The sequence below is a fragment of the Ceratotherium simum genome, chromosome 14 (genome assembly GCF_057802395.1).
Source record: "Ceratotherium simum simum isolate JZ-2026a chromosome 14, ASM5780239v1, whole genome shotgun sequence".
NCBI lineage: Eukaryota > Metazoa > Chordata > Mammalia > Perissodactyla > Rhinocerotidae > Ceratotherium > Ceratotherium simum.
The window spans coordinates 63338222-63410310 of NC_141913.1; positions in this window are offsets into that span (position 1 = coordinate 63338222).

Consider the following 72089-nt stretch of genomic DNA (forward strand, 5'->3'; position numbering starts at 1 on the left):
GACACATCCATGTGCTGCTACTGATTCAAACATGCGGATGTTCTTAGGGACGTGGAGGCATCGAGCATCACGGATGAGCTGGGCAACGCAGAGGGAAACGGTGAAGAGCCAGGATGCCGCGGGCGGAGGAAGGAAAGGGGAGAGGAAGCTGAGACAGCATGTGCAGGCCGTGTTCTCAACGTGCGTGCCCTCGGAGAGCATGAAGAAAACACTAGACCTTGTACTGGTATTTATTTTAATTTATTTTGCATTTTCCTTTATGTCGTTTATACACATATGCAGATGTGATAGATAATGCATTGTTGGCACAGTAGTAAATTGATAAATAAAACATACCTCATTCTCCATACTTAATGATGTTTTTCCATATAAGGGTTTACATTCACATTGCTGGTCGTTCCATGTACCCCACTTCCCTTTAAGCCTGGCCGATCCTAAGCCATTGGCCACCATCGAGCCAAGCATTCCAGCGGCCGGCAGCTGGCCGCAGCCATCAGGCCATCTGCCCCCTGTGCCTGCATCACCTTCAGTGTGTTTGGAACCCCGGCCTTGAGGAGTGGTCTCCCAGCCAAAGTCCCATGTGATCCTTCAGGCCTGACGCTGGGCCATCACAAAGGTTTCCCTGGCAGGCGCCATGGGGGCCACTGTCCACCCCACACCAGACTGGGTGCACGGCCAGTGCACCGCTCTTTTGTGGGGAGCTGCCATCGTTGTCTCAGGCTCCCACCTCCTGGTCACTCGCACGCCCAGCCAGGCACCTCACTCGCAGGCCTCCTCACGGAGCCGTGGCTGAGGCACTGGCCTCCACTTCAGCTCAGTGGCTTTCCACTGCCCCAGCCCCCAGTCCATAAAGAGGCTGGAGCCTATTGTTTGGGCCCCTCAGCAGTGAGAGGATCCTCCATCTGTGCTGCGTCCCCGACCCTCTCCCAGTGGTGTCCCCGGGGAAAATGGAACACAAGGGAACCGGCCCCTTTCTCTTCTGCCTCTTGCCTGCACCATCACAGCAACTGGATGGGAGCTGGAGTGTTCCTTTCAGTTTGGCATTGTCCTAATCGACCATCTGACCGACACCCAGCCGCTCAACAGGCTGTTCCTGGACGGCAGACCCCAGCTACAGGGGCCACCTCTGCCTCTCCGAGCTTCGGCAGCTCTAGAACAAGGATCCGAATTTCTCCCTCGGCTCCTGCATGGGCTGCAGCTCAGTGGCGCTGTCCCACTCCTCCCTTGCCTCCGCACACAATCCAGTCTGGCCTTGACCCGCTTTGTCCTGGTTCCCTCAAAAACGGGGTAGAATGAAGAGAACTGACTTACCGCCTCAAAAATCCCAGGCACCATCTGCAGGAGCCGGTACGCAGGGCAGCTTACTTGCTTTCTTTTTTATTTTCTCACTGGAGAAGGCACTTTTTGTTTGCTTGATTTTTCTGTTTGTTTCCAGAATACTGAAATTGAAGAGTAGAGATCAAGAGGATGGAGGAGTTGGCATGTGCCCTCTCCTGTCCAGCCCAGAACTAGGTCTCAGCCCCCACAGGGAGAGGCGAAAGAGCCAGAATCTTAGGGACTGTCACCCCAAGAAAGTCTGAGTGCCCTGGCGCAGGTAATACTTTATAATAGACATGAGCAGGAATAACTAACATACACAGACATTTATATCCCAACGGTGCTGAGCACCTAACAATTATCTCATCTAATCCTCACACCATCCCCAGAGGTTGTTGCTCTTTTTAACCCCATTAGAGATAAGAAAAGACAGAGAGAGGGATGGTTGACTTGCCAAGGTCATACACCTGCATTAGCAGAGCCAAGATTTGAGTCCAGGCTGTTAAACTACAAATCAGGAGTTCTTAACCACCATGTTAAGCCACCTAACTTGAGTCTAAGAAACATGAATCTTCAGTCGCCTGATCCAAGGTCAGATGTATCTTTGTTGTGCTGTTTGGGGGTGCAATGATAGTGTGTGGTGCAGAGTTGAGGAGGGGGCCATTCTTTACTTTAGAAACTCAGCACCCATCCCTTTGGTTCCCTACAAATTAGTGGCTGGGAGATACTGGGAGATAGTACTCCTGGCAGGAGCAAGGTCAGCAGTGGCAGCAAATATACCAACAAGGAGGAGGAGAAAAATAATGAGGCTTCTTGAAGACCTGAGCCCTGAGATCACAGCCCTGAAGATCACAGCCATGAGACCACAGCCATAAAGACTGCAGCCCTGAAGACCACAGCCCTGAAGACCACAACCTTGAAGACCACAGCCATGAAGATCATAGCCCTGACCACAGTCCTAAAGACCACAGCCCTGGAGACCACATTCATGAAAACCTCAGCCCTGAAGATCACAGTCATAGAGACCACCACCATGAAGACCATAGCCATGAAACCACAGCCTGAAGACCACAGCCCTGAAAACCTCAGTCATGAAGACCACAGCCATGAAGACCATACCCCTGAAGACCACAGTTATGAAGGCCACAGCCCTGAAGATCACAGCCCTGAAGACCACAGCTCTGGAGACCACAGTCATGAAGACCACAGTCCTGAAGACCACAGCCCTGAAGACTGCAGTCATGAAGACCATAGTCATGAAGACCACATCCTTGAAGACCATAGCTCTGAAGACCACAGCCCTGACCACAGCTCTAGAGACCACAGCCATGAAGACCACAGCCCAGAAGACCATAGCCCTGAAGACCACAGCCCTGAAGCCCACAGCTTTGGAGACCACAACCCTGAAGACCACAGCTCTGGAGACCACATCCTTGAAGACCATAGCTCTGAAGACCACAGCCCTAACCACAGCTCTAGAGACCACAGCCCTGAAGACCACAGCTATGAAGACCACAGTTCTGAAGGCCACAGTCATGAAAACCACAGGCCTGATCACAGCTCTAGAGACCACAGCTCTGAAGACATCCCTTGGAAGTTCCAGTAGTAACTGGGAGAGAGACATTGGGAAGGGGACTGAAGTCCTGAAATCAGCAGAGAAGTCTCAGTGTTGTCCCCCATGTGTTCACATTCTTGTAACCACATTTACTCATGGATAGCAAGTAAGAAACACCATTTCACACTTATCCCCATGTCACCTGGGCAGTGAAGAATCTTCCAGAACTTCCACCTCAAGATTAAAACTACATTGTAAGAGGTTTTCCCCTTGGGATTAATTAGTTGTATCAGATGTATCAAAACAAATTCCTTAGTAGACTTTATGCAAGATATGGCCTTTATTGTCTGAAGCGCCGAAGGATGACAGCACCGTCTCTAACGGTGATTCCTCTTCCTCAGTGTTTGCCTTTTGTTTTCTCCTGTGTACTCCTGAGGTTTAGCCTGATATTATAGGAGGTGTGTGCTGGATGGTAAAAAGCAAAATGTGGGAAATGTGCATGAGTTTGTTCCAGAAAATCACAGCCAGCACAAAGAGTTCCCCTCAGTCCACTGTGAAGAGTCCCAAGAGGCATTTAGAAAGAGACAGGGTGACCAGAGGAGGCGTGAGGATTCAGGTCCCACTGGGCATCCAGCTGAAGTTTAAAGAGAGAAGGTGGGAGAGAATCGCAGAGGTGCAGAAAGAAGATGGGGTTCTTGCCCCACCCTTGATAGTGGGAAACCAGCCGGTTTCATCAAATATTAGTCTGTGCTGAGAAGGGGCCACCCTAAACGGGGACATTCAGCACTGGGTGTGCAGGAGGACCCCGGAGAGTTTGGTTTGGTTTCTACTTAGTGTGTGAGTGAACGCTGCTGTGTTAGCTAGGGTGTGTGTGTGTGTGTCTGCGCGCGTGCGTGTGCACGCACACACACAGGGTGCTTCTGAGGATAAATTCCATTTCTCTTGGGTGTTTTGCTGTAATTCATCTGTTTCTCTCCATGATGTCTCTTCTCTCACACTCCAGCAGCTGCTGCTCGCACCTCACCTGCAGCCGGGAGGGGTGCACAGTCGGCGTCTCACAACCTTTGCCAAAGCAGAGACGCCTTCTGGAGCCCCTCAGGAGATCCGGGCGCTCCTCAATGCAGAACTGCAGGGCCTGGCACCAGCACCAGCGCCCACGCTCGTGAGCTCTTGGAGCCGTGCATGAAGGATGGAACGCCCAGTCTTAGTGTTCTCTGACAACCTCCTTCAAGCCCGGCCTTCTGCACAGAGTCGAATTGTCTGATTTTCCTGCATTTTATCTCACTGGAAATCATTGTAGTACAACATTATGTATGAAAATGGCAGTTAATATTAATAAATAATAATAATGTCTAATATGTGTTAACTGCTTTATTTTGTGCAGGCTCTATGATAGCTAGTATATTATCCGCTATAATTTTCACCCCCCTCTGAGGTGAGTGTTATTCTGGCCACAGGTAAGAGAAATGAAGGTTGGAGAGGTAAGCATCTGGCCCAATGTCACACAGGTAATCAGCATCAAAGGCAGATCAAGCTCGAGTTCTGCCTGACCTCAGGGCTCGTGCTCTTAGTTCCACACTAGATTCTCTCTACCCGTTCCCACCCCCACACACAGGTCATGGTAGACTCGAGTTCTAAAGGTGACTGTTGTACCACTGGATACACAGCATCATGTCATTCTGCATTTTCTGTATTTGCAAATATGCCTGATATCGATAGGTATATTCTGAACAGAAGATTCCAAAATACATGCAGAGATGCACAGTGATTATTAGAAACAGAATTTTCCTCCACACGCATTTCTGGAACATGACATTTTGAGCCTTGAAAATCAGAAATATTACAACCCTGTCTGGTGCCACCACTATTTGCCAGTTTCCGAGGACTGATGTCCCATGTTTGCACCCACGTTATACTGGTGCTGGGGGTGGGGCTTGAGAGCACGGTCTCAGCTGCAGTCTTAGCCAGCTCTTATTTAAGGACAATACGTGTGGACAGGGCCGTGTTTCTACTCTTTCAAAAAAGTACCAACAAAACAGCCCATGGCATGGGCATTTACAACGGCACCCTCCCTCTGCATGGTGCTGCTATTGAAAGCTGAAAGTGGTTGGTGTCTGTTTGGAACTCTCATTGTTTTATATGTATGGGAACAACTGGCTGTCACAGTCAGCACTTTCCTATTATTCCTTTTGTAATCGGAATCATAAACAGGAAGCCACTTTTACAGCTGACACGTAGCGGCCAGTTCACAGAGGACTTACAACTTCCTATTGTTCGCTGCTGAAGCTTTATGAGACTGTCGCCATTGTTGGTTTTAAGACAAATTGTGGGTGTTTTCTTGCACACTCAGGGTCACAATATTCTGTTGGCGTCCTGTGAAGCTGAGCCAGCCCCACATCTGCAGAGCTGGTTGCTGGCCCCAAGGAAAGACGTCCGTTCTCAGCCACACCAAGTGAAATGACCACATTGTAGAAGAGAAGCCAACGTCTTCGCATTGGTTCACAGGCTCTGGCCCGGGTCTTCTTCTAGATCATTTATCTTCCCTCAGAGTTCAACGCCTCCACCCTACTTCCTCCTCTGTTAAACCTGCCACCAGAATGATCTTTCCTAACGCCCCTTAGAGCCGTATCAATAAGACAGTATCATGCGGAGACTCCCTTAGCCTCAAAGCTCAGGCCCGGCTCTCACCTCACTGGCTCCCCAGCCTCCTGGGTCAGACCATCCGCCTGGTGTCTCCTTGTGTCTCCTCACTCTGTCCTCTGTTCAGACACATGTTCTCACACCACCCCCATTTATTCTTCCTGCTCCAGAGCTCCTGTCTTCACCATTCCTCTCACTTGCTTCTAAGTATCCAGCTGCTCCCATCTCACAGGACTCACGTTCCCTGCTCTCCTCGCCACCTCTCCTGCACCCCAAATTCTGTTTAGAACCTTGAACTTCACTGTCTCCACCCATCTTTCTTCCACTGACAGAAAGCGAAGTCTGGAAGCTCTGCCCTCTGTAGGACCACAGCCCGCTCTTATGCAAGTTGTGCCTGCGTGGTGCTCACAGGAAAAGAAACGTCCAGCCATCTGCGCGGGGACGCACACGTGCGCACACCTGGAAGGATTAAGTTGCCGGACCAGATGTTCCTTAAAAAGGGATCTGGTCTGACTCATCTTGTGTTTCACCACGTGCTATTGGGTTTTATTCAGTGTGGGAAGGCAGAAATTCTCATATTTAGTACATGAACAATAAATATTATAGAAAAATGAAATAATATATTATGCTATTTAATAAGTATGTCTCTTTAAGATCAAGGTCCAATTTTTCTACCTCAAGTTTATTCTTCTCTCATTTCAGATCAAAAAAGCCCTATGAGTGCTGATATCCTCTTTCCTTGTAATTCCACTCCAGATGTTTTATCAAGGAATGTTTGGGAAAAGAATAAAAATGTTGATAGCACTTTTAACTACAATAGGAAAATTCAAGAATAAGGAAATCATTGTAAATCTGCTTATTGAAATATTTTGCAATAATTATAAATGGTAATTATTTAGTCTCTGTAGACTCTTGAAAATAAAATTAAAATGCATTTACTAATGGACTAAGATATCCAAATTATATGCATATGGATAAACATCGGCAGGAGATATGGATTATTAAGCTAGGTATCAATTGGGATCATTTAAAGTTTTTCAAAATTTCCTGTAATTTTTTTAAATTTCTTTTACTATATTAGGAGGGAGACTAATGTTATCTCTTTCTATAATTGTTTTGAGCTTGCATTTTGTTTTACAGACACTTGAACGTCAAATTTATGACATAGCTGTTTCACTTATTAGGGGTAGAATTACAAAAGCAGAAACACCTGAGGAAGGCCAGAGGTCAAGAAGATTCCCCTGAAATCACCACAGTGTGCTGAATGTCGGAGCCGTGTGTCTCGTGGCTGGTTCCTGTGACTTTGCCCGTGGACTCGGGCCGTCTCTCCATTTTCTCCGAAAGCCCAGCACAAAGCACTTTAGAGCAACAAGAAACCCAAAGCTGGTGGGCAGCTGCCTCCTGTCAGATCAGCGAGGGGCGAAGTGGGGGCAGGAGAGAAACAGCACGCGGCAGGGAAGGGCCACACCTGAGCAGGGAGAGGCCGAGGTGCCGACCAGCGTCTGGCTGCGTTGGAGAACATTCCGGGTTTGTCACGATGACAACCATGCTTCTGCTGGGTTAACATTTCTGCAGATGGCGCCTTCCATTCAACTCCTTAAAACGTAGATGGATGTGCTTGACGAGTCCCCTGAAGGTGTTGGTCTTACAGACCATTAGAAAACCCACAGTGGGTAGGGCCGGCCCCGTGGCTTAGCGGTTAAATGCTTACGCTCCGCTACTGGTGGCCCGGGGTTCGGCTCCTGGGCGCGCACCGACGCACGGCTTCTCCGGCCATGCTGAGGCCACGTCCCACATACAGCAACTAGAAGGATGTGCAGCTATGACATACAACTATCTACAGGGGCTTTGGGGGGAAAAAGGAGGAGGATTGGCAATAGATGTTAGCTCAGAGCCGGTCTTCCTCAGCAAAAAGAGGAGGATTAGCATGGATGTTAGCTCAGGGCTGATCTTCCTCACAAAAAAAAAAAAAAAACCCACAGGATGGAATAAAGCAAGTCAGGCCTCAATGAAAGGTTCTATGGCCCTGTCGTCCTGATGCTCCTTCTGTGCTGGTGGCATAGGGTACTCCCTCCCAACGCTCCTGGTGAAATGGAAGGCTGGAGAAGGTGGGCGTGGTCTGCGGCAGTGAGGGCATCTTCCTCCTCCCTCACTCAGCACCAAGGCCTCTGCCCACTGGCGGAGCCGGAATCGAGGGCATAGGAGCAAAAGTCAACTTTGTTGAGCGTTCCTGTGAAGCCAGTGACCATAGCAAACAACCCATCCCTGCATGTTTCAGGGTGTAAGAGGACTCAGACACTGGCTGCCTATATGCCAAGTCCGTTCAATGCAAGAGCCTGCCCTGACGACCTCATGCAGCAACCACTGACGGGGATCCGCCAGCAGCCTCTTCCCTGTGGTGTGTTCCGTAACGCGCTGCCTGTCGGGGGCACTGCAGGTCTGAAATGCATAGACACGAGGCAGAAACAGCCTCATCCAAACACCCTTCCGTGGGGCCACTGCGTAATTGCTCCACTCAACCTGGTCTCTAGAATCTACAAAAAGCTGCCCTCGGTTGACACAACTGGCCTGCAGCATCCCTTCAAGGAGGACCACGTGATGGAGGTGTCTAAAGGTGACAAAACCGTTAACCAATAAGCATCAGCATCAGCTCACAGAATGAAAGCTATATTCAGCTTACAAACTCATTTACTTTAAGCGTAAATAAATAAACATTAGGTCGCTCACAGGATAAAGTTTTAGGAATCTAAGCTTTGGCGTTCAGTTATCACGGTAAGAGCCCTGAGGAACCAGCATCACACTCCCGTGCACTGGGCTCCCCCGAGCACCCTCAGAAGCCGTGGGCACCTTATAACGAGCCCTGCCGAGGTCCTCCTGGGGCCAGGGAGATTCTCCAGGAATTCCAGTGAAATCTCTGCTTTGAAAGTCTTCACTCAAAATTGATGTCTTGGGTTTCTCCTTCTAATCCAATTCTTTAGAGTAATAGACTTTGGAGGCTCCACTGGGCTGTTCCAACTAATGATCTGAAGCCTATGCAAGTGATCCCACTCACATTCCTACCAAAAGATATGCTGCTCGTTCTGGACACTGCATGAGCACACTGGACACTGACCATGCACACTGGGCACTGCATATGTACATTGGATATTGCAATATGCACACTGGATACTGTGTGTGCACACTGGATACTGTATGTGCACACTGGACACTGTGCACACTGGATACTGTGATATGCACACTGGACACTGACCATACACACTGGACACTGCATGTGTACACTGGACACTGTGATATACACACTGTATACTGCATGTGCACACTGGATACTACATGTGCACACTGGACACTGCATGTGCACACCGGACACTGCATGTGCACACTGGGTACTGTGCTGTGCACACTTGACACTGCATGTGCACACTGGCTACTGTGCTGTGCACACTGGATACCACATGTGCACACTGGACACTCTGCTGTGCACACTGAATGTTGCATGGGCACATTGAATACTGTGCTGTGCACACTGGACACTGCATGTGCACTCTGGACACTGCCCTGTGCACACTGATTACTGCTCTGTCATATTAGATATCGTGCTACACCTACTGGATATTCACAAAGATAGAAAACTAAGAACTCTGGCTTTATAGTTTTTATAAAAACAGGGAGAAAATATTTGCAAATTATATATCTGACACAGGACTTATATCCAAAACAAATAAAGAACTCTTAAATCACTATTAAGAGAAGAAGCAACCCAACTTTTTAAATGGGCAAAATATTTCAGCAGACACTTCACCAAAGGTGATATACAGATAGCAAATGCTCAGTATCGCTGTCATCAGGGAAATGCAAATTAACAGTGAGACACAGCTATGCACCTCTGGAACGGTGGACAGTAAAAGAGGGTCATGCTAACTGCTGCTGAGGACATGGAAGAAAGGGAACTTTCATTCATTGCTGACGGGAAGGTAAAACGTACAACCTCTCTGGAAACAGTTTGGCGGCATCCTAAAAGGTTACACATATGGCTGCCGTGTGACCCAGCTTCTCATCCCCAGATTCACCCAAGGAAAGTGAAAGCACAGGTCCAGACTGGACTTGCACACATGTTCATTCCAGTCTTACTTGTAACAGCCGACATCCCCATCAATCGGTGGAAGGATAAACTAGACATCCACACAATGGATGCGGCACAGCAATGAAGAATGGACCACTGACACACGCCACAGTATGAACAAATCACAGATAATTTTGCTGAGTAAAAGAAGCCAGATCAAAAAAAAAGTACATATTTCTGATTCCATTTATATAAAATTATAGGAAATGAAAACTAAGGCGTAGTTAAATTAGCAGTTGCCTGTGGACAGGAGTGGGGGGCACGCAGGGGTAGGAGGGAGGGACTGCAAAGGGACAGGGGGAAACTTAGGTGAACGTTCACATCCATGATCTGGGTTGTGGTGATGGCTTCACAGACATGCTTCTGTCAAAACGTTCCAAATTACACATTCTTAGTATGCGTAGTTTATTAATGTTAATTATACCTCGATAACGGCTGTTTTTAAAAGTAGCTCACGTGGTAGAATAAAGGGCTTCACACGGAAAGGATGAGACAATACGAAGCAGTACACTACGACCAAACTCAGAGACCACGACATAAACAAGAGCGACCAAGTCTGCACTCCAACAGGGTTTCCCCGCTGTCCAAGGGCCGCGTGCCCCGTCATCTGCTTGAGGACGGTGTTTCATCGCCTTACAAAAACGCTCTCACAGATTCTGGCCTCTTATGATTATCCGGTTAGCGCTGACGGTATCTTATTATTTTTTCCAGGCCAACGCTTGATCTGCCTCTCATGCAGTAATAACACCTACCAAGCCCTTTGATAATTGATGAGAAAAACCATGTCGTTTTCTTTGGTTTCCTTCTGCTGCTAAGAAGAACAAGGTTCAAGTGACGAATGTGCACGGAACACAAAATAATGATAACAATCCTAATTAACAATTTATATTCATACAACCTTCTTTTCTAAGTAGCTGAACACATGGAAAATACCGGCTTCTTTTGCAGGGGACGGGGGTGGGGGAGAAAGAGAAAGCAAGAGAAGAAAAGAGAAGGGGGAGGTGACCTTCTTCCGGAAGGCGTAGACCAGGGCAACTCAGCCTGCAGGGAACACAGCGCGTCCACGAACCGCCCTACCTCCTCCTGGACATGACTCTGTCCCAGGAGAAAACTGCTCTGGCCTCATAGAAACAAGACAGCCAGTAGACGGGAGAAGCAATGCGGCCTGTGTCAGTGCAGCCAACTCCACAGGGCCTGCTCCGCAGGAGGAATGTCTTTCCTTTAATCCCACGACCCAACCGGGCCATGCAGACGTGCCTGAAGGAAGGGACACACAATGGGTCACATGTCACCCAAGGGAGGTGCCATGACAGGCAAGTCGGTTAGGCAAAAATGGCTCCCCGCGGCCCCCTGAAATAGGCACGTCTTAGCCCCACGCCAGCTGAGAACAGCGCGGGGTTCTGCAGACCCGGGACTGGATTCGTCACAGTGCATTCTCTCTCTCCCTGAGAAAGGAGATGGAGCGCTCCACACTCTAGTCGTCACTTGTGAAACAGCAGGCTGCGGGGTGCAACACTTCAACGCGGAGAGGAATCACCGTTCAGGGCCGGACCTCTCAGCATTTTTAAAATGCAGCCAACATCCGGCCTGGCTGGCTCCACTGGAGGTCATGGGAGGTTAGGGTTCACTCTGTCCCCACGTGTCCACGGGGCCTGACCTCTCCAGCTCCCTCACCTGGAGGTTGATCGTGTGGACCTGCACATCGTGTCTCCGTGAGCCCTTAGCCTTTCTGAACGACACCTCTAGGACACCTCATCCAGACTGCCCAGGGGACGTCCTCTTCCTTCAGCTGACCCTCAGCAGACAGCAGGGACTCCCCTCTCTGAGGGCCTGCCCCACCGGCCGTTACCTGACGCGCAGTCCTCGAGTCTCTACATTTGCTTGTGGCCACCCTTCCTGGGACTGGAACTCGTCCCGCGTCACCAGATGCCCGCAGGAGCGCTCTGGGCAGCCCACATGGCGGTCCCCGGTTGGAGAGTGGACTTCTGGAGTGGGCACGTGTGCTGGTCCCCCCGGGCCAGGTGGTGGCGCTGCTGCCCTAAGGCATCTGTGGCCACCTGCGGCGGGCTCTCCTCTCGGGCTGCGTCAGGGGAGCGGGTCCGCAGAGCCCACCTGGCAATGGCTTCCTCCAGACCTGCACATGCAGTGGGCGAGGAGCGAGCTGCGAAATCCCCGAAGCTCTGGAAATGAGACTCCAGTCAGACTCTGTAGGGTTCCCTGCTCACTAAACTGAACAGAGCAAAGGCCAATCCAGGAGTATTTCCCTCAGCAGCCAGCCTCTCCCCACGCAGGACAAGGCCGTCTCCACCTCCCCTTCAAGCCTTGGGGAAGCTTGGTGGTAATTTAAGATAATGCCTACCTAATTTATTGTTCTAGTTATTTTATGACAAAAATTTTCAGCAAATATCATGGTGCCAGAGCTAACTCGAAGTCAGGGGAAGTTTCGTTTTCTTCTGGTTCTGATTGTAATTAAAACGCATACTATTCACTTGCCGACTTTCCTGTCATGAACTGATTGTCTTATTTCCTTCTGTCAACACCCACCCCGCCCTGCTTTCAGAGAAGAGGCCACTGCGCCCAGTCTGCGGCTGACAAATCACCCCAATCTTCACCCATCTGTTTCCTGCCCAGAGTCCTCGATACCCGCCTTTACCACCACCATCAGGGCCAGCTGAGTTTCCACCACCACCAGCAAGGTTGATTTCGTCTCTCCAGGCCGTATCCATTAGGATCCTTGTTTGTTTTTAATTTCCTATGCTTCTATTTGCCGGCATCACATACCTAAGCAATAAATCGTTTCCATTTGATTCACTAATGTGATTTCTTATCAACCGAAGTAGATTGTGGGGTGCAGTTCATCCTTCTTTCTATTATCCGTGCAGGTAGAGGGGTTACTTCCACTGGAAATGAAGGCACAGGACATGCTCTTTAGACGCGATTTTACCCTGGAAGGTGTGGAGGGCGGTGAGAGGAGGTACTCGCACGTCGACGTCAGGTAAGTGTGCTTTGGTTTAAGCTGAGCTGAGTCTCACGTAATCTGTATGCCGGCAGCCTGTGCTGACAACACAGAAAGCCGGCCCCATTCCCAGCACAGGCTGAACTCACCAGTGAAACAGGAATTGCAGATCCATGTGTGCAAGGCCCCCCAGTCGCGTCAAGTGGTATAGAGAACCCCAAAGTCCATACGATGCAAGCCAGGGAACATGGAATGCCGAGAAAGGGGATGAAAACCATCACACAACAGCCCAACTCTAGACGGAGGGTGAAGTCACAGGCTTCGGGATTGCCCTGCACCCAAGCCCAGCCCCGCCGGGGACGAGCAGGGGCACCAGCATCCTTTAGAAGAAAAATCTAACTCCACGACCAGGGAGCTTCAACTAGAGGCAAGGAGACCCACTGATTCCAATCGGAGCTGACAGGGGCACAGGAACACCAGGGCTGGCCTTGAATTCCCATCCCCGTCTCACCAAGCAACCTGAGGCTGACTAAAGCAGACCAAGATGGGAACCATCCCGGGGCCGAGATCTCCGGATGAACACCACTCTGATCCCACCTAGGAGGCCACGACCACCAGGTCCCGGGGGGCACACCCTGCGTGCCAGATATTTACCAAAAGACGTACTTCTCCTCTGTCCTCCCCCCACCCAGACATCTCTGCTCCCGCCCCCGCCCCCGGCTCTAACTCCCCGTCTGAGAACCTGCCAAGGCAATGAAGATGGAGGTGGGAATCACGGCCCAGGTTTTGTGCCATCTCTGCCACCGTCCTATGAGGCGGCCTTTGAAAAGTCACTTCATCCTTCCCGGCCTTTGTTTCTGCATCTGCAAAACGGGGAATAATCTCTGCCCCGCCGGCCTCCTAGGGTTGTTTGTGAGAATATGTGAGATCCGATATCTAAGACAGGTCATGGGGGGAATAAGAGCTATACTTTATTTAAACTCTTGTTTTTAAACTTTTGCGATTTTGATGATATCCCTGGCGTATTTCGGCTCCTCACAATTCTGCTCCCTGGTCTGCTTGTGACTACGTGTAAGAATCTAGACAAATGGATCGCAGCAAAGGAATGTCAATGAATACAGAATGACGCCACCCCAGAAGACGTGGGGGCCCAGGGACCACGTCTGCACAGTACTGCATACACTTGTAGATAGACAAGGCCTGTGCGTCTAAGCAAAAGAAACACCAAAATTGTCCTAAAGTACAGTAGTTAGGATTCCTGGGTAACAGGCCCTGTGACCCCCAAGTGTTTCATGATAAAGAACGGTCCTTCTGAGACGAAGCCTCACCTCTCACACGTGAAAGGCGCGTGTGCCAGGCACAGCGCGCACATGTGCCTTCCCCAGAGTCTCCGCCCACTTAAGTCAATCCAGCCTGGTGTTGTATTTGGCTTTGATGCATGTTTATTGATGTGTCTTTATGATTTCTCTGGAAATGGCCTAAAGATACAAATCAGAGCATAACTTTGTGTATGTTCCCCACCCAGCTAACCAGGAGGAATGGATATGACAACAGAACAAGGGAGGATAAACAAGATGGAGGGGAGCCCCAGACTCCCTTTCCAGTTCCTCTGCCTCGAGTTTTCCTTTTAGGAACTGACGGCCGTGGATCCCGGCTGGGAACTAAATGAGGCCCATTGGTCAAGGCCGTGCCTTCTGCCTTTAGCTGTAGAAAGGAGGGGCGCCCCAGGACAGGGTGTGGATGCTGGAGCGACGACAGCTGTGATGCGGGAAGAGGTCCTCAGCTCTGGGTTGGGAGAAGCACCTCTGTGACCCTGGTCATTAGGAGGCATGCCAGGCCTCCACTATGGTTCTGCCCCCTGTCCGAGTAGTGACCAGAAACAGACTTATTGCCATGAGCAGAACCCGAGGGCCATCAGAAATCTAGATCCTCCAGTGAGAGGACATGAAACAAAGAGAGAAAGCGTCCTTCGGCCTAGATGGAAATGCTGACAAATCTCCTCCCACTGTTTTGGGGGGCGGGGGAGAAGGGAGGTGCAGTGTCCATGACAGAGTAAGGGTTTGAATATGTTACTTTGTGATTACTGGATCTAAGAGCTTCAAAAATCTACTTTTGATAAATTTTAAAGTATTGCCTCATGAAGTACAAAACCAATATTTGTGTCTTAGAGAATTACTATCCGTAGCTACCTTCATCTCTGCTTTTTTAAATTACATGGAATTTTGTAGAAACATTAAAAAGATTCAGACCAAGAATCACCATCACCAGCAACTCCAATAAGAAAATAATGGAGGGCCGGCCCTGTGGCTTACTGGTTAAGTGCGTGCTCTCTGATGCTGGCGGCCCGGGTTCGGATCCCGGGTGCACACCCACGCACCGCTTCTCTGGCTACGCTGAGGCCGCGTCCCACATACGGCAACTAGAAAGCTGTGCAACTATGACATACAACTATCTACTGGGGCTTTGGGGTGAAAATAAATAAATAAATCTTTAAAAAAAAAAAAAAAAAAAAAGAAAAGAATAGAACAACAGGCAACAGCTCTCCCTTACCGGCCTGTGTGAACAGAAGAGAAGCCTCATGGTTGTTGATTCCTTACATCTTAACTATGTTATGGAAACAGGTACAGATGTTGCGCATTCCAAGTTCAGAGAAAGGAACCGTTGTTTGTTTGTTTGGAAGAGTCCTGTGAATTCTGTTTTAGAAAGGCCATTCCGGGTTGAGCCTTGAAGGAAGTGTGGAAATTGAGAATGCTGTATGAACGTATCTATAGCTGCAGTAGAGCCCCCTTCCCCTCGTTTTCGATCTCCGCGGTTTCAGTTACCCAAGGTCAACCGCGTAGGGAAGCAAATGATCCTCCTTCTGGCACATCATGGTGAGAAAGTCAACAGCAGCATAACGCTACATCACTGTGCCTGCGTCAACCACCTCACCTCGTCTCATCACGAGGGCGCTGTGTCATTTCACACCATCACAAGAGGAAGGGCGAGTTCGGTACTGTAAGATACTTTGAGAGAGAGAGACCACATTCACATCATTTTTCTTACAGTATGTTGTTATAATTATTCTATTTTATTATTAGTTATTGTTGTGAATCTCTTATTGTGCCCACTTTATAAATTAAACTTTATCATAGGTATGTATGTATAGGGAAAAACAGCATATATATGGTTCAGTACTATCCAAGGTCTCAGGCATCCACTAGGGGTCTTGGAACACATCCCCCGCAGATAAGGGGGGACTACTGTGTTCCAAATTATCCTGAGCCATCGGTCATAGGATGTCATCTCCATCCTCTAGGACTGCAGTTTAGAGGGCTTGGGTAGCCACACAAGTTCTCTCGGCCAGCAACCAAGAGGCTGGACTCAAACCCAGGTGTGTGGACACCAGTGAGAGCAAATGCTGAGAGCTGGGAGTGGTCATGTTTTGTGTGCACGGAGAGGAAGCGATGCCTGAATAAGATGACAATAAAGCACGTGTGACCAGCTGAAAGGGGAAGCCATATCCAGAAAGCAGTCAGTCTAAGAGGTCTGGACTTCGCTCGGAAGCTGACGGGAACCACAGAAAGTTCCAGAGCCGGAGCATGCCTTGAGCAGAATTGTCCTTCATCATGACTGATCTGGCGAGAGTGTGGGGACAGAGTGCAAAGGAAGGAGGACAAATGGACAGCAAAGACGAGAGGGGACACTGCTCCAACTGTTGTTGGAGATGGAAAAAGTAAAGACCGGGAAAAACAGATACCCTCATTTCTTTTTCTTTCGTTTTTTACCTTTAGAATTTTGTCTGTTGTGAGGTCGGAATCTTATGTTAGGTTCCCTATTAAGAAAAGCCTTAAATACCACGAGTTAATTTTACTGGGAAAACCTTTCAGAGCTGTATGTCCACTCACGCAAATGCGTGAGCTCACTGGCCATTCCTCGTGTCAGCTGCACTTCAACAGACCTGTGTGTTTGCTAACATTGTTTTTAGTTTATCATCATGTAGGCGGTAAAGAACGTTTGAAGTGTTGCTGCTATTTTTCCTAGATTATTTAAGATAATATTTCTCAAAGTATGAGATATACAATCATATCTGGGATTTTTTTGTTTGTTTTTCAGTCTAGGAAATAAAATTCAAAATATGATGTCAGGATCATAAACAAGAACTTCTGATACTTATTTCTCTCCCTTATAGGTCTTTTTCCCCCTCCTTAAGTCATATAAGGAAATAAAGAAAAGACGATTAAAACCAAGAAAAAGCCAGGAGCCACCTCAAGAAAGCCAGCTAGCAAGCACTCTTGATTTTTTAGAGACAGCTACAGTCCGGTGAAAGATGTGAAATTGCCTGCATATGAATTACAGTTTTGACCCAGGGATAACTTTTCAAAGGATGAATACCCTGGAAGCTTAATAACATTAATAAAAACGTTCAAAGGATGGATATAGAGGGACCTACACACCACAAACACACAAGCAAATCTATTTGAGAACGTGTGGCCGCCCTCGCGGGACCTGAGGACCACCGCCGCCCACATCTTTCCTATCCGAGACGCAACACGTTCCTGCATAAGGACTCTCGGAGTCCAGCCGCCCTCAGGCGCGTTTCCTTGCTCCTCTCCGTGTTCCGATGTCCTCCCAGAAGCGGTTACCAATTAGCACAGTCTCTGCACAGGGACCCACAGCCGCTGACGAACACTGTCCAGTATTAAGCAATAGCTTATCTGGGAAACAAGATGAGACAAGTGAATCCTAGAATTATAATTTTATTTTTATTAAAATACTTAATATTTTCTTAGATCCTCCCAAATTAAAAATTTTCCAAAAGCTTCTAAAGTTTCAGCTTTACTTAAAAAATTTTTATTTAAATATTTGCTATCCATTAACTACAACTTTTATTGTACCTTTTAATTTTAACTGCTATGAAATATTTTACAAGAAACATAACTTTGAAACACATTTGAATTTAAACAATGTTTTATTTTTAATATTTACTTTAATTTATGTTTTTGATAAAAACTATTTTAAAATTTGATATGCTTTGAATACAATAACATTTTATTTTTTAGACTTTTAAATCAGGGGTTACCAACCATCTGCTGTAAGGTGCCAAATAATGCATATTTCAGACTTTGCAGGCCGCTGGTCTCAGCCACAGCCACCTAACTACTGACGCAGCTTAAAGCGGCTGTGCATAATGTTATAAAATGGGCCTGGTCCACTCCAATAAAACCTTATTTAGAAAACAGGTGTCTAGCCTGAGGGTCACTGACCCCTGCTTTAATAATTAGTCAATACCAGATAAATTAGGTGACAATCTTGATTACAATAAAATAAGTGATTTTGTTAAAATAAAGGCCTGAAATATAAATTTTATGCATTAAACATAAAATGATTTATGGATTATATTGTCTTTATACTATTATTCACCCAAAAATTGCTGCCCCATCAACAAAACACCCAGACACGCTCCAGTGTAACTGACTTTAGCCGTGCTCGACATGGTGCCGTTTCCGGCATGTGTTTTTACATTGATTTTCCTATTTTGTCATTATGATGGGATATTGGCCAAAGCTGGGAAATAAAAGGGTAAGACATATCTTAACAGTACTTGAGCTTGACTCACAGTAATATTTAGACATCTGTGGTGCAGGGTCCCACGATCACTGGGGGCGGGCCTATGCAGAGATGTAAACAAACTGTGTTTCCTGGAGTTGTCCTGAAGGAATTAAAAGAAAGTGCATGTGAGAAATGAAATATTATCCCCAGGGTACAGGGTTGTTTATGGCCTCTCCCTCTCCCACTGAGATTTTCCACAAACTGGACCAGTTCGGGAACACCCAGCCCTGGATGCCCACTACATTAGATTGTTTCTAGAGGCGTTCTCATTGCATAACAGAAACTGGCCAACAGACGTCATCACCAGAGGAGAAAACTGTGGCTGAGAAATGGAGTATATTTTGCTCTCGAAGAAATTAAGCCAAAGTCACAGAATTAATTTTTCAATTTTTAGCTCCTCTTCAGCTAGTCTGTGCAGATGTAGTTATAAAATAACAACCAGATTCCTCCTTAAAAAACGTCATGATGTGTAGACCTGACTGAAAATTGATGCATCATGTTTGGGCAAATAAAGTAAAAATATGTTTTCACTTGGGTAATTCAAACCTAAACCTCTGCCTACTCCTCAAGCATTTATTCTTTAATTTATACATAAATACAGTATGGTAAGCACACTTTTTTTTTTTTTTGTGAGGAAGATCAGCCCTGAGCTAACATCCATGCTAATCCTCCTCTTTTTGCTGAGGAAGACCAGCCCTGAGCTAACATCTATTGCCAATCCTCCTCCTTTTTTCCCCCAAAGCCCCAGTAGATAGTTGTATGTTATAGTTGCACATCCTTCTAGTTGCTGTATGTGGGACGCGGCCTCAGCATGGCCGGAGAAGCGGTGCGTCGGTGTGCGCCTGGGATCCGAACCCAGGCCGCCAGTAGCGGAGCGCGCGCACTTAACCGCTAAGCCACGGGGCCTCCCGGTAAGCACACTTTTAAAGAGAAGGAAACATTAAGATAGAAAAAAAAGTTGCCTTAAATGGAAACTTAGTAAATATTTAAATACTTTCATTAATGTAGAAGAGTCAATAAGATAACATAGGCTTCAAAATTTTTTACCTGAATTGATCAGTTAATTCCTTTATAATGATTGAACAAACTAGATAACTGTCAAATTTACATTTTTTAATGTAGGTGTGCCCTCACAAACTTTTTCAGAAAATCTAGATGTGAATGCATCTATTATTTACCTACATTCAAATTTGATTTACAAAAATTACTCAAAAAAAGTTATTCTTACTTAAGTAAAATCTTAAAATCAGTTTCCTAAAAGAATTTTGAGAGTAGTAATAACAACAAAGAAACCCCCCTCTTAAGTTGGGTTTCCTATAAACAGAGCCTGAGACAGGGATTTGGGTTCACGTGATGTGTGGAGGGAATCAGGGAGTGAGTGATGTGTGCAGGGGAAGGAAGGGGGTGGGGCTCAGTGAGGGCCTGGGCTCGGGAAAAGCCAGCTCTACAAAGACCCTTTTCCAAATAAGGTCACATTCACAGCTTCCCATGGTGAGGACGTGGACATATCCAAGTGAGGCCATCATTCAACTCACTAAGGCATCTAAAATTTTGGAATGAGCAGCTGGGGAGATGGTGGTGCCATTCACAGACAAGGGGGGATTGGGGCAAGAGCAGAGTGGAGCGTGGGAAGGGCAACTAGGGAGGGACAGCCATTGTTCTGTTGTGGCCATGTCAAGTTTGAAGTACTTATTGATGTCCAAGGGGAGACAGAGAATCAGTAAATGGAATCTTGAGTCTACAGCTCAGAAGAAAAGTTGGAGCCAGAGAAATAGATGTGTACACAAACGTGCACACATACACACACACACACATGCATACACATGCACACACATACACACAAGCGCGCACATACAGTATTTTAAGCCAAGGGATCAACAAATGGTCGTGGGAGTTGGCGAAGACATAGAAGTGGAAAGAGGGCAGTGCCCTGAATCCACAATTTTCAGTCTGTTAATGGTGGAGGCGCTGTCAGCAAAGTGCATTGAGAGGGAATGTAAGAGGAAAACCATTGGGTAAACCCTTTGTGCAACAGAAACCGAGGTAAGAAAGTGTTTCAAGAAGGAGAGAGATCAACTCTCTCAAATGCTGTTGAAAACCAAGTAGGATGAGGACAGCAAACTGACTGCTGGCCTGGCCAGATGAAAACGGTAGTTAAAAATAATTAAAAGGAAATGAACATATACACACTGTGGGGTGGGGAGAGGGGACCCTCAGATGGAACAGCCAGCTTCCAGCTCCTTACTGGATTTCCTGCAGTGAAGACGGCGACAAACCACTAAAGCCCCCCTCTTCCACGAAGCACCCCCCTTCCGACTCTACATTTTTCTGAGCAACTCAGTGACCCATTCGCTCTCATTACTCTTTGCTCTGAGACTTTATTCATAGATTATTCTGCAAAATCCACTGCAATACTCAAATCATGAAAAAACTCTACGTAAAAATGCTTTTCCCAAGACACGATTTTCTATCAAAAGGATAGAGCTCCGGGCATTAAACCGCTCCCCGAGTTTCGGAGCCTCCTAATCAAGAGCAAAGAAAGCATTTTTGTTCAAGTTTTCAAGACTCACTTTGAATGTCTTGCCTTTTGTTGACTGAAGCCATATTTCTGGTGTCATTTTAATAGTTTCTGTGTGCATTCTCGATATCTATTAAACTTGTAGTTTGATTGTAGGTATAATGAATAATTTTTCTGTCATTTACATTCTAAAAGAAATGCACTCATGAACTAGCACACACTCTGCCTTCCCGTAAATTCTCTTCTTAGGCATTCATTTGGTCAGATTCACAAAAGCTTAATGTCAGATTATTATTTCTGGCATTCACTCATCAGCACATCCCAAAAAATCCACGTTAGAATGTGGTTCTCAGATACCACACACCAGAAATAATTGATCATCCTGACAGTCCCTGCTTAATGGAGGCTTTCATTTTGTTCTTTTAGCAACACATTGAGTCAGATATGGGTACCAGTTGTGAGATGACACAGGCTGTGATTGTTTTCACTGAGCTGGAAGTACATCCGCACTAAACAGTAGTAAGGACTTAGCAGCAAGAAGATAAAACTTGCACAGTCCTTTCAACCTTCCAGTCGGTGTTGCATGGATGTTCTTCCATGTGCCCCACCAAACTCCAAACTTTCGCCGGCGAGGTTCTACACTGTCTCTGCCTGGAATGAAGTCAGATCAAAGGACTGCATGTAACAAGCGTGGCCTCCAACGCCTTTTCTTTCTGGGCTGTGGTCGTTCTCTGCAAGGCAGGACTCAGCGTGTTCTGCAGGAATGACTATGACAACATGAACATTAATCTCCTGATTTTAAGGAGTACAGTCATTTCAGATTCTTTTTCACTTCATATTTGAATTTGAGTGTATTGATTTATGATCATTTGAATGCAAAGCATAAAGTGTATTATACAAAAGCAGAACACCCAGCTCTCCCTTCACATCCTTCTCCTGACCCAGTCACCGCCCGACCACACTCCTAAGGCACCTCCATGCAGAAAGAGGAAGAGGAGAGGAAAGAAAAATACCAACTTTTATAAATACTAACTTTTCTTGTAATTTCCTTTAAAATGCTGACTTTCTTCATGCTTGCTGAGGAGTCCCAGGACATTTTAAGCAAATGTAAGTAAGGGTGAGAGTCCTTTCCTTCCAGCCGCGCCCTCCCTGCCCACACAGCACGGGCTCCAGGTTAGCGGGGAATCGGCAGAACTCAGCGGAGCAAGGAAAGTGCCGTTGTCCTGTCACCCGGAGGGATCATGGTCTGCCCAGAAGGCAGGGAGCTCAGAGACCCTCCCTGAGAAAATGAACCTGAAACATAAACTTTGCGGTTATGGTCACAACCACTGGAATCCCCTACCCTTCATGTGCTGGAAAATAAGGAGTTCCTTTCTACACTAACTCGCAAGGTCCATTGACCCCCAGAAAGCAGGGCTTGGTTCTGCCTACGACTGCGGTCCGTGCATCAGCGCTGAAATTGGACATTAATTAGCACTTTATTTGCTGCTCTGCTCCTTTTTCTGCAAATATTTCCTCTGGGGCCATGACTGCCATTTCCTGCCCTTTCATCTCTCCCCACAAGTAATTGAACCATTAGCCTCCTGTACCTGTGAGGAGCTCGGAGGAGGCTGTTCTGAGGGGAGGGCTGTAAATGGACACACATTGCTCTGGTCTCTGAGCTCACAACAAGAAGAAAGAGTTTGAACTAGGTTAACATCATTTTAAAGACAAGGAATGAAATACTAGAAGGTATAAAAAAATTAATTTTGCGTGCTTCATGTTTTAAAGTAAGGGAAGCTAAGGGTTTTCAGTTTTAAATGTGGAAGACTTGAATACTTGCAGTTAAGTAATAATAGTAAATTAAAATAATAAATAACACTAATTAAGTGTTTACTGTGTACCAGGCACCATTCTCCACACCCATTTAATGGTCATGGAAACCTCACCCTAGGAGGCAGGAGTGGGGCCACATTCTGCCCCAGGCAGCCAGGTCCGAAGCCACACTGCCCTCACAAGGAAGGCATGATCCACAAACACTGAAAAGCATACAGAACCACACTAATAACATAATCATCAAACACAACGAAATTGAACCCACTCTACAACGGCAACTGCACTACACGGGTTTGCCGGGGCTATGGACGGGGTAACACATAAATGCTCGACCCACAAAGGCAAAACGAAAATGTTTGTGCTACGCCATGAGATGCTAAATGTCCCGATATATACTCTGGACGACTGAAAAAGAAGAAAAAGAAAAAAGGTGTCTCTAACATTTAAGTTTAAATTCAATTTAATTCTTCAAGCTAGCAGATACTCAAATTTTTTCCAAGAACATTCGTACGGGTTGTAGCCTCAATTCACACAAGTGATGTTCATTTCAGATCAATTAGTTTATTAAACTGACTATGAAAAATGGAACAAAATTGTTGCTTCTAATTCTGAGGGAGTCCAGTTCAAATTTCAGTAGAACTGGACTAGAACCAAGTGTGCACCTTGGTTCTCACGTCTCCTTGCACTTACACAAGACCTTGGAGGAATCTCAAGTGGGCGATCGCTGGTAATCATTTTGTTCAAATGTGTGAGGTTGCAGGGGTCACAGCCTACCAAGAAATGCATGTTCTCACTCACTTATATTAGCAATTATTATTTCAATGCAGAAAATTCCCCAGTAAATAATGCAGAATTTATTCTGTGTTTAAGGAGATAAAGCGTCTATTTTCTCTTTAGCAATGAAGTGAATAGTAAGAAACTCTGGTGAGGAACTTTTTTCTTTTGTCTCAGGAAATAAGAGAAGCCGTGTGAAAAGCCATTCTGGTGTGGCGTTCATGAATTTCCTCTCCTGACAGAATTCTGCCTGAGAAAGCTGCATATATTTCACAATAATGTAAAAGTGGTAAATGCTTTTTTAGTGCAAAAGGACATGTAATCTGAACTGTTTTTCCTTCTCTCTGTTCATGTTCCAGTAGCTACTTGTAATTGACAACACAGGCAGTTCCTCACCATCAGAGAAAGGGGTGGGAAGCAGTGTAGACAGCCTGCGGTGGACACTGTGAGGTCACCCAGGGGCAGTTCCTCGTCGCGTCAGCAGAGCCCAAGGGATCCATGAAAAGTTGGCCAGTCACCTGTGCTCAGCCAAGGAGCGCACCCACCGATACACGTGCTGATGGCCCGAGGAGATCATGGCCGTGGATGTGACTGACTGAGGCGTGGGAAGGGGACACATTCTAGACGACGAGCCAGCATTGGGTTGGGGGCTGGTGTCTGTTCCCTTGGAGCCTTTTACTCCAGCGTCTGCAGGAGCCTGGCCCTCGCCCCTACAAGCTCCCATGTTTCTGGGCGAGCGCCTGTTCCCTCACATCAGGTCAGTGTTCCCACAGCCTCTGCGGATGGATTGTTTCTCTTTCCCCTTGGGTTCCCCTTTGGCTGGGTGACACTGCCCATGGGCCACTGACACACTTCTGCGGGGCTACCCCCTGCTGATCTGTAGTCTCTAGGGCTCCATGTGGCTGTGTTCAGGGTTGAATTGGGTCATGTCCACATCCTAATCCCACCTTACCTGTGAATGTGCCCTTATTTGGAAATAGGGTCAATGCAAATGAAGTCAAGTTAAGATGAGGTCACACTGGAGTAGAGGAGCCCTTAACCCAGTACAACTCCGTCCTTAAGAGGAGGAACATCTGGACACAGACACAGATGAGGGAAGATGGTCATGTGATGACCGAGGCAGAGATTCGAGTGATGCATCTGCAAGCCAGGGAGCACCAAGAGTTGTCGGCCACCACCAGAAGCTGGAAGAGGCAGGAAGGATCTTCCCCTGGAGGCTCCAGGAGAAGCCTACCCTGCTGACACCGGGATTTCAGACTTCTGGCCTCCAGATTGTTGTTTTAAACCAGCCAGTGTGTGGCACTTGTTACGGCAGCCTCAGGACACTCCCACGCCCTCCTGGGAGCCCTCTACGGGCCATATCTGAGCAGTGTCTGGGAGAAAGGGGCTGCCAGGTCCTCTCCCCACTTTGTATGTTGTCACAGCAGCATCAACAGAGTGTCGTGTGCCGTGTGTCCCAGACATTTGAATGAAAGCTGCACAATTTCACCTTCAATCCACGCCCCTCTTTGTGAGACTGAGGTGGGTCCTTAAGGAGCTGAATTAAATCAGCCTCCAGGTGCCAGTGCCATGCTTATCGAGGAACACCCCTCCCCAGGACCACTGAGGCATGGGCTCAACCTTTCCGCCTGGCTCTCTCTGAAGAGCAGCTCTCCCTAAGGGGGTTTCTCAGAGCCACATGCACCCAGATTCTGGCTGACCAGACCGCCTGTCCTCACCACTCAAACTGGACTCCCACCCCCACCCTGGATGCTCCACGTGGTCATCTCCTCGAGGGCCCATTTGTGTCTGCACACACTTCTGGGAATAGCAGGACGCCTCTTCCACGGGAAGCTCTAATATATGATTGTTGACTTGAACCACAGCGCTCGGAAACCAGCAGGTCAAAGTTTGATTATCTCCAGATGTGGAAATAGAGACTCAGAGATATTAAATGGTTTATTTTTAAGATCCTTCCAGAGAAGAATCATGTCTTTACACTTCTTCGTGTCCTATTCCCCAAAAAATGTTCAGTCAATACTTCCTGGTTAATGATTGCTAGTTAGACGCACATCTGTTATATAACAAGCAGCTCCATTCAGTTCCCTCTCTTCACGGCCCGGAAGAAACCAAGTGAAAATCCCAGTATCTAGTGGGAATCCAAGGGGAGCGTACACTCATCTAGGACTTTGGGAGAACTGTAGTTCTCCACCATTCGAAGATCAGTCGCATTTACACGGATACACACAAACTAATACATTTGAATAAAGCATGATGGCACGTGGAACACTCACTTCGCGATGCCCTTCTTCCTCTAGACGGATGGAGTCTCACGCACACAGAGGTCTCGTTTCCACACAGTCACACCATTCTGAGGGCAGGAAGGAATAGTCATCGTTCGTCTCAAGCTCCAGTCCCATATTCCCTAACACAGAGGTTTTGTGGGGGTTTTATTTTGTTTTGTTTTGTTTGGGGCTGGGGTGGTAGTGCGAATTAGGACAAACCCAGAGGTACATGTTCAGACCAGGGAAATACCAAGATATCTGCCTTTGTTTACAGAACCATTTTATAAGACCTGATTCTTCCCCAAAGGACAAAATCTATGTTCTCACAGCCTGTACGCTCTGATGAGTCTATTTCTTTACCACTTTCTAGTAATTGCCACCAGCAACAGGGTCTTAGTCTAGTTCTTAGGACGGCAAAGAACAGAGCCCAGGTCCAGCCACCTCCAGTGGAAGGGGCTTTCATGTGAGACATGAAAGAGTTTTCTCATGGAAATGCTGGTAAAAGAAGTAGACAACACACAGGGGTCCCTGAAACTAGAGACAGACGCCTCCAGTGAGCTTCTCCTCCCTTCCTCCAGGAAGTGGAGACCAAGCAACACAGAATATGCCACTCAGATGGTTCAACCAGACTTTACCGGGACCATTTATTTAGTAAGCTTGCCAACTCCCCTCCTACCAAAGGGAGAGTAAAGAAATCCAAGGAGAAAGACCCAGACTTACTTAGGCTCACTCATCCTTCCTTCCTCCCATCCATGCTTTCTCCCTTCTTCCCTCCTCCCTCCTCCCTCCTTCCTTTCTTTCTTTTATTTAACTTTTTTTATTGTCGTAAAATACACAAAACATAAAATTTACCATCCTAACTGTTTTTAAGTATACAATTTAGTGGTATTAAATGCATTCACATTGTTGTGCAACCATCACCACCATCCATCCTCATAACTCATTTCATCTTCCACAATTCAAACTCTGCACCCATTAAACAATAACTCCCTATTCTCCCTGCCCCAGCCCCTGGCAACCACCATTCTACTTTCTGTCTCTATGATTTTGACGAATCTAAGTACTTCATATCAGTAGAATCACATAGTATTTGTCTTTTTGTGACTGACTCATTTCACTCAACACAAGGTCCTCAAGGTTCATCCATGTTGTGGCATGTTTCCAGAATTTTCTTCTTTTTTAAGGCTGAGTAATATTCCATTGTATTGATACACCATATTTTGCTTATCCATTCATCCGTCCATGGACACTTGGATTGCTTTCACAATTAGCTATTGTGAATAATGCTGCTATGAACAAATATGTCTTTGAGACTCTGCTTTCAATTCTTTTGAGTATATAGCCAAAAGTGGAATTACTGGATCATATGGCAATTCTATTTTTAATATTTTGAGAAACCACCATACTATTTTCCACAGTTGCTGCACCATTTTACATTCCCACCAACAGTGTAAAAGGGCTCCGATTTCTCCACATTCTCACCAACACTTGTTTTCTGTTTCTTTGATAGTAACCATTCTAATGGATGTGAGATGGTATCTCATTGTAGATTTGATCTGCACTACCCTAATGATTAGTGATGTTGAGCATCTTTTCATGTGCTTGTCGGCCATTCATATATCTTCCTTGGGGAAATGTCTATTCAAGTCTTTTGCCCATTTTGGAACTGGGTTTTTTGCTGTTGTTGTTGAGTTTTAATAGTTCTCTATGTATTCCAGATACTAATACCTTGTCAGATACATGATTTGAAAATATTTTCTCCCATTCTGTGGGTTGTCGTTTTATTCTGTAGATAGAGTCGTTTCATGCACAAATTTTTTTAATTTTCATGAAGTCCTATTTGTCTATTTTTTTCTTTTTGTTACCTGTGCCTTTGGTGTCATATCCAAGAAATCATTGCCAAATTCAATGTTGTGAAGATTTCATGCCAAGTTTTCTTCCAAGAGTTTTATGGTTTTAGGTCTTACATTTAGGTCTTTGATCTATTTTGAGTTAATTTTTGTATATGGTATTAGGCAAGGCTTCAACTTGTTTCTTTTGCATATGGATATGCAGTTTTCCAAAACTATTTGTTGAAAAGACTGTCCTTTCCCCATTGAATGGTCTTGGCTTCCTTGTTAAAAATCACTAGACTATACATGTATAGACTTATTTCTGGTCTCACTTTTCTATGCCATTGGTCCACGTGTCTATCTTTATGCCAGTACCACACTATTTTGATTGCTGTAGCTTTGTAGTAAGTTTTGAAATCAGTAAGTGTGAGTGTTCCATTTGTTCTTTTTTCTTCAATGTTGTTTTGGCTATTCAGGGTCCCTTGAGATTCCATATGATTCTTCAGATGGGTTTTTCTATTTCTACAAAAAATGTCATTGGGATTTTGATAGAGATTGCGTTGAATCTGTAGATCACTTTGGGTAGTATTGACATTTTAACAATATTAAGTCTTCCAATCCATGAACATGGGATGTGTATCCCTTTATGTCTTCTTTAATTTCTTTCAGCAATGTTTTGTAGTTTTCATTGTACAAGTCTTTTATCTCCTTGGTTAATTCCTCGGTATTTTACTCTTTTTGATGCTACTGTAAATGGAATTGTTTTTGTAATTTCCTTTTCAGAGAGTTCGTGGTTCATCTATAGAAATGCAACTGATTTTTGTGTGTTGACTTTATATCCTGCTACTTTGCTGAATTTATTAATTTCAACAATTTTTTTGTGGAATCTTTAGGATTTTCTACATACAAGACCATATCTTCAGCAAACAGAGATAATTTACTTCTTCCTTTCCAATTTAGATGCCTTTTGTTTGTTTTTCTTGCCTAATTGCTCTGACTAGCACTTCCAGTACTGTGCTGAACAGAAGTGAAAATCCTGCAGGAATCTTTGACACCTGCTCACACCCCTCCATTGTTTTGTTTGTTTGTTTCTGCACTGAATTTTTTTTCTTTTTTTCTTTCTCTACAGAAAGCAAACACCAGGAGATAAAAAGACTTGGGATGCAGTGCTGTGTAGGGGAAAGTCCTGGACTGAAATCCAGGAGGTCCAGATCCTGATACAGCCTCTAGTGAAGATAGATCACTTCACTTTTCTAATTTCCATTTATTTATCACAAAAAGCAGATATGTCTGAGTAATAGATGCAATGCACTGAAATTTAGGGATGGAAGGGGCCTCAGTTATGACATGGTTCCACCTGCTCACTTTTCACTTAGGCGTCTGAAGCCCAGAGAAGCAACTTCGTCCAGGTAGCAGAGTTCCTATGCACAGAATGGGGTCTGGAATTCAGGTCTGCTCAGTTCCTGCTAGGCAACTCAACCACACTGTGATGCAGATGGTCCCTAGGTCCCATCCAGCATCAATACTGCATTTCCCTAGGGTGTGAAGCATAGCAAACACCCTGTCTTTATTTGGCACACATCTGTACAACTTACAGCGGGCTTCTCATCACTCCATGGAATTCATGGATCCACGTGTCTGGTGGAATCCTGAGCGCCACCACACCATGCCCCCATCTCTACACTCACACAGGGACACACCTACAACAGAAGTCTGACCCATGTCCTGTGTGCCTCATTAAGAAGTGCTGCAGGGAGAAGGCAACGTGTGAACGGTAGGGATTAACTGAGCCCTATTCCACACACAGCAAGACCTCGCTCCTGAGTTGCAGCCTCTGCTCTTTGCCTCCTGATGTCCTCTGCCCACAATAGATTCAGTCTGCAAGAAGAGAAATAAGAAAAAATTCTGTTAACAGAGGACACCTCGCTCCTCTGTTGTCCCATCAAAATGCCCTGGTTAATGCACTATTGCCTGCCATTTCCACTTCTCCATCTTTCATTCCTTGGGTGTCCCTAGCACGTTAGAGGTACAGATGTGCAGAGCAGCTGAGAGGAGAGTTGACTTCCTGATACAGACACGGGTATCACAGTCTGAAGCTAAGAGATGCCCCCCAGAGAAGCTGAATGTCTGAGAGAGATGGAGTGACAGAGGGAGGCAGGAGGAAGCCCTGGGCTGGAATAGTCGAGGTGGGGCTGGTTCCATCAGTGATCAGTGCTCCTAATTTCCCTGCCCAGGGGGCAAACACATCAAAAAGGGGAGGGGAAAGGCCCTCCACTCATGAGTGTGGGTGGTCATACTCAGGAAACCAACACATTCAGAGTGGGCCACAGGACTCAACTCAATACCAACGCATTCAGAGTGGGCCACAGGACTCAGCTCATAGCACTTTTGTCCTTTCAATAATTTTCCAAGTATTTTTAGACCAAGTTCTGGAGCCCATGTTCAAGCCTACTGGATTGTGCTATGCATGTCACCCAAACCCCAGGCAGTGGCTCCACACTGAGGCTGACCCAGGCCGAGGTCTTCAGTTCCCCCAGAGCAGGTTTATGGGGCATTTAGAAGACATCAGGACACTCCTCTTAAAGTCTTAGGTAACTTTCTTCAAAAATGGGCTTACCTTTCATGTCCTGTGTTAGTCTTCGGGGGCTGCCATAACAAACTACCACAAACTTGGTGGCTTAGAACAAAGAAATTTATTCTCTCACAGTCTGGAGACCAGAAGTTTGAAATCAAGCCATGGGCAGAGCCTCGCTCCCTCTAGGGGACTCTAGGGGAGGGTCCTTCCTGCCTCTTCCAGCTTCCAGCGGCCCAGGCACTGCATGGCTCACAGCCACATCACTCCAGTCTGTCTCCGTCTTCACGTGACCTTCTGCCCCAGGTCTCTGTGTCTTTCCTCTTCTCACAAGAACACCAGTCATTAGATTTAGGGCCCACTCTACACGAAGGACAATTTCATATCAAGATCCTTAACTAATTAAATCTGCGAAGACTTTATTTCCAAATAAAGTCATATTCTGAAGTTTCGGGTGGACATGAATTCGGGGGACCCTACTCAACCCCCTACAGGACACAGGCAGAGTCTGTTCCCAAAAGGAGTCGGCCTGTGAGGGAATGTTTTCTCTCCCGCCTCCAACACCGAGAACCTGGAGAAGGAAAGACCTCCTTCCAGTTATTGAATCTCTAACAGGATCTGGGAGCAGTGCTAAACCCTTTAGATTTATTCTTTCATTTAATCTTCATGATAACCCCAAAAGGAGACAATAACTCTTATTTTATAGAGCAGAAAGCTGAGGTTTAGAGAAGTTAAGTAACTAGTAAGTAGCAGTTCAGGGATTTTCCCAGGTCTTAACCCGACACTGCAGGCTTCCCCTGGGATAGAAATGAAGGTCACCCCCTGGGGGACCAGACCCTGAAGGCTAAGAGGACAACACCCTCCACCACAGATCCAGCCCTTCTGGGTCTCTAGGAGGATGTCTGTCACCAATCTGGAGCGGGATGGACCCCAGGCAGGGCCGAGGAGAACACCGGCACCCAGCCTGTGAAACCGTCCTTCCTGGCAGCGTGTTTGGAGCTACCATTGCCCGATATGGCTAATGAATTTTACAATCAAAGACTAAAGTGAATTAGCTGTAGCAGATGTTTTTACTCTGGGAACTACCAGACCTTTCTAGCCATTCATTTATCCTTCAAGGGGATAAAACTCTACCCTTCTATTATGTGTTGTCATTGGAGCATTGCACAACTTTATCAAACTTTTTATTCTGGAAACTGAATTAATTTTCTGCAAGGGGGTTTTTGTGCGGCTCTTTAATCACATTTACTGGGGAACATGTGTACTGTGGAGCTGGAGAGCCGATTATGGTCTCCAGAAAGGCCACTTTCAAAAGGAGATTGCCCTCGCTCCCAAGGCCTCCATCTGAAGGTCCCTGGGTTTTGTGAAGAGGAAAAAATTAATTACTATTTTAATAACGAAGCCAAGCCTGCTGAAAATCCTCTTAGAGAGGAGCTGGTGATGTAATGGCTAGCAGGGGGGATATTGAAAGCACTGACCACACAGTCCACCCTCCACTCTCCTATTCATCCCCTGTGAGATGATACTGCTGCCGGGTCACACAGGAGGGAATTAAAAATATAATATTAACACTGTTTTCTCTTGGGAGGGGAGAAGTTGTGATCCTGACGGCAGGTTGGTGGGAACTCGCGTCTGCCCCAGGCCTCCATCCCTGCTCGGTGCTCTGCTGAGGAGCAGGGACGTTCTTGCACTCAGATTGGCCAGGCGGACCCTCCCCTGCCCCGGGTCCCACAGCTGCTGACCCCCTGAATTGAGCCCCCCGAAGAGCAGTGCAGGGACCTGGGGACCTGGATCTGAAACAGTGGTCCTTGGGCTCATTCATTTCCAGAACTCAGTGGGACACTGGGCTCACTTTCTGATCTCTAATCCTCCCAACACGTCTTCTCTTTGGCTTCTAAAAGGAAAAGATGAGCTTTAGTCTTCTGTCTGTTTGCACGTTTGTCTTGTTTTATTTCTCCTGAAAAGTAAAAATTTTGCACCAGACAATAAATGGGGGGTGTGTTTTGTTATTACCAATGCTCCATGCTGTCTTTTCTATATCAGGCAATGGCCAAGTAGCAGAGACAAGATCTCAGAAGGAGGTGATGTGGTTCTCAGCCCCAGGAGACACTTCCTACACAAAATGCTCATCGATTCTCATATTGATGTTACAGTTTGGAAATTAGATGAAGACTTAAAATAATAAGGCAAAACTCTGTGCATCATTTATTACCAACCTGTCCCTCTACTGCACACCCAATGTCTTTGTCTTTTTTCTCTGTGGCATCTCTTTGCTCACATCTCTACCCGCCTGCTCCTCTCCATTCTCTCCCTCCATATCTACACCAGACCACTCCCTGGCACCACGTGGAGCCCACACTCAGAACAGCAGGGTCGCCTAAACCAAGGGGCCTTGGAAATACATGGAGAACTGTGTGCAGGATGGGTGGAGGCAGGGCCCAGCCAAATCCTATTCTGATTTTAGATCCATTCTATTGGAGGAAGAAAGAAAACCACTAAAAATTACTAGAGAGAGAAAGAGAGAGACTGTGTGTCTGCGTATATGTGGAAAACCTGTAAAAGAAATGTATGTTTAATCAAAGAATCCAGAAAGAATTCTCAGATCTACAGTACATGGCATATTGATGACTATTCCACAAAATCACATGAAAACAAAAGTAGATAAATCAATGAGAGAGTGAGCACTCACTTAAGATGTTTTACAGGAGTCCCAAAAGAAAGCATAGCCCATTGAAAGAGAACTATGGATACTGGAGAAGGGCATATGAAATAGTTAAGAAATCATAGGGGTTGCTGTGATAAACATGCCCATTATTTTCAGTGTAGAAGAACAATCATGCCCAGGAAGTAGCTGGAAGCTGGGGGGACCACATGTGGTCAGCGGGCCGTCGTTCCCCGGAGGCAGCACCAGCGCCTTTGCTGCTCTGTGCTGACAGCAGCCTTGGGCCCGGTACTGGACGCCCGGGGAATGGACGGTCACCGAAGGAGCTGACTGGACTCGCATGGCGTTCATGTGCTTTTGAATGCGGTGACCGAAGGCATATGGCTGAGAGGAGAGGCAACACCGTGGAAGGACAAGAGCTAACGCGGTACCAAGCTAAAGGGGGTGCAAGATAAAGTCCAGAAGTGTCCAACACAACTTAACATTCGGGAAGGTTCCAGGTTATCCTTCAGGGGCAGAGTAGAGAGTAACTTTCCAACTCAGCGTAAAACTTACACACCGTACACGGGGGCTGGCCCCGGGGCGTAGCAGTTGAGTGCTCGCACTCCACTGCTGGCGGCCGGGGTTCGGATCCCAGGCGCACACGAGGCACCGCTTGTCAGGCCATGCTCTGGCGGCGTCCCATATAAGGTGGAGGAAGATGGGCACAGATGTTAGCCCAGGGCCGGTCTTCCTCAGCAAAAAGGGAGGATTAGCATGGATGTTAGCTCAGGGCAGATCTTCCTCACAAAAAAAAAAAAAAAAAAAAAAAAAAAGTTACGCACCGCACAGCTTCAACCTCAATCTCCTTTATGAATGAGATAGCCTTTCCCCGTCTCTGAGAAGCGCTGAGCTTCTCAGGAGGAGAGTCCCATCTCCTTTCTGGTGTAAAGACCTGTCTCCCCCTGGTAAGTATCAGCTTACTGTAATTATTTGAGCAAACTTTGACGAATCTTTTAACTACCCCTCAGAGAATTCAACTAAGTTTCACATTAAGAGATCAGTGCCTCAACCCGAATGTGCACACAAAATGAACATTAGAAGAAAATGCTCCTAATGACATGTTCCTCACCGGCCACTATAAAATTCCTATTGCTGTGGTTCATGCCTCTTTTTATTTAAGAAAAATAGAAAAGGGGACCGGCCCAGTGTCGTAGTGTTGGGTTCAGCATGCTCCGCTTCAGCAGCCCAGGTTCACAGGTTCAGGTCCCAAGGGCGGATCCACACCACTCATCAAGCCATGCTGTGGCAGTGACCCACATACAGAATAGAGGAAGATGGGCACAGATGTTAGCTCAGGGCCGATATTCCTCTCCCCCCGCCAAAAAAATAGAATAAAGTGATGGTCGTGTTGTTTGTTTGAAAGAACTCTCTCTGTGGCCTGGCTCATGGACGGGCAGTATGACCTTCAGCAAGTCCTTTAGGTCTCCGGTCTCTTGAGCCTCTCTAGGAGTTTGTACAGTTGTATGAAATTTTATCTTTTTCAAAAATAGAAGTTAAAATGCACAATTTACCCCCAGAGGCCTCATGCTGCGATCTCAGCTCCCAAGAGTGGTTAACCGATTCCTGGGTACAGGTCACCCACAAGGAGCACCGTCTGCCCAGGGCCTAATGGACCTGCCCACCTTGGGATGGTGGGATGGATGGGAGATGGTTCACTGACACTGCTTTTACTCCAGAGCATCTTCTCTCATTCCTCCTAATATGCTATTTCCTTCAAAGTGAAAAATATTAGAGTCTCATCCACAAGCCAGGTGCCATGAGTGTGCATTAGGAGAAAAGTGCAGGAATGGACAGGAGACAGGGAAAAAAGAGACTAAAAAAAAAGAGTGATTTCTACCTTTTGGGTAGTATAATGCTCTAAATGATAGAGCACTTCCTGCTGAGTTCCCATGCCTTAAACCAGGACGCTGCTCCCATTCCATTGGGCCATACTAAATGAAACACACACACACCTCAGGAGGACTCTGCAGAAAGCCCTCCTGCTCCCATGTCCTCCTAGGGCTGAATACTCTGCTTCAGTCCTCGGGGAACTGGGGTTGCATCAAGCCAACGTGCTCCTGAACATGGAGCATCCTGCCCAGACAGGCCTTAAAGACGGCAAGACCCAGTACCAGTCAATCACTGCAGCTGGCCCCGGTGCCTGGCAGACCCCACGTCCACCTGCAGGCTGGGAGTGCTGTTATGAAAGAGGAAAGAACAACCACAGTCCCTGCCTGGCTCCTCCCCTGGTTTGGTTCAAGCTGCATACCTGGCAGCCAACTTGTTTGAATTTGGGAGCCAACTCACATTAATTTCTAGGTGAGTAAGGGGATATAGTGAATCCACTCAGCCAACAGTAGCATAATGATGACAGCACGTGCCTACAGAGCACCTACACAGATTTCCTCGTTTAATTCTCACAGAAACCCCGTAGATGGCATGGTCCTCATTACAGAGACAAAGAACTGGCGTTGAAGCAGGGTTTAGGTAAACACAAACCCACAGCAGGTGATGACAGAGCAGGATAGAACCCCAGCGGTCTGACTCCAGAGCCCCTGTTCTGACCAGCAGTCAACACACTATGGCCCACACACCAAATCCTGCCCAGCACTGTTTCTGTACAGTCCGTGAACTAAGCATGATCTTTAAAGATTTTATTTATTTATTTTTTCCCCCCAAAGCCCCAGTAGATAGTTGTATGCCATAGCTGCACATCCTTCTAGTTGCTGTATGTGGGACTCGGCCTCAGGATAGACAGAGAAGTGGTGCCTCGGTGCGCGCCCGGGATCCGAACCCGGGCCACCAGCAGTGGAGCGTGCTCACTTAACCACCAAGCCACGGGGCCGGCCCAGCATGATCTTTAAATGGTCGAAAAAACTGGAAAGAATCGTAGTACTTTACGATATTTGAAAATTACGTGAACTTCAGAATCCAGGCTCCATAAATAAAGCTCTCTTGGTGCGCAGATGCTGATGGCTGCTTCTGCACGGCAGCCACAGAGCCGAGTTGTTGCAACAGATGCCCTCTGACCACAAACCCTAGACCATCTCGTGTCTGGCCCTTCACAGCAGGTTTGCTGAACCCTCTCCCAAACCACTACACTGTGCGACCCAAACACATTCAAGCTGTGGAACGAGACTACTTGGACGCTCAGTAAACTTTAGTCTAAAGCCCATGATCTGAGAACCTGACCCTGAGCATCAACAAACCCGGGTGAAGGTAACCAAGCAGAATATGGTGCAGGTGGCTCTTTTGATTGGACGTACCAACTCTTCCCCTCACTACAACTACAGACTTCCTCATTGCCAAAAGGAACTCTCTGACTCCATCGAATGGAAAGAAAATGCATCAGATGAACAAATGGGGGAAGTTTTATTAGCTGTTTATACCTGTATTTTTTTCTAAATTGCTCGAGTTAGCATAAAAGAGACGTGTCATATTGATGTGAAGTCTCCCAGTTAGGATTATGAATTCTGTGACAGCGCAATTGCTTTGATATCAATATGTTTTTTCATGAATTGCAAAGAAAAGCAGGTGTATAAAAATAAAACTCACATAAAATATAAATTATCATTGTGCAAGTTAATTCTATACCCTCAGGACACAATAGCTCACGCACTTTATATTTGCAAAAATGTTTGTGAGTTACTTTTTCAGATTTATTTATTTATTTCTATTTATTTAACATTTTTTCCCCTCGCTGCAAGAACTCTGTAAAATAGATGTCTGATTTCCATAACAGTCCCTGGAGGACAGCAGCCATAAAATGTTTCTGTTTTAACCTTGATGTCCCAGATGACACAATGTGGAGCGTGTCAATACAAAATGCACACAACGCCGGAGTCAGGTCTTCTCCTTAAAAGGGGTGTAGGGGGAAAAAAGGAAACAAACGTTTCTCCTTCTCAGAGTTGGTGCCTTAGCAATGAGATAAATGCATGAAAATCAGGAGAAAAGGCTTCCATTTGGCCCACTGCTAATTATAGTGACTGAGATCTAGGAGGTAGTGTAGGTCACTGGCTAGGGTCTCTGTTATAAAAATGTTTTAATGTTTCAAAAACTGATCCGTTTCTATGGTTGAGACCCTTTTCTGTGTTGTCTCCAGGGAAAAGAGAAGAGTTTGTAAACCTTCAGTCAATAACTGGCCGTTTATTTTACCTGCAAGGGATTTAAGACCTTTTAGAAACTTCCTCCTGAATCATCGCCCCACACATGCCACCCACAAATCATTGCGCTGGGCTAGTGCTTCTCAACTGTGGGTGCCGTCACCCAGGCGCATGGCAAGGTGCAGCTTCAATGCACTGGGTCTGGGCGGCTGGGAGTGCCCCTCTAGCCAGCTCACCCAGGACCACACTGGAGCAGCAAGGGCCCAGCCACAGGGAAGCTTCTGACAAAGGTGCTCGCCAGGTAAGTCCATGTGACTCAATTTGCCCCTGGGCCTCTAGTGACTGGCCCCGGGGCCCCTAAGCCCTGTTCTTGCTGCCTATATGCATCCTCTCCTCCCTTTCGCTCCCGGCTTCCCCAGAATCTGTTCACGGAAGAGCACCTTTCTCCTGCTCCCAGAAGAGTGTTTTCCAATGCGGGTCGTGTTACTTCCCACATGGTACAAACACTCCACTCTCAGCTCCCCCACCCCACCACCCCCCGCCCCGCCGTCTAGCCTGTGAGACACTTAGGAAGAGGCAGAGACTTTTCATCTGTCCGGTCCAGGAGGTCACTGGATTAAAGTCATGCTGTATGAATGAATGTGCGCTGGAAGAAATAACAGGGGAAAAACAGCCTCTGCACCCTGTCTCCTCCCCTCGAGACCAATCCTACGAGTCTGATATCCTCCCTTTTGCAAAATATTCTCACCACAACTAGAGGACTTTTATAACCAAGACCAATCCATTTTCCTCTTTCTGGGACATGGAAAGACGACCTCCTTAGCAGTGGGTTGGAACCACATGAATGGGTTTTGCCTCTGAAGAGGCCCCAGATTGAAGATGGCAGCCCTCAAGATGGAGGGAGCCCGGACCCTGAACCGCCAGAGGCCAGGAAGCCAGTGAACATCAGTCAGGCTGTGAAGAAAGGCGCTGACCTAACGATGTCAAGTTGCGGAGCCTTGGGGACGCCTCTTATAGCTGCTGACATCAACCTTCCTGACTCACAGGACAAACTTTGCATCACGCTGCCTGTTATTAGAAACTGTTTATGTATTTTCCAAAAATCTAATTTACTTCCTCCCTCCATTTCCAATTTCAGATCGAGAGACTGAAAGCGTACTCTGTCACCCCCTTCTAACTAACCCAGCCAGTTTTGCTCCAAAGGGAACAGAATCTATACTTTTGACCAAAGAAGGAAAGTTATAAAATAATATGACTGAAATTTTAATTAATTGACTTTTCTCTGAATATTTCAGCTTGAGCACCAAGTGCAGAAATAAGAATACACTGGAGAAGCTCTCTTCCCGGCCCCCTTGGTGATGCTGATCGCCTGCCTTCTATTATGCACGATGGCAGTGTTCTAGGAGAGTTCCTTGGGACAGAAATGTATTTGTTGACCCCGCAGCATCCAGCACCGTGCTCTGCACACTGCCTACACCTGATAAATATTTAATTAGTCCATACAGGGTCAGTTCTGCTGGAATATACCGTTCGTCAGTCTTTTCATCGGAGCTCATCTCTTCATTATATTGATCACTCGTATCATGTGAACCATAATTGGCTCTTTTCTTCTGACAATATATTTTTAATGAAGGGCTTTTGACCTCTCTGTAACTCCAAAGTACGTCTTCTAGATTAAGTGTCTCACTTACACCAGTGTGGTTTTTTTCCCTCTTTCTTTTAATATTGTAGAACCAAATTTAAGTTTTGAAGGGTTGTTTCTAATTAATTTTTTGTGTGTGTGTGTGAGGAAGATCAGCCCTGAGCTAACATCCATGCTAATCCTCCTCTTTTTGCTGAGAAAGACCTGCTCTGAGCTAACATCCACTGCCAATCCTTCTCCTTTTTTTCCCCAAAGCCCCAGCAGATAGTTGTATGTCATAGTTGCACATCCTTCTAGTTGCTGTATGTGGGACACGGCCTCACCATGGCTGAAGAAGCAGTGCGTCAGTGCACGCCTGGGATCCGAACCCGGGCCGCCAGTAGCGGAGCGTGCACACTCAACCACTAAGCCACGGGGCGGCCCTGAAGTGTTGTTTCTTTGTTTACCTGTCAGGAAAACAGTCCTAAACATCAGGTGCCCTGCTCTCTGGGGACAGTCGAGTGAAGTCATAACAGTTATGGTGATTTTCAGATGAGGAGATTGGGGCCCAGAGAGACCACACAGCACTGAGCGTAGACAGTCCGACAGCTTGCTCTCGGCCACAGCACGATCCGCCCCTCAGACCCAGGTCAGACAGAGCGGCACAAGCTACAGGTTAAAGCAGCATGGGAGGGATTTGAGTAGCTCCCTCACGAAGATATGACTTTTATTTTTATATCTTTCTATAACTCTCTTCACAAAGATGATTGTGATTAAAATGATCTTTGCAACTCCTCTTGGGCCTTAACTCTATTGGGTCTTGACTGACTTGAGACAGGTACCTGGTATCTGGTGTCTGGATTAGCGTGATGTTCCCACACCCCACCCGCCCTTCCCCTGTCCTCACACATACACATTATATTGATTATATTGATCACTCGTATCATGTGAACCATAGAAGGCCTGCCTTCTCAGCCAACAGCGACTCACCAAGCAAGTAGACTTTCCAGCTTTCCTAAAATACTCAGAGAGGAAGTTGTGTTGGCTCCATCAGTGTTCCTTGTCCTAGTGGATGTGATGGAACCCCTCCCAGCTGCTGTGATATCGCCTGCCTCTGAGAAGTTCCCGTGCTCAGACGGGAACTACCATTCCCACGAGGCTAGCTCCTCACTTCCCATCCCAGCCAGCATCAGCGGATGACTCACTGTCGTCGGGGCAAAAGGACAGCCCCCAGCCTTAGTGGGGCTAGCCCACAGGATAAGGTATGCCCTGGGCTTCCTTCCCCTGGGGAGTCGATGAAGCTAGTCCCAAACTGAAACCATGTTTGTTCATTCCTTCTGCTCTGCGTGCTTCCTTCACTCCTCTCAGCCTGAGAATATGCCCTCAATAAATCACTTGAATTTGAGTCTTTCCTTCTATGAGAGTTAGAAAGAGACTCCAGGACGGGCGTGTCACCAGCTGGACAGTGATGAGGACTTCCACTTGTGGTCACTGGTTGGGGATGGAGGTGGAGCAGAGTGCACTTGCTGGCGCAATACCTCCAGCATTTCAAAAGTATGAGGAAAGAGTAAACACAGGACAATGGATTTGGGGGCTGTAGCTAAGTGCCATTGATTCAGCAAAGAGACAAAATGGCAGACCTATTGACCAACAATTTAAATCAAAGTATGAGTCAGAGTCGCATCCCCCTGCCCTTGCAGCAGGTAAAGAGACCCTCATCGATGCATCTGGAGGTCAGGCACATGACGACTCAACCAGGAGATGTCAACATACTTGGCGATGGCTCATGGGCAGAGTAGCCCCACATGAGCCCTACAGCATGGGTGCCCACGCGCCAAGACAGATAAGCCACTGTCACTGCAGGATGCCAACCTGCCAGCAACAAAGTCCGATGCTGCGCCCCAGTAAAGAAACTTCTTTGGAGGATTGCAGCCAGCCACTTTTTAGCAAGTCAATTCAATGGGAGTCCTCCACCTGGGAAAGGCAGTGTTCCACCCTGACCAGGACTGACACAGATTCTGGGTACAGTTTGACTTTTTCACATGCACCATGGCCACCCTCTGAGGACTTACAGAGGCTTTGACCCACTAGCCAGAATCAAGATGAGATCCGCTGGACCAGGGGAGCAGATTCATGGCAGAGGAGCTACAGCAATGGTCAGCACATGTCCTGGGACCCCTGCCCATTCACACGTGGTCCTCCAGATGCACCAAGTGGACAGTGATAGAGTGGTCTTGAAGATGCAGCTGAGGATCCAGCTGGATATGACAGCACAGGGACAGGCACTCTCCTGGAGGACACAGCAGGACCCCACAGAGTAGATTCAAATACAACTAGCGTTTTGTGTCAGTGACATGAGAGAAGAGTTTTAGAAATTGTGGGTTAAGTTGGAGAGTGGTTCTCTTTTAAAAAAAACAACAGGGGGCCAGCCCAGTGGCGTAGTGGTTAAGTTCATGTGCTCCACTTCAGCAGCCCAGGGTTCACGAATTTGGATCCCAGGTGCAGACCTACACACTGCTTATCAAGCCATGCTGTGGTAGGTGTCCCATATATAAAGTAGAGGAAGATGGGCACGGATGTTAGCCCAGGGCCAATCTTACTCAGCAAAAAGAGGAGGATTGGCAGCGGATGTTAGCTCAGGGCTAGTCTTCCTCACCAAAAAAAAAAAACAACAACTACAAAAATAAGAACCATGGAATGTTACTATTTGACCAGCACTGTGCTAAAAGCTTTATTTAGTCTTCACAACTCTCTAAACTAGCTGCTGTCATCATCCCAGTTTTCAAACGAGTAAACTGAGCCTTAGGGAGACAACACTGTGACACTGCTGGCTGGAAGTCACGTGGCTGGTCAGTTATGTGGCCTGGACTCAAACTCAGGTCTCCTCTGCCCAGACCTTAACCACTGAGGAAAAGAGGCTTGCACACAGCCTGAAGTCTGGATGTTGTCACTGAGGGATCTTAAAAAGTGTAAGTTAAGTTAAGGCTTCTTCTGAAGGTTACACTAACATATAAAATTATGGTCATCACCCAGTTCATTCACTCACTCATTCAACAACACAAAATATTTATTGAATTTCCTCCACACTCTGTACAGCTCGCCTGGGGTAAAAACATCTAAAGCAAGGTCTGTACCATCAGGGGCATAATCGTCCCACCACCTGTCTATCTAGTGAAAGAGCCAGAAATGTAAAGAAAGAAAATCCAGTGTAAAAAGTGCTCTGATCTAGGCAGAGCCCTGGCGTCCCCCAGGCATGGAGTGGGCTACTCATGGGAGCCTGAGTCTCCTTAGAAAAACAGACCAGGAACAGATCATATGGTCCGAGACTTGGCCGCGGCTGCAGAGCTGGCTATGGCACTCAGGTGGGAGCACACTCAGATCCCAGTGGGCCTGCGAAGGAGGACCACAGATAACACGCCTCTTCACGGCAAAGCAGTCCCACAATCATGATTTAATTTGCTCTTTAGAAGGACTGAACAGCTCTTTTGTCTGTGCAGTTCATTTTCCAAAACAAAACTTAGATGACAGATGTTGGGGATGTGACAGGTGGAGCTGGTTCTGAGGAAGGAAGGGCATTTGAAGGACGCACTTTCAGAATCTCATCACGACCGCGAAGTGCACCACGGTGATTGCGGAGCACATTTTCAGGAAGCAAGGTGTAACACACCGACTTCTGAAGAGTGTCCGTTCCCTAAATGTGGCAGGCTGGGACAGCGTCTGCTGAGAGTGTCCACCCTCCAAGGACCTGCACACAGCAGGCACTTAATTAAAGTGTATGAGATTGAAGTGAAATCGGTAAGTGAAATGAACAAATGATGTCAGACAAGGATATGGCCAATGTCTTTGTTTAAAACAGAGATATCCAGACTTGACTTGAGGGTGCCTTACCCGAGGCACTTCAAAGCAAGGAACTCACTTATTTCTGCAATAAACAGAATTTGTTGTTTCCTTTCTGCGAGGCACAGGCTCAGCAGGATGGGGGAAGCTCAGGCAGGGTTCCTCCTCGCACAGAGCTCATGGTGGTGGCCTGAAAACCTTAGCATCATGCTTCTGTTTTCATCTAGATAAATGGCAGAAAAAATTCAAACATGGAGGAGAACTAAAAGAAAGATCTCAAAAATATACCTTGATTCACTTTTCTATTAAAGTTGAGTTTCCTAAGCAAATGTTCTCTGAAAAAGCATTAAAACTCCTCTCTAAGAGCAATTTTAAGTATCTGGCTTCCCTACCAGGTGTCTCGCATGCTATTAACATGGAAATAAAACAAAACATTTAAGAGTGGAAATATTGGCTAACATTTCCATAATGATGAAACTCTAGAGGAAGAAAAGTATACTTTAATACCATTTTCTTTACTACCATAGACATTCACCACTAAAAGTGTAATGAACACTCAGAAAAGAATTAATTAACCATTTGAACTATTTTTAGAAGAATAAGAGGAGTTGACGATATAATTTTTAAAAATTATTTGTCTGATCAACCCAAATCAACAAAATAACTGGTTTACCTCATTCCTCACCCTACAGTGGTCCCCACTTATCTACGGGGGGGCACACATTCTAAGACCCGCAGTAGATGACTGAAACGGAGAATAGTACCAAATCCTATATATTCTCTTTTTTTCCCTGTATGTGCATACCTATACTAAAGTTTCATTTATAAATTAGGCACAGTAAGAGATTAAAAACAATAGCTAATGGCAAAGTTGGCTTTGGGGTCATTATTAAGTAAAATAAGGGTGACTTGAACACAAGCACTGCGATACCACGACGGTTGATCTGATAACCAAGACAGCTACTAAGTGACCTACAGGCCGGTAGCGTATACAACGTGGATCTGCTGGACAAAGGGATGATTCACGGCCCAGACGGGACGAAGTGGGACGGCTTGAGATTTCCTCATGCTACTCAGAACAGCGTGCAATTTAAAACTTACGATCTGTTTATTTCTGGAATTTTCCATTTAACATTTTCAGACCACTGTCGACCACAGGTAACTGAAACCACGGAAAGTAAAACCGTGGGTAAGGGGGGACCACTGTACTTACATTGCCCAAGCTATGAACATCTCCATGCACAAAGGATGTCATGGGCCTTCGTTTGTAAGAAGTTCTTCTGAACGAGATCATTTCATTATCATTTTTAATGTTTTGTTCAGCTTTTTAAACAATGATTCATATACTTCAAATTCAAAAGGAACAAAAGGCATGCAGTGGACGTTTCCCTCCGTCTGCCAGCCCCCCACTCCCTCCCAGAGGAAACCAATGGAGACAGTAACTGGTCCCCCCTCCCAGGGGTAGTCTAGGAATATTCCAGCAAATGTGTGTGAGACCTCTCGGTTTTCTTCCCACCTTTGAGTCCAGGCACGATTTATCCTTGGATAAGAAGATACGAGTTTCAAAAGCACTGATAGGTCTGATATCTATACCAGAGTTGGTTCTCGGCTATTCGAGGTCATGACATTCTGTGGGAGAGCTGAAATTGGAAGGCAGAGCGTTTCCTTGCTCAGCCTCAACTGGGAACACACACTTCGGGCAACTCAAATTTTTGGCCACTCATGCCTCTCTATAAACGACCACAAGAGTGCTGGGAGCCTTGATGGTGAGTTACAAAACAATTTTAGTGAGCTAATGAATTCTCAAATACAGAATCCACAAGTGAGGATCAACTCTCTCTCTCTATATATATATATATATATACAAAAAACTGTATTTATATATGAGTGTGTGTGTCTGTACATGTGTATGTATATATTTAGAAGCTATCTTATAGGGTTGTTATGGGAACTAAATGAGATAATCCATTTAAAATACTTGGCACACTGCCTAACAAGTACTACCTTGGCTTGTAACAAGCCAACATTTTGGCACTTATATTTTATCATCATCATCATCATCACTGTCACTCTCTAAACTTAGCCTACTTTGGATCTGACAAGGAATAACAAGATGACTGTCTGAGAGCAAAGATGTTAAAAAGAAAAGGCACCAATTCGCCTTCACACCATCATGGAAGGACATGCGTGACCCTTGGACTCACACTGGGTGCTGTTCACCACTGGCCATAAAAGGGCCTTTTTAGCCTCATTTTTTACCCACTTGTTGTTCAACTCTGCATGTTTGGACGTAGAGAGGAAGGGGTCTTGAAAAGAAAACAAGAGCAAATATTCCAAGGAGACGGGTCTGTGGGAATCTGATGTGTCGGCAAACGGAAGTTCTCAGGTGCGGGGAACAAGTTACCGGGCTTCCTCGGGACCCACTCCAAGAGCCCCCACCTCCCCTGTGCTGTCCAGGCAGAGACGTCAGATTGTGCTCTCTAATACCTCAGCTAATACTTCCCTAATACCTTCAACAGTGTCTCATGAGTGAACTAACAGAGGACAACATGAGCCAAAATCACTGTAGACGCTTGTGTGGAAATGAGGTTGCTCAGCCCCACCCCTGGTTTCCTGAACCAAAATCCCAGTTAGGGTGGGAATTCCCATTTTTAACATGTTTCTCCTATTATTGCTAAGATCCTAAGATTGGAGAACCTCTGGACTAAGGGGTACAATACAAATTTGAGTTATCCCCCTAGTACAGGAAACTTGAAAGAGAATGTGAGACTTCGTTTTTCTTTGAGGGATATCTAATACTTCCTTGGATCAGAAATTTCAAACCCAGTTTCTTCCTCTACAAAAATAAATGACTAACGCTAACTTCTCTCTAAAGTCTCTCATACTTCTCACACTATAAACAACTTCCACCGTCAAAACAGTGTGATGAAATTAGGTAGCAATTCCTGTTGAAGGAAGTTGACTTAGTTATTCCCAAAGCTGAGCAGCACTGAACACCATCCCTCAGGTGGCCAGTGCCAAAGCTTTTTAAATTGGCAAGTGGTTCTAAGCCAGAATCTTAAAATGAAGATAATCACTAGAGTATCCTTTCAGTTAGATGAACACTGGCACAAACTATCTAAAATCTATAATATAGCATCTTTATGCAAGTTTAAAGAATCTTGTTTCCAAAATTATAGTCTCATGAAAAGTGCACAGTCAGAGTGACAGAGTACGCTTTCAATTTCTGAAGTATTTACTAGTGCTCAAAGAATTCCACATCTTCAGCTACTGACTATGCTGAATGCTATGTCTACATAACAACGTAAGGAAAAATTTAACCCTGTGAGATGAACCTAAGCATCTCTTGCCTACAGGATCACTGGTCCCAGGAACCAGCGGCACCGTGCAATACCATTGGAGTCATTTTTTGAGTTATGAGACGTGTCTTGACAATCACCTCTGACACATTCTGCTTAAATTACATGTGACACGGGATCCTCAGGGGAACGTCAGCTGTCGATGTTCACCCTGTAAAGGGCCAATGCAGTGCTCTGCACACAGCAGGCATTCAGGACGTGTTTCTTGAATTTAAATGACAGGATTCATATCATAAGTCATTTGGTAAATATTTATTGGGGACCTACTATGCACCAGTCACTCTTTGCTTATCTCTGGGGACACAATCATTGTCAAGGAATAGACTCTTCCCTGAAGGAAATTGCAGTTGTGTGTGAGACCAGCAAGAGTCTAAGGAGGACAACCGCAGGAGCAGGGACTGCAGCCATCAACATGGCACCAAAGCGCCAGCCCGGGCTGGGGGAGGAGCCCGGGCTTGGGGAGGAGCCCAGGCTGGGGGAGGAGCCCGGGCTGGGGGAGGAGCCCGGGCTGGGGGGAAGAGGCTAAACTTCACTTTTTTAAAATTTTTAATTGTCATGAGAGGGTAAGGAAATGGATAATTATCTGTTTAAATTACAGAAAAATCTTCACAAGTTAATTTCCTTAAGTAGTCTATGTCTGAAGAAAGATTCCAAAGATTAATCGCGTCAGGTCCCAAAGTGCTTGATCAAGTGTGAACATCATGAGTTAACAGATTTGTCTCGTCACAGCTGGTTTCTAATTTGAATGCCAGCATTTCCATTGGGGCAATTCTATATTTTGTTGCTAAAGAAATTGGAACCAAGTTTTTTCCGGCTCCGAGCCCCACTGAAGATGAAACATCCAGTTCCTGCTTGCACGCTGGGGAGGTGACTCGCCTTGAAGTCATTTTCCAGGAGCTCCGATGGTTGGTGGAGGACTGTGGCCTGCGGGTTCTAGCGCTGCCAGCACGGCGCCGCCCACGCCTCCTGCCCCCCACATCTCCTGTGCACGTTACCATGGAAACTGCAGCTCCCGCATCGCCGCCTTCTCCGTCCACCCGCTAAGTCGACCTTAGAGCTAAGGTCGGGCAAGCCGGGCTGAACCCCCGTGAGTTGTGTGAATGAGGGCAAAGTACTTCCCGCCTTTGAATTTTCATTGTCTTATCTGAAAAATTAAGATACCGTTGGTCTTAATAGTTACAAATATTAAGTGACATACTAACGTAGTGTGGCAACTCCTGGGCACAATAAGCCCTCAACAAACGGTGTCATCATCGTAGGTCCATGTGCCCGCTCCCCCGCCGACCTGGTGGGCCATTTAACAAATACTTGCTCCTCAGGTTTCCATTTCAGGTCTCTCTTTTCTGTCTCCTCCCGGATGAACTCTCTCTGGGTCTGTCTCCGAGCCTTCACCTTCCTCTGTGATTCTGGCTGTTGCGTCAGCCTCTAGCCTCTCCCCAGCCAGTCTACCAGGCGTGTGGCCACCGGTCACTGACAGCTCTGATCAGTTTCTCCCCATTTTAAAACTGTTGAACATCCGATTCCAACCAACCCAAGTGGTCCTCAATATGAGCTCCTTCAAGAAGCCCCTCCACTTGGAGCCTTCCCTTACTCTGCTTCTGTCCCCAACATCACCTTGAACTGAAGGCCATGCTCTGTCAGTGTGATTTGTTCCCGGTTTGTCTCACCCGCAGGACTGTGAGCTCTTTGAGGACAAAGGCGTCTTTTACACACACGTGAGTCACCAGCACCTCAAACTGTCTCCAACACACTTGAGACGGGGTCTACACACGTTATAGTAACCATTCTTATGCTAATAAACCTTGCCGCCGGGAAATTCTTCAACATACCTTGTCTTGCTGAAATTTAAGTAAAATTTTTCCTATTCTATTGTAGACAGAGGTAGTTATAAACCTGTTCTCCGTAATTTATGAATGATTACCATTTAATTATCATTTAGCTTTCTTTTTTTCAGGATGAATAATCCCAATTATTTTACTTCTATTGATCAGCCATATCCATGGCTCAGACCTTCATCTTCTAAATGTTGTCCTCATCCCAACTATCTGATAGGTCACAAAAATGGGCAAAAATGTTAAAATCTGATAATTGCCAAGCAGATAATAACTACCTTAGAGTCCACATGCCGGCTGTTATCTTAGATCCAGGCTACAATGCCTTTTTAGAGGGGTTTGAAAGTGAGACTCATCTCAAAATGAGTTTCTTTGGATACTTTATTAAGCCCACTCTGGAACAGAAGGTTCTGACTATACTGAGTCTCTTATTGTCATTTGGTGCACAGTTGGCACCTGAGAAGTAAGAATTTGTTAAATGAATGATGGCCCTGCAGAAGGTTCCTCTAATGACTGTACCATGATAGTCCCGCCTGGCATGCAGTGTAGGGTGTCAGAATTTGTTCAGGGATGACAGTAGATGTTGTAATTCATCCACTCTCTTGCTATTTGCCTCCTCCTCTAGATTAGCCACAGCCATCTAGAAAATAAGGAGTAATTTCTCAAGCCCCAAGTCCTTCCACTTAGCCAAATTTCTGAAACTCCAGCTTGTGAGACTGAAAAACAAAATAAAACAACTCATTTCTAAAGAAAGTTAAAAGATTGCGATTAGACATTTCAGAGACATTTGCAATGGGAAAGTGGATAAACATTGATCTTCCATTTAATTCAGTCCCGAAAAGAAATTACGGCTTTTGGCTTGGTTTTAAATTAATTGTATCTTTCTCTAAAATACTTTTCCAGATGGGTCTGTATTCAGCCATGTTTTCCTGTCTTGACTGTTTCTTATATCAATAGGTGACCTTTTCCTTTTCTTGGCATTCTCTCCTTAAATTTGCATAAAATGTTAAAGCCTTAGTTAAATAAGGCTCCTTGCACTTAATATTGTCTCATTCAGCGCAGTTCTATATGGTATATTTACGTGCACAGTGGTGAGCTGGAACACAGTGTCGGCCAACACCTCATGAGATTTTTGTTTTTGACAAAAATTAGATTTTTGTGTTGTTGTTTCTTTTAATTCAGTCACCAGGTTGCTGATTTTGATTAAGGAACTTTCATTTGGGAGAAACAAGCCTTCCAAACTCAGAGACTAGAGATGGATGAAGTGGAAAACCAGAGGCAGAAGAAAGGTAAGGATGCTTAATGGAAAACTGCAAGGAAGAAAGAAAAGTGAAAAAAAAAGAGGGAAATTGTTTATATTGTATTTCCAGAATCCATGCAATCTGTGCAAAGATGCATCTAAGAGGAAAACAGACAACACTGCCTCCAGAGACTCTTTCCTCTGTGATCACAAGCCGAAAACGAGAATCAGCACAGAAATTACATGCCACTTCCCTGACTGTGTTCTCCATTAGGTGAATAACATCTACACATGCATGCCGCGTGTTTGACCCACAGACTATATCCAGGCACATTCTTGTCACCACATTCTGACTCATCCTCAGCATTGACACGGCTGTTTGAATCGACCTTAATGTGTGGACCTTCTAACCCGCAGCAGTGGCTGTGTTGGAACCCCTGAAGGTGTCCTGTTCTGACGGCACATTTATTCTGTGGCACCTGTGCCTGCAGCACAATCAAGGCACTTGGATAAATGCCACCTCCAGCAGGAACATTTCAATTAATGAAACAGAAGCAAGAGAGGGTCTGCCTCTTTGTGCTGGAGAAAATTAATGGTGAAACAGGAGTTCACATGACAGTGCTGCGACCTTCTGCGAGTCCCAGATCCCTCCTGAGCATGAGCAGTTCTCAGATTGGATTCCGAATAAGGATCACCTGGACAGTTAGTGAAAACACAGACTCCTGTGCCCCGCTGTAACATCTGATTCTGCAGATCTGGTGAAAGAAGGGTTCAAGAAACTGCATTTAGACAGATTTTGTGGGGGATTCTTATGTGGCTGGTAGCCGAAGCACCCTTTGGGAAACACCACACTAGTTCTGAGCACCACAAGCACTATTCCTTGCTTCTGCACCCTTAGGATCAAGCACGGTGCCTTCGGTGTTAGATACTCAATATGCATGCTCCAAAGAATGAATGGGAGAGAACACAATATATGAAAGAGTGAAAGAAAGGGTAGGAAAAGCAGTGACGCTCACAGAGAAGGGTGGTGGGGCCTCACAGTTAACAGGCGCCCACTACACACGAGGCGTCATGCTAGATCCTTCCTCACACACAGTGGAGTGAGCCATTCAAATGATCACTCTTTACAGATGAAGGGGAGAGGCTGAAGGAAGCAAAAACCTTGCCCATAAGTCACAAAAGTAGTTAAAGGGATGCGATGTGGACCCAACACCAAGGCATGTTCATTCCACAGGTGAAAAGATCCCCAAAGGGTTAATGAGCTGCAAGCTCAATGGTCGTTATCTTGACGTCTAATGTATAAAATATTCCCAAATTCAGTTTACCAATAAGCCTGGATAAATAATACATGCAGACCATATTTTGGGGGGGGGTATTCCGAGGTTTTCTTTAGATTCCTTTCCTCAGAATACGTTTGATTCAGATGGAAGGGGAGAAAAAGATAATCTGTGAATAATGCTTTTGGTATTGTGAAGACAGAATGGAGTGGCAAATGAAAATGAGATTACGCAAGATAATAGTGGTGCTCTGCAGCAGCTAGCGTCTAGTGCCGTTTTGGCATCACGTACTTGAGTTTCCTGCACTAAATTGCATCCTCTTAGAAGAATAGTTGGAGCCGCCGTCAAGGCCCTGGATTAATGGAGCTTGAACAACTTCAAATACCACGGAGCAAGTTCTGACTATTTCTCTTGAAGTTTCTTCTCTGCAGGCTGGGTAAACAGCACACTGTCTCTTTAACTGATTTTATTTTATTTCTTTTCTTTTCCTTTTTTTTTTTTTTAGTTTAAAGATTACATTTAATATCTATTTCCCAGCAGTGTACAAACTGACATCATCTACTCATAAAAGCGGAATGGTTTGCTTTTTTAAGCTTCAAGCTGAATAACAAATTGCCACAGATGACAGCATAAAAGAATAACAGAATGGAATCAAAAGAAAATTCATTGTCAACAGAAACCCCCTGCTGAGGAATTTCAATTTCATATATCTAATTATCCCTGTCAGTTGGAAGAACTGACAAAAAGCTTGCTTTGTTCTCTCGTTCTGCCTCCCGCATCTCACTCTCAATTAATTCCGGCATACAAATATGACTAATTGTCTTTGCAGTGCTCAAGAGCTCTGTATATAAATGTTCACGAACTGAAAATGATTTGGAGGGTATTCATGCACCGATTTATGATATTTGAACACAATAGACATGCATAATTCAGGTGACCACGTTAGCACCCGCAGAAGCCCGTATTACAGAGATTAGGCAAGGTTCTCTTTTCACATCCTTGTTTCATATCTGCTTTGTGACAATAACTCACTTTGCACCTATTAAAAGAGGAAGCATTATATGTCTGCTGTGGCTCATTGAAATTACCATGAACAAGATTATCAGCATTTAAATAACATATGGGCAGTGAAGTGACTGAGGGGGGTGGGGGGTGCGCAGAAGAATGTTAGGGACTTTGTAAAAGCACAACAGGCTCTCTTGGTGAAGGTTCAAGTTTGGGTTTTGATTTCAGTTTGTTGGTGGCGCTGTTTGGGGGATTTGCTTTGTTTTTTTGTTTTGGTTTGGTTTTTTGGTTTTTATTTTTGCCCCTTGGTCTTGATCAATGTTGTCAAAATGCTTTTCAATTAAGGTAGCTGATGCTTTCATTGTCTTCTTTTAGTAAATACACTCGCTTAGTTTAACTTTAGCAACTTCTCACTATTTGTGGCAACATTTAAACAACACATAAATTCGATTCAACAAATAGTAAAAAAGAAATAACACTTAAGAGGACAAAGGCTTTTGTCACTAGAAAGTAAAGGTTTCTAAAAATTACATTTTCTCTTTATTTTAACAAAATCATTTTTGCAATTATACTTTAAAGTCAACTCTAATTCAGAAAATGAGAGTTAGACTTCTGTCCAAATTAAGGCGTCTAAATAGTCAGCTAAAATAAATCTACACGCTACGGCATTTATTTAACTGTTACCAGACATGTTTAATTGGATGCCTGAGCTAAACATGTATTTTATTTTCATCTGTGCTTTTTTGTTGCAAAAAATTAAAAAATGAAACCTGCTTTGGTCATAGCTGAGCTGCCTCTCTAAAGTGCAGAGACTGAAAGCTTTTGACTAACAAGTAGACATTTTTTGGAGTCTAATCATATTGTCAAGGTTACTAATAAAGGACCAATATGACATTCTAAAGGGCTTAGTATAAATTACCCAAAAAAAAGTGCTTTTGAGCAGTGAATGAGATTTTTTTTGTAAATTACTTCTCCTGAATATTTTTAGTGTGGGAACTTTAAAAAGTGTGCTTCCGGGATAATTTTTGTAGGGAAAGCAGTAATTCAGAATACACGATCTTTACTAGACACACACAGTCACCTGCTGCTTACCTGTTAGAAATAGATGAACCACCACCAAGCTGACACGCTCTTCTGTTCAAGAATGCGTTAACTAGAATCCCGCCAAGCTGCAGAACATACCCCCTGGCCTCTCCCCCTCCCACGTACCCCACCCTCTCTGAAAGACTATTTGGCTCTTAGGGTCTTGCACATTTTCTTCTGTTTGCATCTGTTGCATGGTTCACAAAAGGGTTTAGGCACAATTAGAGAGTTCTGTATGCAGGGAATGAGGACTAACACTAATTTTTTTAAAATACAAGGCAGCAGGGTTTGATTTTGGACACTGAAGTTGCGTGCACTGTCCCCTTGCACACACTGGAGAGGTGGGATCCTGTCCTGTCAGTTCCACATCTCTCTCGATGCTTCTGTATTTGCATAAGCAGAAAAATACCTGGGTGTGTGGTGTAAGTTACTATAAAAGATGTTTTGAGATAAAATGTGAACTACATCCCTGAATTCAAAATTCCCTACTAAATTCAAAAAGGCAATCCTCATGAAAAAGAAAGAATACCATGAATCCAAGTGTATCACAGTATAGATAAAGGCCCAGGACTGACGGTCTTCACAGATCTGAGTGGAAGCCCCGCCGTCCGTTTGAATGCACACTAGGTTTTGTGTCACATTTGACAAAGGAGTCTCAGAGTAGACTTTAAATGATGATGGAATAATTCTCCATCTTTCCAAAATTACAAATACCACCATAAAAGTCATTGTCAAGTCATCCATCTCTTGATATGATGACAAATATTCATGAACTTTAGGGAAACTTTCTGATATTTCAAGTTATAAACTATCAGAACAAAACATTAAAACAATACAGTAAATTAAAGCTCAATCAAGAGAAAATAGGTTTGTTTGTTCTCAAAAGATATTTCAGGTTATCAGACTAAGTGGTGAGTTTGAGAGAGAGAATAAAAGTCTAGCAAAAAAGCATCCAAAGAGAAAGCAATTTTCAAGGAGAACCCAAGCTCTGAGGAGGATTCACAGAAGCAACTCAGTGAGGGGTGTCCGCACAGTTCTTAGTTCCTACATCCTGCCCTTACTTCGTCGCCATCTCTCACCCCGGTACCTGAGCTTGCTGATGGCACAGCCTTCGCACGTCCTCCTGACAAACCAGCGACGCGAGCTGAGGCTAGCAGTGGCTGAAGGACTCAGGGCCCCGATGGTCCAACGGTCCAAGATCTGAAGCTCGGCAGAGCTAGAGAACAGCGGATAGAAGAAACAGGGTGGTGGCCAACAGCAATGGCAGTGTGAGGGCCTCCGGTGGACATTAAAGGAGGCAAGTGGACAGCAACCTCTGTGGGGCCTGGGACCTCTGGGATGGGAAAGAACAAAGACTCCACAGCCCAAAGAATCAGGAGGCAGAGGGACAGCCAGGGTTGACAGCGGCAAGGATCTTCCTCGACTCCTCCAGGACGCAACTCAGGCCATGAGGAGTGGGAGAGTGGGAGACGAGCCGGGTGCAAGAACCCACGCCATCTCAGGAGCCTGTCTGTTGGGGTGATGGGTGAAGTGAACGGGGGAAGGCCCTCAGGAATGCTCAGTCTCCATTGTGCTCTCTGCACGGAATAGTTAATATATGAGTTACACAGAATCTTGTGAGAGTTCAGCGTTTTAATGTAAACATACAATAAATATGCTCAAACATATGTGCCTTGTCCCAGAATTGCTGGGAAAGGGGAAGTGTGGGAAGTGGTCATATGACATGCACCTAATTGCCTGGGAGAAGGAAAGTGAAAAAATGGGGGATTAAGGTGTCTTACAAACATTACACATTTTCAGCTCTAGGCACTAGAAGGAAGGAAGACTCTTACAGGTAGATACTGCAGAACCTACAGTACAGATGAGTAATTTATTTGTAGAATACCATCACAGAGCTGTTTTCACCACACAGAAAGATGATGATGCTGATGATCAGATCTGATTGAACTTAGTTCCAGCAATTTTATTTGCATGGAAACTGTGGTTACTAGAAATTTTGTTTTTTCTTCTTAGGCCAAAGATAGCGCCTAGTAAAGATGAACTCATGAGAGCAACGAATTCCTTGAGAAACTCTCAAGGATTTGCAGAACCACAGACTGTTTTTAAGATGCAAGTGAAGAGCTAGCTCATTGTGTTCAACTATTTTGTCTTACAGATGAGGAAACTAAGGCCCAGAGGGGCGGGTGTTTTGCCCAAGGGCACCCAGTTAGTGGCCAAGAAACTAGATCCCAAAGTTCTCAATTTTTAGTGCAGGAAAAGCCCCCAGTGACATCCTGCCTTATATTAAACTGGTGGGGACCTCAAAATCAAATTGCATTTATTTTCAAAGCGCGTGAGACTCCCTATAGATTTTGCATTGCAAAACTGTTTCATCACTTTCTCTGCCAAGATTTTAAAAATTTAAGGTTGTAATAGAACAATTGATTGCTGGGCCACTCCAGAACATATTGTATTATGGCTGTCAGCAATATGAGGGCTGATTGTCAAAATCCTGGCAAACACATTCCAAAGTTGGAGAGAGAGGTACAGGGATTCTGTTAAAGTACCAACGATTTTAGTGAGACGCCCTCCATTCTGGAATTGCACTGTGGGACATATGTAGAAACCAGATGTGGTTCTCAAGCACAGGGATGGCTGAGGGACTCATGAACACAGTGACTAAGAGGTGATGCCCCATCACTGCCCCCAGAAGGAGCCAGCTTGTTTAATGGAGGCACCAACAGGGCAGCTCTGGGTCTGTAGGGTCACAGTGTGAGCGATGCAAGAGCACCTGAGTCCTCCGGGAGCCACTCCCCCAAACTCTCCAAACACCAGCCAGCGTCAGAGAGTCTCTATTATGGGAGGGAAAGGTTAATGATGGAAAGTTGAAAGAAATAATCAGAGAGATGGCCAATGCTTACCTCGTTAATTGGAACCTTTCAGATATTTTAAATTCAAAAATAAAAATTTGATTTTATTATAATTTTTAAAATTTTTACATTGAGATCATTGTAGATTCACATGCCACTGTAAAAAATAGTACAGAGATTCTGAACACTCTTCACCCAGTTTCTCCCAAAGATAACATCTTGTATACCTATAGAACAATATCACAACCAGGAAATGCACATGGATATAATCCTTTAGTCTTTCTTTAGAGTTCACCAGTTTTACATGACTTATATGTGTGTGCAATTTTATCCTATGAGCACATTCTCGTGACCACCAGCACAGTCAAGGTAGAGGACAGCTCCATCGCCAGGATCCCTGAGCTACCATTTATCACCACAGCCTTCCCCACCACAGCCTCCTTCCCCAACCCCCGGCAGCAAGTAATCTGTTCTGCATCTCTATAGTTGTGTCACTTCAAAATTCTATATGAATGGAATCATACAGTCTGTAGCCATTTGAGATTGACTCTTTTCACCCAGGACAATTCCCTTGAGATTCACCCACGTTGTTGCATGGATCAATAGTTTCTGTCTTTTCATTGCTGGGTAAGATTCCATGGTATGGACGTACCATAGCTTGTTTAATCTTTCAACTGTTGAATGGCACTTGGGTTGTTTTGAGCTTTTGCTGTTAAAGAGAAAGATGCTGTGAACATTTCTGCACAGGTTTTTTTTTTTTTTAAAGATTTTATTTATTTATTTTTCCCCCCCAAAGCCCCAGTAGATAGTTGTATGTCATAGCTGCACATCCTTCTAGTTGCTGTATGTGGGACGTGGCCTCAGCGTGGCCAGTGAAGCAGTGCGTTGGTGAGCGCCCGGGATCCGAAACCGGGCCGCCAGCAGCGGAGCACGCACACTTAACCGCTAAGCCACTGGGCCGGCCCCTCTGCACAGGTTTTTATATGAACATAGATTTTCTTTTCTCTGGGATAAACACCCAAAAATTTGGTTGCTCGAGCACGTGATAAGCACGTGGTTACTTTTGCAAGGAACTGCCATCCTTTTGCTTTGTATTTGAAGCGAGCTTCTTATACACAGCGTACTGTCAGATCAAGTTGCTTTATTTTTTTAATCCATTCTGCCAATCTCTGACTTTAATGGCTGTATTTACACCATTTACACTTTAGGTAATCATTGATATGTTAGGGCTCGATCAGCCATTTAATTTATTTTCTGTTTGTTTCTCTGTTCCTCATTTTTCTCTGATTCTCTTTCCTTGCTTTCCTGTGGGCTACCTGAACATTTTTAGGAGTTCATCTCCATTTATTTGTAGTGTCTTTTGGTGTATGACTTTATATAGTTTTGTTTGTTGCTCAGTATTACAATATATATACATAATTTATCACAGTCTACTGGTATCAACATTTTACCACTCTGAGTTAAGTATTGAAACCTTAATTCCATTTAGGTCCTTTTAAATATAATTGTGTTACTTCCTCCACACACATCACATAGTGTTATAATTTCTGCTTCAATAATCAAGTATGATTTAAGAAATTCATGAGAGTAGTATACTATATTCACCTCTATCTCACTCATTTGGATGATCTTCTTTGCTTTCTGAAGTTCCAAGCCTCCCCCTGTTATCACTTCCCTTCTGTTTGGATAACTCCCTTTAGGCATTCTTTAAGAGTTGCTTTCCTAGCAACAGATTCCCTTAGGCTTCCTTCATCTGAGAATGTCTTGATTTCCCCTTCATTTCTGAAGGATATTTTCACTGGCTATAGAATTCTAGGTTGGCAGTTATTTTCTCTCAGTACCTGAAATACGTTGTGCCACTTCCTTCTGGCCTCCATGGTTTCAGGTGAGAAGTATGCTGTCATTTGGATTGGCGTGCCCCTATAGGTAGTGCCATTTCTCTCTGGCTGATGTCAAAATGTTTTCTTTCTCTTTCATTTCAAAAGATTAATAACAATGTCTCTTGGTGTAGATTTCTTTGGATTTATCTAATTTAGGCTTTGTTTAGCTTCTTGAATCTGTAGGTTTGTCTTTTGCCAAATTTGGGAGGTTTTCAGCAATTATGTCTTCAAACACTTGTTCAGTCTCACTCTCTCTCTCTTCTCTCCTTCTGGGAATCCAACGATGCATTAGCTCTTTTGTTATTGTCCCATGAGTCCTTGAGATTTTTTAATTTTTTGGTTTATTTTCTTTCTTTTCAGTTTGGTTAAATTCTATTAATCTGTCCTCAAGTCCAATGATCTCTCTTGTCATCTCCACTCTACTACTGAGCCCATCCAGCCAGGTTTTGGGGTTTTTTTTGGTGATTGTATTTTTCAGTTCTATTATTTCCATTTGGTTCTTTTGTATAACTTCTACTTCTTTACTGACATCTTCTACTTTATATTTTTATCAAAAGAATTTGTAATTTTTTGTCGAAACATTTTTATGATGGTTGCTTTAAAATCCTTGTCCAATCATTTTAATATGTGCTTCTTCTCAGTGTTAGTGTCTGTTGATTGTCTTTTCTCATTTAGGTTGTGATCTTTCTGGTTCTTGGTATGATTCGTGATTTTGGGTTGTATTCTGGATATATCCAATATATTATGACAGCCTGGATCCTGTTAAGGCTTCTATTTTTAGCAGGCAGTCCCATGTTGAGATGTAGCACGAGGATCAGGTGGGTGTGTATGTTTAGTTTCTCACTGGGCCCTGCCAACTCCATCCCAGCCTTGTTGAAGAATGGGGTAGAAGTTCAATTCTCCTTCAGCTGCACTGACACCACTCCAGCAAAAGTAGGGCGCTGACTCCCACCACCTCATTTCTTTCAAGTAGGGTATAAGCCCCACTCCATGCTGGGCTCTGCTGACACCAGGGAGAGGGAAGTGGGGGGTATTCACACTGCTGAGTGGGGTCAGAGTTTCTGCTTCCTGCTGAGTCCCCCTGACCCCATCCCAGCAGAGCAATCGAAGCATCCCCTGCTTTCTCTGGCTGGTAACTGGACAGTCAGCAATGTGCTCAATCCCACAGACACCACTATGCAGCCTGTTCCATGGGAGGAGATGGAGGGGGTTGGGGAGAGGGTAAAAATCCACTTCCCACATGAACTTATTGAAATCTCAGGGAGGAAGGTGGGCCTGAGGATGTTCTGTTAGTGTTTGGCTGGGGTAACTTTTTATATTGTTGAACCATCCTTTTTTCAGTCCTTTGGAAAAGGGAGAACTGGCTTTTCTTGGAGATTTTTTTGTGCCTATTGGTTGTTCTGGGTTGGTGGCATCTGCAGTTCCCTCTCCATCCTCCAGGATGTCTTAGGGAATAAGGAAACCAAAGGAGTTCATTGTGACATCATTCCTCAAGTCTCAAGGTCCCTAGCCAGTCTGCCTTCTTCTTTCCTCCTCTCAAAGTCTTCTTATGCTTATTTGTTGTGTTATGGCCAGGATTTTTTACTCATAAAGAGTGAGGAATTGCGATGGATGGGACTACTCCATCTTGGCCAAAACCAGAACATTTCCTTTTAATTTTTAATCCATTAAAATAAAAAGAAAAGGAAATAGAGAGATACTGCCAAATTCACTATAGAGAAGACTTTCTAAACTTCAGCAATATTGACATTACGGAATAAAAGATTTTTTGTGTGGGGGCTGCTCTACATCGTAGGGTGTTGAGCAGCTTCTCTGGCCTCCACCCATTTAATGCTAAAAGCATAACCCCCTTCCCCAGTCGTGACAACCAGACAGGTCTCAGACATCATCGCCTGGGGGACAAAATCACTTCTCATTGAGAACCATGGGTCTTGATCAATTGAAAATATTTTATATACATCCAGAATTCTTATACATAGAGTGTATGTATATATATAGGTATGTATTTTATTGATTCTTCTGGAAAAAAATTATATATTATGGCAAGTTTCTCAATATTACTGAAAATGTGTGATAAATAAATATCTTACCAAGGCATAATAGGTCTACACTGTACCTGAAAGATGTTGTGTGATACAAGAGCTGTCTGCTGGCTGCCTCTGTGGTAGTGAACGCCTCTTCAGGGATTTTAAAACATATCCACCACAAGGTGAGACACTCAACTCAAAAGCCATAAATTTTTTGCGTATCTAAGCAAACAGCGACCTCAGCTCTCCTCTTGGCATAAACGGTACCTAAAGTTATGACTCTCTTGCCATTAGTGCCCACTTAGCCCATCGCCCACCTCCTCCCTCTCTCCCCAGTGCATCCAGGCTCATCCCTACTAAAGATGTCAGAGACGTGTCTGCCCCCAAACATTTTCCACACCAGGCTGCTACCACAGAAGAGATTTCCACACTGTTGTTTATTTAGAGTAGCAGGTTTCCAGAAGACCTCTGGTCTACATTCATGGAATACAAACATGCTACATTCATGGAAAAAAAATAGACTCACACCCACTGTCAAATTAGCTATCACATCACCTTCTATCACAGCATAAGAGCCAGAATCTAAGGAAATATATCTAAAGGCAAGTAGGAGCCCTCTGATGAGGTAGAAAGAACTCTGTGTTTGGGATCAGAAGGCCTGGGTTTGTGTCTTCACCCCAGCTGTATGATGTTTTCTTCCATGAGTCCCATTTTATTCGTATGTAAATGAGTATAATATACTACTTCCAAGGCTACAGCAAAATTTAAATTAAAGAACATTACCTAACAATTAGGTAACAACACATCTAAACAATATAGAATTGGTCAAAGTGGGTTATTATCCCACACTGTTCTCAAAATCCCTATACATTTATAGTGGCAGCATATTGATTGTTAAGATATATTTTAGCTAATCAATGCATGAATTAATTAATTAACTAATTAGTGATGTCATCAAAACTACATTTTTAATGTTTTGAATGCAGAGACTTTGTGTCAAGATATTTGCTAGGTTTGGAGATATAAAGTTAAATAAGTCGTGGTCACTGGTCTCAAGGAGTTCATAATCATTCCCTCATTTATTCAAACTAATATTCATTGAGCATTATTACAGACTATTAAGCACCGTCCTGGGGCTAGGGATAGACGTAACAATGATCAAGAGAGAGCTTACGGTAGAGGAGATGAGAAGTACAGCCTGATGAGAGCAGGATGGCGTGGTACGTACTGTGGGAACATCAGGTGAGGGGACACACCCCAGCTCCGGGAAGTCAGGGAAGGCTTCTTGCAAGAAGCGAGACTCCAAATACAAATAGAGTTTAGGCAGGTGAGTAAAGGAGGAGATGAGAACCAAATAAAACATGTCAACACAGAAGGCCTTCGATAAAGACGTAACCATTGACTAATTAGATTGATTGATTGATTGACTGATAATCAGATAAACTTTCCTTGCAGGAACCGGAAGAGAGTCAGGTGAGGATGGAATGAGAGTGGTCCAGGGTCTCAGCAGCCACTGAAAACAGGAAAGCCCAGATTGAAGTCTGGCAAACAACATGAAGGATCACAGGGCATGAGTTACATCCACCCAAAAAACAAACAAAAAGCAAACAAAACAGAACAAAACAAAGAGTCCCAATCTCCCCCTCTTCTCCAGGACAAAAGCAGAGGACCAGAAGTAGCTGTAACAGACGCCGAGATTCTGGTGGGTTTGGGAGTTGAGGTAAAGGTTCTTACTGGAGAAAACACGTGGTAGTTAAACCAGAGACAGCAAAGTCAGTGTCCTTGGAAGCATGAAACTCGAATATCAGGGAGACCAAATCCTGATGTAAATTCAGGAGTCAGGGGCAGGAAATCAGAGAAGATGAGCAGGCCTGGGAGTCTGGCACCAGAAGGCAAAGAATCGTTTAGAGGAGGGAAGTGTTCAAAGCAGTTGCCCAAAACACCATTGAGAGTTCCACCCTGCCTTGATGAGTGGGCAAGTGTATCCTGAGTGTCTCAGTGAGGCAGGAGCACTGCCACACCCACAGAGGTAGAAGACACGAAACCCTACTCCACAGAGAGCCACCAAACCCAGCCAGAACCTGAGCCACCCATAAACACAGTGACAATAGCAGCTTACATCTATTGAGCACTTACTGCATGTCAGGCAATTGTCAAAATGCTTTCATGAATTATCTCATTTATTTCTCATAATATCCTCATAGAATATTATTATTCTCATTTTACAGACAAGAAAACTAAGAAAACTGCTAAGTAATTTGTCCAAGGTCACATAAGGAGGTAGTTGGCAGAGCAGGGACTTCAAGCCTAAGAGACTGACAATCTGCACACACTCAGACACACAAACGTTTTGTACATAAGTACTAGGCAAATTTAAAAAGAAAAGAAAAGAAAACCAGAGAATCCCGGCAGCCAATGACCAGGGGTGTGTAGAATTACAGACAGAGGGCAGTTGGTAGGGACATAACTTCATGACTGTGCCCCCCAGCCTCAATTGTATGGCTGTCCAAGGTCCTGGAGAATTATTACACAACAGGGCATAGCTGTTCCTTCTAATCCTGGATCACTAGGGATCCTGTCCTGTCTCCCCCGCAGGAATGCGGAACTAGATGAGAGGAGAGCCGCTGGTGAGAGGAAAGTGGAGAGCAAAGATGGAATGTTCTGGAGTCACAATTGCTGTCAGATTACGAAGCAGAGAGAGAGCTTGTTTGCAAATAACCACATGTAACATTTTTTTCTGGAAGAATTGAAGAGAGTGCATCTTTTTTAATTTCACTCTCAAAAAAAGGTAATTCCCACAACACTTTGAGAGCTGTGTGGGTTTCCAGCTTTTCACTTTAGGTCAAAGCTCCTGAGTCCTGGTCTCTCCACCACGTATTGCCTTTGACACAGTGTCATTCTACTAAATAAAAAGCCATAATAACACCACACTGGATTCATTTAAATGGCTGATTGCAGCCACTTTGCCCGCATTACTGCTTTTCACCCCATCTTCAGTTACTCGTAAGGTAAACTTTCCTTGTCTGTGTCCTTGAAACTTAAATAGACGTCACCTTCCAGGCAGCTGGCTGAGCAAATGAGCGAGGTGAGGGAGAGCAGAACAGACAGCGAGATGCTCCCCAGACGGTCCACTGCTTGTGCACTGGACATCGGGCAGATGTACGGATAAAACTGTCAGCAGTGAAAACACAAAGAGAAATATTGCTATTTCCTATTATCCACATTCTTCCCAGGAGCTGTTTGCCCAGTTGCCATGGCACGGGCAGTGAGATTTCATAACTTTCCTCCTGCCTGCCATGTGCTCATGCAACAATGTGAATTTAATCAGCCCAGACAGTTGGTTGGGTTTTGTCCATGTGAGTGGAATAAAACTTTTCTCACCAGCTAAACCCACAAAGTATCTAAAAGCCATAAATAATCGGTAACTCCTCTAACTTGCACCTGCCTGCTTTATTTGATCAAGGCTGCAAGGGCACAGAGCAATGACACAGTTCCCAAGCACTGGCTGCTTCTAGGGGCAAATTTGCTCAAATGTATTTTTGGTGGAAAAACATTCGCTTAAGGTAGAGAGGCATTATTTCTGAAGGCCAGAAATAATTCTGCTTCAAGCAATAATCTTAAATGGAAAAATCCTGGCAAATATTTCTTACACGGGGCAAAGACAGAGATCAAAGAGTAAGAAACAAGAGGAAAATGCATCAGAAAGATTGTCTGAAAGGTTAGAGACTAGAGGAGTGAATCTCACTTGCAGATCATTAGAAATGGAAAGAGAACATTGAAATTCCACCCTTTCCTTTAGTGGTAAAAGATGCGAATTCATAATACCCACCAGGTGTGTTAACGATGGAGTACCTACCAGAACTGAATTTATTTATCACACCTAGGTTATTTAAACATTTGAAATTATTTGGATCCTTTCAGAAAATAATCTGCCCTATTTAAAAATGTTATCATCACAATGTGATCAAGAGGAACTCTTTCTGAAAAATAGTAACCTGATTCTTGCCTATCTTAAAAGTATGGTATTAGATTTAAATTTACAGTGGTGGATATTTAGATGTGTTCATTTTTATCTCTATATTCTGAAACAAGATTATTAAATTAAAAATATCTGCACTCTGTTGTCAAATGACCATGAAATTCTTTGTTGTGTTTTTAGTGTAATAAAGGGCATAAAAATGATAACAGACATGAAAAAAAATTCTTTGGCACAACGCTAGGATATAGGGTTATAATAAATTTATTTGCTGACTCATTTTTCAAATTAATAAGTATATTTGTCATTATAGACTGCCAAAAGTCATTTTACTTCTCAGTGAAAGAGCAGAAAGACAGCCAATTTATTTAAGCTATTTCTCAGTTCAGCTAAAATTAAAGAATGAGAAACAAGCAATGGGGTATTTGAAAATCTTTTTTAAGGTGCACACTTCTAATCTAAAAAGACTCCAACTTTGACAAAGGGAGGGAGCAAATGGAAGATGGACTCTCAGACAACTTCACATATTTGAAGGAGTGAAGGAAACGCCCGAAGACAGGAGCTGAAAGGGCGACCTGTGCTGCAGCATGCTTGTCACCCAGTCACGGCCCCCCTCCTCCGCCGGCCACAGTTTCCACCTGCCTCTTCTCACCTGTGATGTTACCACTTCACCACAGGAGATATTAACCCAAAAAATCCTGGTTTCGAGTTGATATCCTGCCCTGCAAATATTTGCACAACGAGGGAAACCCCTAAACCACAGTACTTTCACCTTGAACGTGGGGTGATGGAAATGCCTCCCGTCACACCTACGCTGGTTTGAATCCTGGTCAGATTTGGGCAAGTGTCTCCCCAGATAAAACGGGATAATGGCAACCTTCCCATAATGCCACAAGGATTCCATGAAATTATCCACTAGTTAAAGCAAAGTGAAATCAGGGGAGATATCTTGAGCCTACCCTTTCAAAAAACCACCAAAAAACGTTTAGTTACCTGGAACAAAACAATGGTCTAAGGGAAAAAATTGAAATTAAGTTCTTGATATCTTCACAGAGTAGATGCCCATTTTGGTTCTGCTTCCTCCATAGAGTTTATACATGCACAGCAGGGATGGTCAGCATAGAGCCAGGATGCTCAGCATAGAGCTAGGATACTCCCAAGTAGATAAAGGATGCTCCCATGAGGAGAACTGTGCTTTGCCAAAGCCTGGATATAAAGTACCATAGGGACTTTTGCATAAACTTTCTTGATCTGAGACTTCTGACAGTGTATGTCTGTGTATTGGTTTCCTGTGGCTGCCGTAACAAATGATCACAAACTAGGTGGCTTAAACAACAGAAATTTGTTTTCACAGTTCTAGAGGCCAGAAGTCCAGTATCAAGGAGTCAGTAGGGTTTGTTCCTTCTGGAGGCTGAAAGAAGGAATCTTTTCCAGGCCTCACCTCTCTACTGGTGGTTTTCTGGAAATCTTTGGCTGGCCGATGCATCACTCTAGTCTCAGCCTTCATGGTCACATGGTGTTCTCCCTGTGTGCGTGTTTGTCTCAGTGTCCAAATTTCTCCATGTTATCAGCACATAGTTATATTTGATTAGAGCCCACCTTAACTTGATCATCTACAAACACTCTATTTCCAAATAAGGTCGCATTCACGGGTACTGGGGGCTAGGACTTTCAATATATGAATTTGGGGGACTCAGTTAAACCCAGAACAGGAAGTATGCAAGACGCCTAAATTAAGAAAAGAACAGAGAATTGTGCGAGGGAATCCACTGCAGAGATGCCCAGAGGGATCTGAAGGCCCCCTGGTCCCGGTAGGGCTCTTCCTGTCTGCCTTCAGGCCCAAGCACTTTGCAGGGACTGCTGCATGAGGCTATGAGCTGGCCCACTCAGCACACCACCTGTGTGACAACAGCTCCCGGAGAGGGCAGGACACCCAGAAGGAATACAACCCAAAACCTGTCCTCAGAGGCTGTGAGCACAGCACAAGGTGGGTGCAGACTCCAGGAGGACGGGCATCACATCCTGACACTGCTCTGTTATTTGTTGCATTCTAGTGTAAAAAGTGAAAAGAGCCTGTGAAACGAAAGGGACACTTTCATGAAGAACTGTTCCTTTTTCACTGTTTGTATCCCACCTGCTCCTCTAGATTCCACACCGCCCGGTCCATGCATTACTAGGATGGATTTGCTGCAGCTCTGTGGCTTTAGCAGTGACAGCCAGCAGGGAAGCTGGCTCCTGAGGGCCAGTGGTCAGGGGTCAGCTCCTTCGCAAAGCCCAGCGCAGGACCTCACACAGAAGGCCCTCACTGCCCCAGCTCAGACTCCGGCCTTCCCAGGACAGAGGAACAGCTGCTCCTCCCCAGGAGACAGTGGAGGAGAGAGACAGGAAGCTCTCTCCATGGGTGTACTTGAACGGTCCCTCAACCTGCGACCACTGAAGGGATATTCAGAAACAGCCAGGGAACATCAGCAAAGCCCTGGAAACCCGGGATCCCTCGCGGGACCAGAGACTAAAATATGAGGCCTCACATCTCGCCCACTTCACGCAGCCCCTGGGCCAGCCAGGAAGACTTATCCATCCACAGCCAGGAGACTATTCCCGTATTAGCAATTCACTGTCAACCGGTAAAGAGTTTGCCAAAGAATAATAGATGCTTTACATTTTATGCATAACTAGTTCTGAGTCCAGGGCTATAAAAGTTTTCTATTAACATGTAAGCACTAAGACAAGTTTTTTTTTAACTTGATAAATATACATAACTCCTTTACAATGGGGCTCTTGTGTTGCTAATGGGGACCCTTAATGGAGAGTTATATTTCCAGGATTATATCTTTATTCAGTTGCAAATGATTTTTGGGGGGGGGGTTAATACTCTGCTCCGTCTATGAATAATAGTATCATTTGAATGCAGCGGACACCTGGTGGAGCGAGGAGGACAGTGGGGGCTCTACGCTGACCTGGCAATGCTGCCAACTCTGCATTTTCCCAGCCTTTCCTATCCGTTCCATTCAGCATCTAATTTCATTCTCCCTCAGCAAAATGCTAGACACTTGTAACTTTATTCTCCCTCTGCAAAAACTTGCTCTCTTGTAAGGAAAAAACCCTGGAAAAAAAATTTTCTCTTATCAATCTCTTCTTATATGGAGTCTAGTAATTTGAAGGCTGGCTAAAGTTTCAGGAAAAACCTTCCAATTAAATACTGTAAAAAGATAAAATAACAGTGGCCTTGCTGCTGCCCAATGGCTTTATTGAAGCGCCCTTTTGTTGATTTATTGTACATTAGCCACTGAGCCGTGCAAAGAACATTACGTTTCAGAAAGAGCTATTCGTATGCGGGCTGCATCCACTCCAAAGACAATCAGGCCTGTATTGCGTTTTGCAAATTTATACCAGGATGTTGGTTTAGAGTGTTTCCCTGAAAAGTTTTTCAAGTAAGTGTCTGCTTTCATGGGCGAGAGTGATTGAGGCACACAAACAAACCTTTGTTTCAAAACTCACAGATGTATGGCCGGGGCCGAGCTTTGTTTTCTCTTTAAGAAGTATTCTCAGATTTTTGTTTTGAGCACAACACAGGATTGTACCAAAAAAAAAAAAAAAAAAAAATCAGCGTGAGGATGAATGTCTTGTATAATCTTAGGCTTTTCCAGACTTTCCCAGGGTTAATTTTTCGACTCCAAACTTTGCTTGTTGGGTAGGCTTGGGGTTTTTTTGTTTGTTTGTTTGTTTGTTTTGTTTTGTTTTGTTTTTTAAATTCTGACACACAAGGAAAAGGAATTCTGGCTGCTTCAGCTTTTAGGGGCTTCAGGAAACTTCATTTCAAAGCTATGTGGGGTTTGCAGACTCAATAAATATACTTTTGTTTGCAGCTTCATCTGCCTCCTACCCTCCCTGTGTGACGAGCATCATTCCAGGACATTCGTAAGCACCAGGCCGGGATGTCACGGAGCAGAGGGGACAGCACCTGGAGGGGCTGGAGGGACTTCCAGAGTGGACAATATTTGTACAGCAAGCCAGCATCTTTGGGGAGCACGAAAACAATTCTCTCTCCCAAGTCGCAGATGAGATGTTTTTACGCTCCAGATGGTCATATGTTCAAATAAAAAACACTTGCGCATAATTGGAGGTCAGAAATGAGCAGTTCAGTCACGTGGAGGCAAAGTCGCGTGAAGGCAAAGCCACAGCTGAGGGCGCACAGGCTGGCCCGGTGTCCAAGGTTGTCCAAAGACCCCCGTGGCTCATGCAGCCGAGGTGCCGCTGCCCACAGAGGAGGAGGCCGTCTGAAGGCCAGGAGTTCGCACAGACGATAGCCACACCGGACAGTCTGAGCTGGGGTCTGGATCCAAGGTGCACACTGCAGATCCTTCACCACCAGGTCAGAGCAACAGGACGAGCTGCACAAGAGAAAAGGTGCCTGTCAGATGCGTAGAGTGTGGGAGCCTGCTAATGACAGCTGTGCTGCTTCCACTTCGAGTTGTCATCTCCATTTGAAAAAACAATGACGTCCCGCAAAATCTGGTTGTGAAGTAGTCTGTCCTCACGCGGAGTCAATGTGCATGGAGGTGGGCAAGCACGAGGAGAATGCAGAGAGGCCGGTGGGGGGCCGGGGGGGGTGGTTAGTCACAGTTGAGTTTAGTTGAGTTATAGTTGAGTGAAGGTTGGTTATAGTTTAGTTTAGTTATAATTTATGGAAGACTTATCACATCCTTTTCATACTGTTTTGTTTAATAACTCTCACAACAACCCTGCAATACTAAGACTATTAATCCCATTTTAGAGATGAGGAAATTGAGACCCAAGGGAACTTAAATAAACTTAAATTTGCCCAAGGTCACCCCGCTAGCATTTAGCAGGGCTGGATTTCTAACTTGGGTCTAACTGCAAATTCAACTTCTGTCCAGGATGAGAATGCCCCCGAGCTTTCCAAGCCCAAGGTAGGTGGGGAGTAATTCTTACCCTCGCTAAGGATGTAAGAGTGTCAGCTGTCATTTGTGTAGTCTCCTCCTTTTCTCTTTTTTTCCCCCAGAAAATGATTGAATCGGCTTCTCGCCCTCACTGGGACGGGCTGATTTTGGCATGCAGTCAGCCTGCGCCTCGGCCTTCGTTGTGCAAAGACCGTGACTAAGTCAGGCTGTGCCAAATTGTGCCAAAGTGTGAAAATTGGCTGCTACTTTATTATTCCAGAACTTCATCTTCATCAACTAACATCAATGTCCTGCTCACCTGGGATGTTCAAAACATTGTTAATCATCTTTGAAATGCTAACTCGGACGTAACTTTAAATCTAGAAAGGAGGGTGTTGTGTTCATTTCTCAGGAGAATAAACAGAACTGGATGGCCTGATGAGACAGTGATCTGGCAAGTGTGAGGCAGACCACCAAGTGAAGGTCTGTGATCAGAGAACACCTCGGGCCTCTGAGTCCTGGTCAGCACGAGGTTCTAGAGCGGACAGAGCCTATGCAGGTAGTGTTATCTCAAGGAGTATGTTTCTACAAGTCTAAGATGAGGTACTTCTCACCCCTCCCATCTTCAGACTCCACCGAAAACAATATGGTGGGCTTTACTACAAATTTGCTGATAGCATCTCAGTGAAATCAGTGAGTCTGGAAAAAAAAATATCTGAAATTATGAATAAAATTTCAGAAGAGTTAAGGGCTTTTGGGAAGCATTTGCAAAGTTAAAGGAAGTCCCCCAAAATATAGGGCTGTTCAAGTTCCCTTCTTCTCAGGAGTCATGAGTAAGAATTATAGTCTTTTATCACTATCAGAACTACTGGAACCTGCAGGTTGGGGTAGGTTCTCTCCCAGGGCGGCTCAGTTCCACCCAGAGGAGCCTGGCCCGGTATCGTGTTCCCTGTACATTAAGATGCCTACCCTGCAAATCCCATTATGTCGCTGAGATACCTGCCCTCTGGATCTTTAAATTCTGACAGCGACCTGACACATAAAGTATTCTTAATCAATCAAAACACTGATTGTCTCAAATCTGAGTCCCATGACTCACCATCTTTCTCTTCAAGAAATTCAAACTCTTTGTGTGGGAGGTTTAAAAAATAGGGTTTTTTTCTTCTACTTTTTATGATATGTTGCTTGCAAAACCCCAGATCTCAGCTCCCCCACCCCCCATCCGCCCCCCCCATCAGAGTCTCTGAGTCCTCACTCCACTTCTCACATCTCCCAAGGATCAAGAGGATACAAATGAACCCAATATGATGGAAATTATACAGAATGCAAATCTGACCCCTCCCTCAAGTTTGTACTCAGAATTCCAGGATTGTACTTGGGAAGTACCATGCCAGACATAATTTTGAGTTAACTTATACCATTTCCAACGAAAGCAAGGAGTTTCTTATCAGCTGAAAGTCAATTTTCTAACCATGAGCCACGTAATGAAAAACCCTTTTGAGAGCCGGCGGGGTAAGCATAGGGACACACACCCGAAAGCACGGCAAGCCATAATTACTTTTTTATTTGTGCTTTTCAAGGAAGAAACCAGGGCCCGTTCTCAAAGTGGTCACTCGTCGTCTCTAATGACAGGCCCTCAAAGCCAAGTGGTCACACAGAATGCTCTGCCTTGGAAGCCCTGTCACACTGGCCGGGCGTTGGTGCCGGGGTTTCGCTGAAATGATGGTCACCCCCACGCCATCTCCTCATCCATCCTGTGGACCCAGGCTCAGCCCGCTACCCACCCAGCCAGACCTGCAAAGCCGCCACCTGGGCCGGCTTTCCCTGCGCACCTGGAGCCCCCACCACAGCCATCCGTGGTTTTCACCAAACTCCTTCAGCCCCACCTGCTCTGGAATATTCTGGTCCTATATCGCAACCCCCTATGCTTTTCCAAGGTAACAATTAGTCAATCTAGCAAACTAATCTATGAGAGTGGAAACGGCTAGAGAAAGGCCACCCAGAGTTCCCCATCCCCACAGGTGACATATGTGTATTGTACATCATTCCCTCCAACTTGGGTTTCAGACTGCAGGACTCGTCTTTTCATCCAATGGTGACCTTCCGGGCCGTCGTTATCGTCTCATGCTCCCTTCAGTGCCCACCTTATTATAAGAGTGTCAATGTGTGCGGCCTCAAGCAAGCCACCGTCCACACCCACTGGGGGTGCCCAAATGCACACACCTGGCCTCTCCCAGACCATGTGCGATTCAACGAACAGGGCATATTCTGGAACTTAGGGACCTATGGTGGGGTCCCGCAGTGGCACACCTTCCCAGACCTCTTGTGCATGCAGGAAGGCGTTTCTGTCCCCGGGAAGTCACACGCTCCCATAGCAGAGAGGATGTTAGGCACACCATTCTCTGTCCTTCTTCCCTCCTGGCTCAGTTCGGGCTGCTGTCACAGAATGCCACAGACCGGGGGCTTACAAACCACAGACATTTAGTTGTCACAGCTCTGGAGGCCAGAAGGCCAAGCCCAGGGCACTGGCAGCTTTGGTGTCTGGGGAGGGCTCACTTGCTGTCTCATGGAGGTTCTTCTCGCTGTGCCCTCACACGGCAGAAGGGACGAGGGAGCTGTCTGGAGTGGGGTCTCTTATAAGAACATTAATCCCGTTCATGAGGACTCCCCCCTCATGACCTACTCCCCTCCCAAAGGCCCCACCTCCTAACACCAGGGCCTTGGGGGTTAGCATTTCAACAGGTGGATTGGGGGCATGGGCACTCAGACAGGCACTCCCTATGGCACTGCCTGTCTTAGCCATTCCACTCTCAGAGGAGGGAAGGGCAGTTTATGATGATTACACTTCTTATTCTCAGTTCTGATAAGTGGATGCCCAAAACGAATCTGAGTCCTGGAGACAACAGACAGGGAAGAGCTGGTGGGGAGCCCATCACTTGTCAGGGCTTGAGGGCAGCCCAGGGATCTGAGGGCCGGGCATGGAGTTCTCCAAAACTCACCTGTGTTATCCTTAAAAAAATAGAACTCAGTTTCTGTAGGGAATGGACATGCCTCCTGTGGAATTACTGCACAAAATGCGTTTTTAGAGTGTTAAGGAGAGCACATGAATGATCCTGTCCTCATGGGGCTCCAGGCACACAGCTTATAACCAAGAGATGCAAACATGTGTGTTCACATGTGTCCGTCAGACGACAGGAGCCTCACCTGAGGAAACACGCAGCACCCTGGCCACAGGGGCCCAGGTCCACGTGCACACACATCCTGTCTGTGGTGCTGGCACAACCTGGTCCAGCGGGGGTTGACTGCAGAGCCAAAGGCTGGTTTTCCCTCGGCAGCTGCTCTGGACAGCAGTGAATGGACGGCAGTCATTGGCCACGCAGCCAGGAACACTGGGAGCACATCACAGAGGTACTGTGACATCGAAGGTTCCCTAATGCACTGGGGTGATAGATGGCCGTCAGGCACCACGCAGAACCACACTGCTTCTCAAAACAGAAAGCATCGTGTGTGGCTATCAATATCTTACATTGAATTATTGGCTTCTGTCCTGACGCCTGTATTTTAGCCAACTTGAGTCCTGGAAAATTATTTTATTCAGGTGACATCTGTGATAAAGAGCCCATCAATAAATATTTTCCGCCTGAGAAATGTGCTCGACCCGCTCACTAGAACAAGAAAATCATGCCTTGTGCAGCCTGCCTGGGTGTCTTAGGAGAGAGAGCTTAGTGAAAACATGGAGAGCAGACCTAGTCTGTCCTCCACACCCGGGGCCACAGGCTGTGTTAGCGGGCACCGTAGGGGTTGGCCAGCCACTGGTTCCTAGTCCGCTGAGGACAGGCCAGAAGGAAATGGTCTCTGGGCCACCATGTTGAACAACATCGGCCATCATCCCCGTCCAGGAGTCACAGGTGTGGGGCCCCGGCAACAGGAAGACGTGCCTCAGCTGCCGGAGGTGTCCTGGGTCAGAGTGTGGCCATACGACAGGCATCACTCCTCCAGACGGCCTGAAGACTAGATGGCTTCCAGGGTCCCTTCCACGCTTAGAGATTCACGTTCTGGAAAGAAGCAGGGAGGGTTCTAATGGGGACCCCTGAGCCTCAGGCCACCACCACAGATTCCATCAAAGCCACTGGAACCCCTTCTAGGGCCTTGTAGTGACCGTGGTGACCAGGGGCCTGGAGTTTCCAGTTGGTGGGTTGGCTGAGTTCATGCTTTAGAGATCTGTTTGCAGAACTAATGGCCCCTTCTCGCTGTCCGTGTGGTCTCCTGTGGTACCTGACTGACTGCTCAACCTCTCCACGGTGCCTTGCCGCTGCCTCCAGACCTTCTCACTTTCACCTCCACACACTTCCCCTGGGGCCTCACCTGAGCCTGGTGTCTTACTTGCCATCTCTGCACTGACGGCCCCCAAGCGTGTTTCTAGCTCCTTCGTTCACCCACACCCCAGACTCACCACTCCGG